At 42.1% G+C, this 60,948-nt stretch overlaps 3 protein-coding genes across 6 annotated transcripts; all 3 read right to left on the reverse strand.

Moving 5' to 3' along the window:
* Nucleotides 1-10,111: 10,111 nt before the first annotated feature.
* LOC143101842 (uncharacterized) lies at nt 10,112-14,566 on the reverse strand. 2 transcript variants are annotated; one of them, XM_076265092.1, is made up of 4 exons: nt 14,401-14,566; nt 11,156-11,509; nt 10,741-10,889; nt 10,112-10,654 (listed from the first exon to the last, which is right to left on the reverse strand). In XM_076265092.1, the coding sequence occupies exons 1-4, from the start codon at nt 14,465-14,467 to the stop codon at nt 10,568-10,570; spliced, it is 657 nt and encodes a 218-aa protein (XP_076121207.1). In that variant the 5' UTR covers nt 14,468-14,566; the 3' UTR covers nt 10,112-10,567. The 2 variants fall into 2 exon arrangements, with proteins under 2 accessions (XP_076121207.1, XP_076121208.1); XM_076265093.1 differs by lacking the exon at nt 14,401-14,566 and adding an exon at nt 12,814-14,140.
* A 1,065-nt stretch (nt 14,567-15,631) lies between these two features.
* Nucleotides 15,632-35,244, reverse strand: LOC143101843 (far upstream element-binding protein 2-like). 3 transcript variants are annotated; one of them, XM_076265095.1, is made up of 18 exons: nt 34,870-35,239; nt 33,397-33,508; nt 32,458-32,517; nt 31,901-31,937; nt 29,739-29,791; nt 29,417-29,488; nt 29,279-29,336; nt 28,879-29,050; nt 26,641-26,739; nt 26,167-26,307; nt 25,944-26,046; nt 25,721-25,842; nt 25,145-25,444; nt 24,365-24,471; nt 22,433-22,521; nt 21,808-22,026; nt 21,208-21,377; nt 15,632-15,806 (listed from the first exon to the last, which is right to left on the reverse strand). In XM_076265095.1, exons 1-18 carry the CDS (start codon nt 34,993-34,995, stop codon nt 15,798-15,800), a joined length of 2,049 nt encoding a protein of 682 aa, XP_076121210.1. In that variant the 5' UTR covers nt 34,996-35,239; the 3' UTR covers nt 15,632-15,797. The 3 variants fall into 3 exon arrangements, with proteins under 3 accessions (XP_076121210.1, XP_076121211.1, XP_076121212.1); XM_076265096.1 differs by having other exon boundaries at nt 33,308-33,508; nt 34,870-34,896; XM_076265097.1 differs by lacking the exons at nt 15,632-15,806; nt 21,208-21,377; nt 21,808-22,026 and adding an exon at nt 22,135-22,228 and having other exon boundaries at nt 34,870-35,244.
* A 231-nt stretch (nt 35,245-35,475) lies between these two features.
* slc25a23b (solute carrier family 25 member 23b) lies at nt 35,476-58,360 on the reverse strand. The gene is made up of 10 exons (XM_076266635.1): nt 58,163-58,360; nt 53,518-53,641; nt 53,089-53,176; nt 52,711-52,822; nt 52,420-52,578; nt 51,821-51,967; nt 51,392-51,505; nt 50,294-50,461; nt 43,010-43,160; nt 35,476-38,921 (listed from the first exon to the last, which is right to left on the reverse strand). The coding sequence occupies exons 1-10, from the start codon at nt 58,358-58,360 to the stop codon at nt 38,740-38,742; spliced, it is 1,443 nt and encodes a 480-aa protein (XP_076122750.1). The 3' UTR covers nt 35,476-38,739.
* Between the last annotated feature and the right edge of the window lie 2,588 nt (nt 58,361-60,948).

Genomic DNA, 60,948 nt, shown 5'->3' on the forward strand with positions numbered 1-60,948 from the left:
CACAGGCCTTCAGGACCCTGGGGCTTATGCCGTCTGGGCCTGCAGCTTTGCTCTGATACAGACTCTCCAGCCGCTTCTTTTGGGCCATGTCATATAAGGAACATGGTGCTGCCAAAAAACTTAAACATAGCCTATATTGCAGAGCCACTTCAACTTTATTATTCCATGGTGAATAAATGTTACACTACTGTGCACAGCCCCATGCTTCTCTGACGTGACGAAGCTAGCACGTTATTAGCAGCAGTTAGCTAACTATGCTAACGTTAGTTACTGTATACCAGTCTCCAAGTGACAATCATTTTATACACAATGCTGGCAATGCTGAAACAATTAACATTCTTACTTAGATTGAGTTGACTGTGTGGCTTAATCCACAGATGTGGTGGAGCACTGTTACGTTATGGTTTGCTAAGGAGTAACCCTTTGCTTAAAATAGTGGAGATCTGGGACGAGAGAATGTAATCTAATTTAACATAATTACAGAAAACAATCAAGATTGAAAGGCATTTTTCTGTGTATCGGTGTTGCGTTAATCCCACATATGTCATTTGACTGTCCTTTTCAACTCATATCACTATAAAATCCCATAAAACCAAAAATCATCAAGGCTCCCAGTACATTTCTATGGAGCCGTAAGGTGAAGTTGACGGGCCATGTCTGCCTGCACGGAGCTACTGGACTGTCATTGGCTCATCTGCGTTCGATGGGCGGGGTTTTGCAAACGGTCAATTGGTGCTAATAGTCTCACAATCAGTGAAAAAGAAATTGCCTGAGTGGAGTGAATGTGTATAGTATGGTAAAATAAAGACACCTGCGTCTGGAAGTCACTGGTCAATCATAGTATTCCTGGCTATAATTCCATCAAGACAAAAGAACACTCCAAACAAATCAAAGAAAATTTTATTGACAAGCATAAGTGAGGGGATGGATACAAAAACACCCCCTTGAGTTCAGTGAATTCCATCATTAAGGAATGTAAGGAATATGGCAAATGTGCAAATCTGCCTAGAGCAGGCCATCACCACAAACTGAGTGACCGTTCAAGAAAAATAATGGTGGGAGAGGCCACCAAGGCATCTATGACAACTCTGAAGAAGTTAAAAGCTTCAGCAGCTGAGATGGGAGAAACTATGCATACAGCAACTTTTGCCTGAGTTCTTCACCAGTCAAAGCTCTATGGGTGAGTGGAAAAGCTCTTAATAAATCTCGACTAAAGTTTGCATAAAGACATGTGGGAGACTGTAAGGTTCGTTGGTCTGATGAGACCAAAATTGAGGTTTTAGCCATCAGATTAGATGCTATTTTTGGCAGACACCAAACACTGCACATCACCAAAAATGCACCATCCTAAATTTGAAGCATGGTGGTGGTGGTTGTACCATGCTGTGGATGCTTCTCAACAGCAGGCCCTGGAAAGCTTGTAAAAGTAAAAGTAAAATTAATTCAGAAAAATATATGGAAATCCTTGAGGACAATCTGACTTGAAAACTACACCGAAATGGTTTAAAGACAACAAGGTGAATGTTCTGGAACTAAAAAAGGGCTGTTCGCACCTGATCCCCTTACAACCTGGCAGAGCTTGAGCAGTTTTGCAAAGTAAAAAATGCAGTATCCAGATGTGCAAGCCTAAATGAGACCTATCTGCGCAGACTCCATGCTTTAATTGCGGCTAAAGGTGCATCTACTCTGACTTAAAGGAACCATATGTAAGATTGTGGCCAAAACTGGTACTGCAATCACTTTTAAATTACTGTAGAGCGGTGTATCCCCTCCCCCTCCCCCTGACTCGAGGTTGCCAACCCGGATGCCGAAACACTACTGACTTTGTGATTAGTAGATAGGTGGAGGGTGGCGCATCAGGCCAAAACACAACATGACATGACAAAACACAACATCAACATCAGTTGAGGGCAGTGTTGCCACAGTTACCTTGAAAAAGTAATCTGATTACTGATTACTGATTACTCCTTTAAAAAGTAACTTAGTTACTTTACTGATTACTTGATTTTAAAAGTAACTAAGTTAGATTACAAGTTACTTTATTAGTTACTTTCAGCAGCTGCCGACAACACCCCCACTGCCTCAACATAAAAATGATAACCGGTTTTGCCAATACTCACTATACTGGAAGTGCATTTTAACAGTAATGTCAACAATGTATAGCAGACATCCCAATCTAACCTACTTAGATCCTGAAATTCAGATGTTTGTTTAATAATATCTAGTCAGTACACCAAATAAGGAAGGCCTACTGATAGAAATTGTGATAGTAAAATATGTAGATTTTGGTAGTTTGGCCTTTTCATGTAGCCTTGGCAACTAGCCATCTAGTATATGCCTGAGTAATATGCAAATGAAATTACACTTGTTAAACTCACCTCAACAAGTCTTTTGCAATCATTTAACCCACGGTGAGCAATGAAGTCACTGTAAACAGTGCAGTGTGCAAGACTATCATTATGTTTTACTCTTATGAGACAATTGGGTACACTTTTGTGTAGTCTGATGTGAAATGGGTCTTAAATGTTCCTTTTTGAGGGGCACTGACTCTGCCATGACGCTCCTGTTTCTAGATACACTGACTGAACTGATTAATTAAGTTCGGGAGAAAAGAGATATAAGCCCACCTGCACTGAAAACTGGAAGGTTGATTTAGCAAAATAGACCAGGATGCTCTCTGTCTTGGATGCGCTTCAGGCACACACGCACCACTCCTCTCTCTCCCCCTCTCCGTAATGTGTGCGCGTTAAACTCAGACGCACACGCAATTTGAAGTCCGGTCTGGCTTGTGTGCTCTTGTTCGCTCTAGGTTCTGGGAGATTTTATGTAATTTTCGGGCATCAGGAAGCCGCTATCAATAGCCTATGTGGGAGACTCCCAAAACTTCGGGAGACTTGGGATGTCTAGCTAGACAGCACTGTCGCCAGCACAGAATGTACAATGTACCTTAATGTTGCCATGTTTAGCTGACACAAACTCAAAATAATGACTGTATAGATAAAATGTGCATGTGTGTCGCTGCATGGTTTTACACGTGAGTTGTCCTCATGCTGAAAACTTGAGCATAGCCTACATGACGTTAATCTCCGAGACAAGAAGAAAGCAAAAAATATATCTTTTTACTAAGGAAAATGACAAAAATAGTAACGGACAGTGACTTGGATAAGTAACTTTAATCTGATTACTGGTTTGTAAATAGTAGCGCGTTAGATTACTCGTTCCCGAAAAAAGTGGTCAAAATAGACGCGTTACTGGCATCACTGGTTGAGGGCTGCAACTTCACTTTTGAAATGACAATATCCTGGCTGGACTACTGTTGTCAGTGATATAAGTATTTGAAATGAACATGATTTCTTAATGTCTAGTGACATTTCAGGGCCATTTTATGATTAATTGAAATACATTTCTTACATACGGTTCCTTTAAGGGGGTGAATAATTATGCAATCACTTATTCATTATATATTTTATTTTTAATTAATTAACATTACTTTGTAGAAATCTGCTTTCACTTTGACCTTAAAGAGGGGACTTTTGTAAATTATTGTAAAAAAAGACCAAATTATATTGATCAATATTCCATTTATAGAAGCAGTAAAAGTGGAAATATCCAAGGGGCAGTGTTGGGAAAGTTCACTTTCTACAAACTAGTTCAAAGTTCAGTTCACACATTTTAAAATGAACTAGTTCAGTTCATAGTTCATAATTCAAAATTTTGAACTAAGTTCACAGTTCCAAAAATGAACTAGTTTTTCCTATTGCTGCAGGTTTTGTGAAATAGGCCCTATCGCGTTCGCCCAAAGCGTTGCCCCACGTAAGTAACAGCCCATTTTATTAAACGGAAGTAGATTTTCTATAGATCTAACAGCTCAGACAACGTTATTGGAAGGTGCAGCAACTTCTGGTGAGATTACAACCAGAGTCAACGAGACGAGAGCAATGACAGGGAAATAGGGACACCAGTGCGCTACCACCACGCGCATCACGCACTGTGCGTAGGACATCAAGGGGCGTCGGGGACACCAACATTTAGCCAATAAATATAAGTACCGCAGCTTTACTTCAAGCTGATTTTCATTCTTCCGAACGTTTACAATGTCGAAATACAGCAACAGTGCAATGCAATGATGATATGGGTCCTCTCAATCTTCACTCTTCTCCTTCTCTTCTCTTCTCCAATCTTCATGCTACGTCTATTTAACCCGTTTAATCCCAACGGTCACTATTGTGACCGTACAAAAAAATCTTGCTCTTGTGCCTTTAAAACTGTTACTGGATGAATTATCAATACATTTCTCCCAAAAATAGAAACCTGAAAGGGTCTCAGTTAAATATGTGCAGTGCCAAATGTGTAGTGTAATTTGTCACATGGCCAGAGCTTCTTATGTTTTGGTTGCACCCTGACCAGAAAATATCCACCCAAAAGCTCCCAAACTAAAGCTTAGAAAAGTATGTTTATGTAAACATAGGACAAAGATTTTTGGTACACATCATCTTTACACACAACATAAGGTGTCTAGTATGGAGGGATGCAATTGAAATATATGAACTTTGTTCAGCGTTCTCATAGCATGAGTGAACATGATGAAGGTCACAATTGTGACCGTTGGGAAATAACATAGTCCGATTTTAGGGATTTTCACACATTTCATTGTACAATCATCTAATTTCCACTAAATGCCATTCAGAGATGATATGGGGACATTGTCCCAGGTCTGTTCTTTACTTTTAAATGTGTATCACATGGCATTTTTCAACATGGCCTCTGAAATTCTCTATTATATTCTAAGTGTGCCAATTTTTACCTAGAAAATCCATTATACCACACTATTATACATACATGTAGCTATTGTAATAGCTGATTTTCTATGCTGTTCTTTATTTTAATTTCACTTTCAGTCACTTCCTGCACATATCAGATCTAACTGACTGCTCAGATTTTACAATCACACCTCAAAAACAGTAAATAATTATACTTATTGACTATTATATTACATAATGTCACATATAAACAAGGTGGTGGGGGGTATAATCAACTTGCCAGTCAGCCTGGTGAAGGCATATTGGCTGAATTTATGCAGAGACTTGCAGTAGATATGAACAACCTTACCAGAAAATGTATTCCCCACCCCTTTTCCCAGCAATACCCCCTCCACTTATGTACAGTAAAGGGCCTCTGCCACAGGGACCAGTCAGACGAACCAGAAGCAAAGCTTCATTTGATCAAAAAATTGTGATCGAGTGTCTCAAGAATCTGCTCTCACACTATTGTATGTCCAAATTACAGAATGTTTCCTATTATGCATTTAGAACCTTACTTAATTCAGTGGTAAAATTAATCAAATTTAGCAATATAGTGGATATCACACCCCTCTGACACTAGATTAGGCCAATAACTGAGGTCAGAACAGGCTCTTATGCTCCTCAGGTTTATATGTGATGGGATCATGGGCAGGTGTCCTGTGTTCCCCAGGTCAAGCATTGTATGTTTCCAGGGTCCTCCAGCTTTATAAAGCACATAATAGGTACCCGAATGAGCATAGGTTCCAGGATACATAGGACACTGGGAACATAGGGCCTTATGAATATAAGGCCTTTGGAGCATAGGGACCAGGTAACATAGGTTCACTTCATTTAGTGACCTTAACAATACCACTGAGCAAAGGAGACCAATTGCTGGTCCAATGGAAAGGCAATTAATGGCATTGGAAGTATGGCAGTAAACTTGTAGGACAATCTGTTGTGTAATTAATTAATTAATTAATTAATTATAAAATAATAAATCATACAATAATAAACAAACAAACAAACAGACAAACAACATCACTTTTTGTAACATTTGTGGTTGCTGTTGTATTGTAGGGTGGTGTAGTCATAATAGTGTGATATAATGCCTTTTCTATGTAAAAATCGGCACACTTATAATATAATAGAGAATTGCAGAGGCAATGTTGAGTATTGTATTGTGATACAAAATTAAAAGTAAAGAACAGACCTGAGACAATGTCCCCTTATCACCTTTGACTGGAATTTATTGAAAATTAGATGATTGCACAATGAAATGTGTGAAAATCCCTAAAATCGGTGTATGTTGTTTCCCAACGGTCACAATTGTGACCAAGCATAAAACACTCCTTTTCACCCGCTTTTTCAGGAAAATTTGAAAAAATAGTAATTGATTACATCAAAGGGTTACTCAAAACATGATTTTGATCATGGGCGGACTGGCCATCTGCCAAACCGGGCATTTTTCCGGTGGGGGCCGACGCACCTTTTGGGCCGATAGAATAGGCTATATACAGTATAATTTAATCATTTTGGCCAAGGATCGGCCCAAAGGAAGGACAACCAGCGGCCCATTGGTTACATTTCCATATTGACACTCGACTAATCCTATAACAGCTCACGTCAGGCCCACCCCTCGCATTTTGGCTCAGAGCCAGGATTTTGTGAGCGCATCAAAAGTTAATTGAAGTTGCCTACACGAAATTGCGGCGGGTGCGTAGTGACAATAGTGCAAAAGTAACACCAATGTAGAAGCTTCAAAAATACAATATTGCAAGTAGGCTAGCATATGTCAGCAACATGTTGAAGTTCGTTGAGTTTGAACGAGGATGTAAGCAAGCATAGGCTACAGAGCAAGGGACAGTGAGCAGGTGGTGGAGCCTATTTGAGGCTACATAACTCAGTGGTGGAGCAGGTAGGCTGGTAGGCTATGTGTGACATGCCATGCTGACGATGATGATTATGATGACTTATTAATTGCGATAAGGTAGCCTAATGATAACGTAAGGCCGTGCTGTGATTATAATAACAAATAGCGCAACTTAAATGTTCTAAATGAATTATTTGCAAACCCGGACAGCAAAAGAGTGTCAAATCGATGTTAATTGTTGGTCAGATTGATCAGTTTCCGTCAGACGCCCAAAATTCAACATCGATGGCATGAGTGGTGGTTGGTCTCTCAAAGTAGAGCGTCGAAAGGGTTCTATCTTGGAAGGGTTATCATGGTAAAGATGGGCTAAAAGACTGTAGACTGACGGAAATGTAGGCTACAAAACATAAAGTCATATTCATGCACAAGCCAACTAATATACAGTAACCTATACGACAGGCTACTGGAAGACATTAAAGATAATTAGTTAATGTAGCTATAATGTTCCAAAATGTACCAGCAATGTAGTATAGCCTACAGGTAAAATATTTCCAGCAACAGCCCTGTTTATTTCGTGTTGTTTCAGTTGTCCTACAGTGATAACTGGTATAAATTACATTAATGTCTAAGACAATCTAGGTAATTTAACTCTTTACACATAGGCTTCAGTAATGTTTGGTGCTGCTGTCAATTGTAGCCTATTGAATAATTTGAAATGATACTTTGTATTCAAGCAGAAACTCTTCTTTGATAATTGCTTGTTAGCCTACTTGAATATGGAGATCATGTGCTCCATGGCTACCTCTGATCAGTCAGAGTGATAGCCAATGAGGCCTACATCACTTTCAGTGCTCCATGACAGTTGAACATATGCATAGTTAAGGAGGGTAATGCAAATATTTTGTATTTAATTAGGTGTGCCCGACCGATTTGAAGGTCGCTTGGGCCAAATATGCCCGGGCCGATTTTTGGTCCCAGTCCGCCCCTGATTTTGATATATTCAAGTCTGGGAAAGATTTGGGATTAAACGGGTTAATTGGGAACGCATCTTGAGCGGGCACGAGAGAAGAGAGAGGGGGAGAGAGAGAAAGTGGCAGGTTCCAGCTACCTTTACATTGTTAATAATTGATATCTCATTTTTGATATAGGAACCTTTTTTAAAGGAAATCATGAAGGCAACAAAGATAAGGCTAAAGGAGATTTCGGAGTTATCCGGTTCCCACTACTGACCATTTATAAACTGCGAGCATGGCCGTACCATATCTCCGTAAGGACACAGATAATGTCCTCGGTATTTCTTTCTTCAAGTTCCGTTTAATTTGTCACGTAGCCTAGTTGCAGTCACATGGCCGTAATTACCATAGAGGACACTGGTATTTCTTTCATTAAGTTTCGTTTCATTTATTAAGTAAAAATTGGGAAGCCAAAGACGCACCGTCAGGTGTCACGTGCAGTCACATGGCTGCATCAAGTTTTGTTTCATTTATCAATTCAAAATTTCTCCATTTCCAAAACAATGAAGGCTGTTTATACCAACTTAATATTATGCATAATTGTTGCATATCATTGTCAATATAGTGCTATAAATGTAGCACAAACAATGCTAGAGTTTGTTTATCAGCCATAGTCTATATTTGAATGGACCTGGCAAAAAAGTAGGGGGGGGTGGGGGTGTACCACAAATGCAGTTCTGCTTAGGGCACCCAAATGGCCAGCAGCGGCACTGAGGGACACGCTTGCCAGCATCATTCAACAGCCACATTGAACAAAAGAAAGTAGGCTACAGCTTTATTTACAAGCAAAGCAGATAGTTAAAAATCGAGCATACAAGTTGGAAAAACCCAATGAACCCAATGAAAATGTGTGAACACATTTGCAAGAGATGACTTCTGCTGTGCAAAGAAGGTGTTCATGAAGACCAAGTGGACCGCAGTTTCTCTAAACTGGTCAAAGCAAAGCAATCGAAAAAGGTAAAGGGCCATCATCGTTTTTTTTTTTTTTTTGGGGGGGGGGGGGGGGACACGACGTACTGACGTAATTTATATGCAAATTAGTGTGTGATGTCATCTAACGACATTTAGCGACTTTTGAAGCTGGCTACTTTCCTTTTAAAATAGTTGGCAACACTGGCATGGAGACATGGAGGTGACAGCATGTAAGCGACAAAGCAGCAAGGAGGCATCGTATGATCATTTAAACAAGTTTTATGACCAGATGCGTGGCGGCTGCGTGCCTTTTTTCTATATCTTTGCTTACCAGAAGCATGTCTGATATGCCGCTGCGGCAGCCTCTCTGCCAATTAAATGTCTCTTTTTCTCACATAATTTTTTTTCTTCAATGTTTTGAATGTAAAAGCTTCCAACAAGCTTGCGTGTGGTGTGAAAAATAGGCGTGAGTCCTATTCCTAGCATGCACGCATTTTCGCCGGGGCTCGAGCCGCGCCTGAGACGTGCGTGTCACGCAGGCAGTGCGGTCTAACGGCTCCCACACACAGCTGCGTTCCGTCAACGCATTCCAGTGGGTGTTCCCGACGGAAGCTATGCAAATGACTTGAAGTAAAACCGTAATGTGATTAGTTGGTGCCGTCCGTAGATTGGCTTGATTGGCCGGTGCCGTCTGTCGGTGCAGCAACAGCTGAACTCCTCAACGCGAGCGGCGGGAGAAACGCGACGCAACGGACCCACAATTCAGTTCGGCAACGGATCACGTGAGTCCATGTAAAGTGAATGGGATGCGTTTCCAGCAACGCGATGCACGCAGCTGTGTGTGGAAGCCGTTACCTGTTAACATGGGAGCCGAAATAAAAACGGACACGCCACACAGCTGACACGCTCACGCCATGCACCCGGTGTGAAACTGGCCTAAGCAAAGACATAGAAAACGCCACGCAGCCGCCACACAACTGACACGCCACGTTCACGCCACGTTCCCGGTGTGAAAAAGTAGGCCTACGTTCTGTTCACTTTCTCCCAAAATATGAACGAGTTCATGAACTATCGTTCAATGAACGCGTTCAGGCACAACACTGCTAAGGGGGGTTACTACTTTTTATAGGCACTGTATCTGTCTATACTGTTCACACTACACATACACTTATTTTTACTACTCTTATAATGTTACTGTCATATCTGTAATGTACATATCTGTCTATATTGTTCATACTGTCCATATATCCTATACTATCCATTTATTCTATTCTTATAATGTTACTGTTATACTGCACATATCCTTACTGTAAACCATGCCACTTGCTTAACTATACTACCTACACTGCACTATACTATGTCATAGACTGCTTACTGCACTACCTGTATACAGTTCACATTGCACTTTTCTGCTTTTTTTTTTGCACTTTGGTTAGACGCTAACTGCATGTTGTTGTCACATACAGACAGACACACACACACACATAGCATTAGTTGCAAGAGTAGGGGATGGAGTAGGAGATGGAGACAAATTGACCAGTATGATTTATTTTTGAGGAGACAATGTACAGGACTGAGTAGCAGTCATATTTTGTATTGCTATGTAGTACATCTGGTTTATTTACAGATTTTTGCATCTTCAGGGATGCTGACATCACACCATGGTTAATGATTGAGAAACATTTCTCTCTTCACAATACTCTCATTGCAGCTTTTTGCATTACAAAAAATATACATACCAAAATGCATCTTCAGATATTTACAGCAAATTAAAAAAACAGCACATACTGTACATATTCAAGAATGAAAAGTTAACATTAGAAATCAACTGAAACAGAAGGAAGTGGTGCAAATGCATGGCACGATTGCACATCCCCAGCTTCCATGGCAGCTCTCTGGGCCTGCCAGCTGGGCCAGTTCAGGTTGGGGCCTTAAAAGCAGACACGACTGTTGTGTGGCCTGTCCCTGGGGTAGCACGGCCCACTCCATCACGTTCTCTTCAGCGTGGCGCTCATGACCTCGTACACGTCATTCCCTCTGTTCTGTGCCGCTTGTGGAGCCCGCAACGTCTTGATCTGAAAGGCAGGAGAAGGAATATCTTATAAGTACTTTACTGGTGAAACATTTATTGTCATCATCATTATTAATATTCCAATGTTACCTTAGGTATAACATAAAACACTAGCATCATTAAAAACATCAGGAGGACCCCCACAGCAGTGATGGTGGAGAACAAAATCAGAATGAAGTTGGTGTTGGGGGTGGGGCCAGTGTTTGCGTTGAATGAGAATGGCTCTTGACACACAGGCCCTGGGAAGACAGAGAGAAAGAGAAAGAAAGAGAGAAAAAAGACAGACAGAAATTGTGAAATTCTTCTAAAGGAGAGACTTGTTTGATCATATTCAATGATGTTGAGTGACTGTCTCCATCTAAATGTTCCACTGGTGGTGACAAACAAAAGAGTCAGAAGTGGTGGGAACTCTAGTTTGAAAAGTGACACACTTCTTATTTTAGTCAGTTAAGTGTTTATATAATCTAGGACAGGGACCCAGATAGGTACATGAAAACACACTCACCATTCACGAAAAGTACAAAAACTTCATTGGCCATGATTTCGATGGGATCCCCTTTTACCAATGTAGTATATTTACAGTAGTAAACTCCAGAGTCCTCCTCTGTCAGATTTGTGATGATTATGGACAGATCCTTCAAGGGTCCTGTGAAGTTCACTCTGTTCACGTATCGTTGGTGATAGGTTGGCGTTCCTTCTTTGTCACTTTCCCCCCTGAAAACATGCATGATGTTGATGTTGTTCGCCTTGCTGAGTTTGTACAATGTGAGTTTGCTCTGTTGCTCTTGGGTAGAGCAGTGAAGGCTGAAGGGCTCCCCAGGGACCTTTTCCTCCAAATACCATTTGTCCATATGAAATCCTGTTAAAGCAACACCATGTGAGAATTGGTATTTGCCCCTTTTCACTGTACTTGGTACAACATACAGGGTTCCATGAAAGTCTATTGGACTGCCCTTCAGGAAGGACTCTAAAGGGGTGCCCTATTGAGTCAAACAATGACCAGGGCACTAAGTGCCAGCGCACCAAGATTACATAGAGTAAGTAATAGATTGTATTTATAAAGCAATTTAAACACAGATTTCACTGACCAAAGTGCTGTAGCCTACAAACTAAAACTATGGTGGGCGCTTTGACACAACTGGCTACAGCGCCCATATCATATCCGGGTCCGCATGCCCACCGGACCTGGGTTCCAGTACGGCCCGGGTCATTTCCCAATCCCACTCCATCTCTCTCTACAACTTGCTTCCCGTCACTCTCCGCTGTCCTGTCAAATTAAATACTGTGTATTCCAACAGTGGCAATGACAGACATGCTATTCTCCCTATTATAAATCCCATCAAAATTAGTCTAAGGGTGTTATTTTAATGTAAAAAAAAACTATGTAGTGTTTCTTTAAATCCTGTAACTGAATAGTGTAATTGTAAGCTGCATAAAAACCAATACCAACAATGATTAATATCAATTGACAAATAGGCCTAAATTATCAAAGGCAAGACACCCGTGTCTAGGTGGTGTGTCGGCTCACCACTGCACTCAAACACAGATCTCAAATACACTATGTTAGGCTACTACATTTAGCCTCACATTAAATACTTTTTCACCTAGAAATCCATTTCAGTTTTTTTTTTTGTAAAGGGGTGCTTGAGGGTCCTTTTTTGTGAAAAGTCAAATACATTTTGGGCTCTATCTTGACGATCAGAAACGCATGGTCAGTGGCGAAAAGCTTAAATACATGTATTCACATTTTTGTTATCAAATGTCAGGCGCATTGTTCAAAAAGGTGGGTCTTCTGTTTCTTAATCAGTCATGGGTGTGTTTTTGGGCGTAACATCCTTTCAATCAATGAGAGTGACATCGGTCATTCCCTTTAACAACTTCAAACAGCGCATCGGTATTTTGCCAGTCAGCGGTGCATTTGGAGGAATCTTCTTGCATGCCAGACCGTGTAGCCTATATAGAACACATGGATTCCACTAAACTTTGCTTTACTGACACCTGTTTGTGACTACATGCATTCTGCACTCGCCTATTATTTGAACTCAAAGGCAAAGTGAAACTATCATCACAGTGGTCTCATAGGTAAAATAGTTATTTACTTTCACGATTGATTGACAAGGGGTTACCATCGAAAATGTAGCCTGAAAAAAAATCAACCCTTACCCCAATAATGTTTGAATGACTGAATGAAAATCCTAAGGCTATTTATCTTGCAGAGAAGTTGTGACTGCTTGATAAGGGCTGCTTACATCTCGTGACAGTGCTTCTTCAGCTGTGTTTTACATGCGCCTTTCGCTATAGACCAGGTTTTTCTTGGTCAGTGGCGTAATAATTTTTAGAAGATACCTATTTTTGGATCATGCTCCAGACCACACCTTCTGCCACACCCCTGGGCACAAGGCGTAATAAAACTTAAGTGCATGGCGCAAAATTCGAGTGTAATAAGAATAAGCCCCATATCAGTAAAGTTACCCGGACAGCTTATGTCCACCTGAGAAATATTACCAAAGTGCAGCCTGTTTTAACTCAACAAGACGCAGAGAAACTAAGCTTTTATCACTGGTTAGACTGCAATGCACTTTTTACTGGTCTCCCAAAAAAGCATAAAGAAATTGGAACTCCTACAGAACTGCTACACTTTTAACTAAGACCAAGAAGAGAGAGCATTACCCCTGTGTTAGCTGAACTGCACTGGCTCCCTGTTTTCTATAGAATTGATTTTAAGGTTCTGATAATTACTTAGGCCTACAAAGTTCTAAATGGCATAGCACCTTCATATCTCATAGCTTTTAATATCTTATCAACCACAAAGGAACCTTAGATCTTTCAATGCTAATCTTTTAATTGTGCCAAAAGTGCTACAAGCAAAGTGGAGAAGCTGCTTTTATCCATTATGCATTGAAGCATGGAACACTGCATCTGATGTGCTTCATATTTAGGTCTATACGACTTCCAGTGAATACAAACATGATTCAAACACTGTTCAAGTGAATTAAATGTGTAATCGGTCGCGTATGTAACTCTTCTCGACATATACTTTGTTATGTAACATTTCCACCATTTAAATAAGAAAGCCATTTTAACAAATCACTTACAGTGGACCTTACACCTAGGGAGAGGGAGGTGTAAAACTTAAGTCATAACTTAGTGTTATGTTGAAACTATTTTGCGTGGTGCAACCCGTTACATTTTAGTAGCTCAATTTACGTTAGAACTAAGCTAAGATTGAACTTAGGTTCAACTGGTGCAACCGGCTGCATCAAACAGGCGAATTCATTTAAAAAATCTTTTAGAAAGACCTGAAAACATATCTATATATGAGAGCTTTTAATTAACTCATTTTTTATCTTGTAGCCTATTTTTAAACATTATTTTACATTCTACTGCTGCTATTTACAGGGTGTTCCTATTTCACTGCACTAGTTTTACTATATGTTTTGTTGTATCTATCTCCTTTGGCTACCATCCTGTGAATTCTTATCTTTACTTAATTCTTAAGTATTTTAATTATGTTTAATTAATTCTTATGTTGAATTAAACATAATTAAAATATAATTATTATGTTTTAATTCTGTTTGCATGTATTTTTTCTTTACTTTATTGTGTTAAGTGCTCCAAATGTAAAGCACTCTGAGCTGTATTCTGTGTATGAAAGGTGCTATACAAATAAAGCTTATTATTACCACTCTCTTTGTGTTTAACCTCTTAACAGAATCCAGTGTGTACTAGCTACATGTTATCGACACTTACCTTGTGAGGGTGAGATGCAGGCAGAGAAAACAATGGCTGAGGCCAAGACCACTAAGGCTGAGGCCATCTTACTAACATCTCAGAGGCTTCAACTGTGAGAGTCAGACAGCAGACACACACAGACTGGTGGAGGCACCACATCACTTTCACTTTGACTTAGATTAGAGACGGCAGATCCAAGGCGTGCACGAGTGACAAATGTTTTTGTGTGAGGGAAGAGGGGGTGGAGGAAATGCGAGAAATGAATCTAAAAAGAAAAAAACCCCACAGCATAGCTTACAGAATGGTAGTTACTTTTACCAAATTATGTTTGGTATCCACAATCATATGTAAGTTAGATTTGACACAAGTTTTGATGCATAGTGATGTGTATATTATTTAAAGGAGTGAAACAGTGGCTATTTTATTTAAAAACCCATTTGTAGTCCTACACTTAAGTCCCAATTAAGTCATAGTTATAATACATGACATTTGGCTGACTCTTTTTAACCAAAGCAACTCCAAACAAGTGAAACATCAAGGTAGTTACAGATCTCTTGGTGAGAAATGAGATCAATGATCCAATAAGTCAATATCAGTGAACTTGTATGAAATCTGCACAATTGATATCCGGGATAAAGGTGCACTTGTAGTAATGAGACTTGTCGTAGGGGTTTGTAGCACCACATGGCTGATACGGAATAGAATAGTAATTTTTCTGGCCCTAGGGGGTGGCTCCCCTTCACTCTCCTCATAATGACTCTTCTTAATTAAATATTCATTTCTATTCATATAACCAATAGTTCAAATCAAAGACAAAGGTGACAACTTAAAAGCCATATACATTGATATTTTCATTTGACAACTCTTGTGCTATGAGGATTTCAGTGTGACACTTGCAATGCACACAAATAGACTTTTTATCTTTGTGTAAATCAGGTGTGAAAAAAGGTAAAAAAATAAAAACAGTTTCCTTGGGGTATTTCCAGTAAGTATGCCATCAAAAAGCATCTCTGAACTGTGTCAAAAGAAGAGCAACACCTGCAGGTTTGCAATTTGCCAAGAAACAGACTTGCACAAATGAGTGTGAGATGCAAGAAACTTTAGTGGACCAATTTCCTCCTGGTGACAATGACTAGGAGAGATGGCTCAGCTCAACTGTGTGACAGTCTGGCTCTCTTCACTCCCTTTAGCCATCCACTCCACACAGCATTCTCTCCCTCTCGCTCACACACACAAAACAATGACTCAGTCCTTTCAGACATTTTTATTAAAAAACAACAACTTCCCCCTAAGAACACCAAAGCAAACAGAACACAACAGGAAACATCAGAGACAGCCTTCAGACGTCCATGCAAGGTGCAGGACTCAATCTCACTCTCTCTCTCTCGCCCCCTCAGTTCAAACGGCTGGCTACCTCACTGGCTCTGTGAATCACACAGAGTACAGAACTTCAGATAAAACAATCTTCACATGGCTACAGTTATATAGAAACACTGAATCTACAAATGCTCTTGATAACACGTAAAGGAAGTCAAAAATGAGACTGGAGTTGAAACTGGGTGTGAAAGTGTGTTTTGGGAGGGCATGTGTCTCTTTGCACCTGTGCGTGTGTGTGTGTGTGCGCGTGCGTGCTTGTGTGCGTGCGTTTGTGTGTTTGCATGAGCATATATGCGGGTATGGGTGTGGGTATGGGTATGTGTATGAATGTTGTGTAAGTGAATGAATGTGTGTATATATATTAGGGCTGTAACGATACACCAACCTCACGATTCGGTTTGTATCACGATTTTTGACCCACGGTTCGATACAAACCTCAATTTTTTTATAGGGGTAGTTGGGGAGGGCGCTAGACATTTTATTAAATAACATTTCAATAGCCTACCTTGGAACACCAGAGGATTAGAATATTATATATAATATAATATATCTGTACTATGTTATATCCTGATACTCTACCTCTTTGATTCAGTTGTCTGGTTGAAGCCTGGACATATTGCAAACAAAGTAGCATAGTTGGCTAGCTTATCATAGTCTATTGGTTGGGCTGTTCAGTTTCCCCATGTGTGTTTAAGTTTCAAGGTAATACTGTTCTCCTTGGGACAGGCCCTTTTGGGAAACATTGGTATTGAGAGTATAAGTATAAGTATACGTAAACACACTCTTTTGATCCCGTGAGGGACATTTGGTCTCTGCATTTAGCCCAATCCATGAATTAGTGAAACACACTCAGCACACAGTGAACACACAGTGAGGTGAAGCACACACTAATCCTGGCGCAGTGAGCTGCCTGCAACAACAGCGGCGCTCGGGGAGCAGTGAGGGGTTAGGTGCCTTGCTCAAGGGCACTTCAGCCGCGCCTACTGGTCAGGGTTCGAACCGGCAACTCTAATGCAAGAGTTTTAAACAAATACGTGCTGCATGCTAATGATGCTAACCGGATTTTATAGTAATTTAGCTAGTCATTTTCTATGCGTCCTTGCTTTCACGATTGTGAATGTTTTTTGGATTGTCCAGGCCGAGTTGTGCGTGTCCATTGAGTGAGAGAGGGAGAGCGAGAGAGCGGGGCAAGGAGAGGGGGTTTACTTCTATACTATAAAGTTGCACGAATAGTCTACAATGAAAGCAACGAGAAGTACGAAATTATAATGTATTTATTTATTTTTGGACAACGTAGACTACCGGCTAAGTCTCTAAGGCTACGTTTATACGGTGACGATGAAAAGAGAAGATGCAGAAGTGGCGTCTCGTCTTAATTTTTTTATTCGCGTTTAGACGAGCATTCTCAGGGGGAAATCTTTGTTTATATGAAGACCAGTGTTGGGAACGTTACTTTAAAAAAGTAATTAGTTATAGTTACTCACTACTTGTTCCAAAAAGTAACTAAGTTAGTAACTGAATTACTCTATGATAACAGTAACTCGTTACCAGGGAAAGTAACTATTTGCGTTACTGTTAAAAAAAAAGTTGCTATATGTCAAAGAATTTGGATTTTTTGTTGAAATTAGTAGAACAGACAGGTGTTTGTAGGCTACATAACTTTCGATATTTATTAGATAGATAGATACTTTATTGATCCCCAAGGGGAAATTCAAGATATTGCACATCGACAGACCTACGGTTGACTTCAGCCTGTGTCATAGGCAGTGATGGGCAGTAACGCGTTAGAAGTAACGCGTTACTGTAATCCAATTACTTTTTTCAAGTAACGAGTAAAGTAAGGGATTACAATTGCAAAAACAGTAATTAGATTACTTTAGTTTCCTGCAAGCAGCCTGCGTTACTGCGTTACTAAACCGTGATTTTGCCATAGACAGTAAAAGAATTTGGGATTTTGCCATATGGATTTTGTGAGACTAACTCGTGACAATGATGTAGGCTATAGCTGCGTGATATAGATGTAAACAACAGACACACGTGTGCAAGACATGGAGTGCGGGAGAGAGCGCGAACATGGAGCATTTAATCATTGCAGTTCAGACATTACGAAAAAAACATTAACGCTGTACACTCTTCATGGGAAGAAACATGTTGTCTACAGCGAAAAATTCCACCTCAAATCTGAGCAAGCACCTAGCAAGCCGGCACAGAAATGTGAAACTCATTGAGACACCCCCAGATCCCGACATGAAGGCTGCAGCAACAGGTGAAAATAGAGGACGTCGCGGGTTCCCTGTAGCCTACTGGCCCGTTATAACAGGAGCCAGGGCATTATAATATTCTGGCTGCATTCACTGTGATTTGGAAAATGGGCAAAAATATAATGTGGTCTTTGCCTTTTTGTAATGGGGCTGGTGAGTGTTGAAGTCTTCAATAATTCGTTTCCCTTAAACCAGCGTTTCTCTACTGGTTCGCGGAGACATGCCAGGTGGGGCGCGAAAAACAGGAGTTTTTTTTTATTTATTTTTTTATCTGTAGCCTAGGCCCAGGTAGCACCCGGTGCGCAATGGACGCATGTGTTATTCATAGGGAAGCGCTCGTGTCAAGGCAGCGTGAGCGCATGTTTGAATCTGCAAGCACGTTCACTAATGAACATTTCTTGAAGCTGGCCTATCTTTGCGATATATTTGGAAAGCTCAATGAGTTAAATATCCAGTTACAAGGCAAAGACAAGCACCTACCTCACCTAGCAGATAAAATTACTGCATTCACGAAAAAACTTGAGGTATGGGACAGGCGCCTCGATCGCAACAGTATGCCTTTGAGAATGAGTGAAATCGCTGAAACGTCTGCTTCAGGAGCCACTCTTGTGATCCCATGTATTAAACAGTAGGCCTACATCACATCCCTGCAAAGTTTGTTTCAAAAATATTTCCCAACCAGCAGTGCTCAGTATGACTGGATTATGGATCCATTTAATGCAGCATGTTGGTATTTCATTGAATATATTGTACAATGCTGTAAAATATTGGCTTATGCTTCCTAATATGTTGCTGGAAAACAGAAATATGTGTGTTTAATTTACAATGGCACATTATGTATTTATTTATCATTATATCTGCAGCACCAGCTGATTTTAACTCTGCTGAAGAGGATATATTTAGAACTTGTCATTATTTCAATACATTTGACAATTTTAAGCTTGACCTACCACTTTCTTAGAGCAATGAGGGACAGGTGGGGCTCGAAAAGGCCCCCTTGATCAAAGTGGGGAATGAAAGAAAAAGTTTGAGAACCACTGCCTTAAACTAAGCATTTACATGAAGCACAGTAGCCTATGCCGATTGAAACACATTCCACTCAGATAGGTGCTACCAGGCTCATATAGGCTATCACTTTTAATTGCAAACAGAAAATGTCTAGCTAGCTGTTTATACCAACTTAATATCATGACTATTGCTAATATAGTGCCAAATGTGGAGTTTGTGGACTAGCCATAGGCTTATATTTGAATGGAGCTGATCATTATGAGAGTTGTATAGATGCTCTTAAAGTGACAGTGCACCATTTATAAATGAGTTAAACTGCATCAAATTAGTAGTATTTCTTAAGAAATATTTTAAACTAACAGTTCTGCTTTGGGCACCAAAATAGCCAGCACTGCACACACACAGTTCAAACACATACTCTTCTTGACATTAGAACAGCCTAAATGTGGCATGCAACATCATTTTCTGTTTTGGTAAATGCATTACTCCTCCCTGCACTGCAACTGTTAAAAGATGTAAATGTTAATAGAGACTTTGGTTTTAATATTTTTTTTGCTGTATTTTATTTACATCTATTCGAATGAAGGAGTATACACACCAAAAAGTTAAGATTGAAACTAATAAAACCAAGTTTTAAAAAAGCGTATTCAGGTTGTGTATAGCTAGTGTGTTTTTGTAAAGTAACTAAGTAAAGTAAATAGTAAAGTAACTAGATTACTTTCTTGGATAAGTAATCAGTAATCAGTAACTAATTACTTTTTCCAAGTAACTTGACCAACACTGGTCATAGGTTTTTGTTGTGAGGCAGAAAGATCTAGCTTTTGCTGCTTGGAGGACTTTGCTCCGAGTCCTTCTTTGCTAGTGGATGGCGAGCTATCATCTGTGGTGGAGGTAGGCTATCGGTGTTTTTGGCCACTAGCTTGGATGCGTGTGTGAGCTGCCTCATTAAATAAGAGTTGCTCACAACGGATGTCGACAAAATCTTCGCTCCTGGACATAATGTAGCCTACACATTACATGAACGTTCTTGCCTTTGACCACAATGAATTTGAAGTAGTGCTTATATCTCCACCTTGAAAATGCCAACTTTTCATCGGATTGCTCCTGACCTCTGCTGTTTCATCGAATCTCTACTTTAGCTGTTGCGTGTGTGTGTGGCGCGTGTGCTGGCAAGTGTGTAAAAACACTGGCTCTGATTGGCTATCATGAAACATGACTCTGCCTTAGCCAATCATAATCGCTTATGTCGTTATTAACCCACCTCCTCACTAGCTGTGAGCCAGGGGTGCGTTCGGATTACACAGTTTATTTAATCAATGCAAAGTAAGTAACGCACCGCATTTAACGTCCAGTAACGTTAACGGCGTTGTGATGTTGTAAAAAGTAATTAATTAGATTACTCCGTTATTGACAAATTAACGCCGTTAGTAACGCTGTTATACTTAAACGCCGTTACTCCCAACACTGATGAAGACGCAAGAGGATATTCGATTGGATATGCATTCCAGACCGCTGGGTGGTGGTGTGATAGAACCCCGGTACGTCACGCGCAGACATTCTAATTTGACAGTTTAGCCAGAGAGGTAATCAAGGATCTTTGGTTTAGCCGTTTAGACGGAGACGCAACCCGGGTCGTCTTCAAAACTCTACACTCTGGAAGGAGTCTTCAGATTTTTGCGTCTTCAAGCCCCGATGGCGGGGTCGCCGTGTAAACGAAAGGCACTTATGATAAAATATTTTGTCGTCTTCCTTCGCAATCGTCCTCGTATAAACGGCCCCTTAGTAGGCTAAATTGGGAGATGTGCGTTGCTTAAGTGGTCATGTAAGCTGCAAAGCGTTGCGTGAAACACTAAAAAGGGTATATATATATATATATATATATATATATATATATATGTGTGTGTGTTCAGGGGGATGCAGTTAGGGGGGCTGCAAAAAAAGGAGGCAAAAAGACTTGCAAAATTCTGCTCTGTTTCAGCCATTATAGGGAGCATGCAAATATGGAGACGGAGATGTTTTGTTTATCCTTAATGTGCTGAGTATTATACAGTAAATGAAAGGACCTGTAAAAGTATGGGAGCCATGTAGACCTTGTTAATGACTCTTCCCAGAGTATTTGGATCTTGTTTTCCGTGCTTGCCTTTCAGATCCAAATAAAAGCATTCAAATGTGTGCATACCTGCTGGCCTTGCTGTGGCCCTGCTGGCTGGCTGGGCGTCTGTCCTGCAGGTTGGCTGCTGTAGGCAGCCTGCTGCCTGTAGTACTCTGCCCAGGCCGCACTGTAGTCCGTCTGAGCTCCTCCACCAGCGCCTGGGGCCGACGTCTGCTGAGCCGAACCCCCAGCTTGTGCTGACACAGAGAGAGAGAGAGAGAGAGAGAGAGAGAGAGAGAGAGAGAGAGAGAGAGAGGGGGGGGTTATTCAATAACAATAGTGTGTTTGTGTGTGTGTGTGTCAAAATAAAAGGAGTAAAAGATACATAGACTCAGAAAAAATAAATTTGTCACATTAATACTCCCATTGTGCTTCAGGTTAAAAGAAAATGGGATTTTCATGCAGATAACGTTACAATTTCACATAATGACGAGTAACGAGAGTAACGGGTGTTGTCTATTTGTTTATCATACTAGCTCCTCACAGGGGGACGGATAAATGTTTAAATTGTTTAAACTATTCAAGGCGCATTCAGACAGGACAACTGAACTCTGAATAAAAAGACAATAAATGGTTTTCAACATCGGTCAACATCAATGAGAGATTGAGAGCATCAACAACTCTCACCCATTTTCTTGTAGTACTCCTCCCAGGCTTTCGTGTAGTCGGGCTGGCCTGCGGAGGGCTGGCCGGCCTGCAGCTGGGACTGCTCTGATGGGGCAGGGGCCGGGGCAGCCGAGGGGTTGGCGCCGGGAGCGTGGGCAGGCCCTCCCCCTGGTGGCTGCTGGTAGTATTGCGAGTAGTAAGCCGCCCAGGCTGCATTCGGATCGCCTGCTGGACCTTTATCTGGGCCCGAGATAGAAAACAAGGAGATGGGGAGACGCAGAGCAGGGAGAAAGGGTGAAAAGAGGAACGGTGGTTGAGAAATTACACAAACAGAGAAGGGGCGAGACATGAATGGTGCGAAGTGGAAAGACCAGTGGGTGGATGAAATGGCTGAAAACACCGGTATGAATGAAAAGCGTGCAGAAAGGCCATCATGGAAAACCTGTGATGTGAATGCAGAGACCAGAGTAAACAAAGTCAGGGGCAGGATGAGTGTGAACGAAATCAGCACAAAAAAACAGAAAGCATGAAGTGAGTGTATACAAAAAAAAAAAAAAAAAAAAAAGACATGAATGAGGTTGGGTAGAAGACCCGTGTAGATGAGGCTGATGGAAAGACCGGTGTGACTGACATGAGATCAACTCACTGGGATCATGGGGTGAGGGGACTTGCCACTGCTGGTAGCCACTGTTCCAGCCTTGAGATGGGTACTGGTACGGAGCTGATGGACCACCGCTGCAAAGGAACCACATTCTGATGTACAAGCCCATTTTGAAAGCCATGCCAATTAGTCACTATTTATTATATCTAGTTATGTATAACACCCCCCCCCACCCCAATTTAGAAACACCCTGATCCCTGATTTTCCTCAGCTGCCATATGTCAGAGCCGTATATAGCGAGTTTGGTCAACTACTAGGGAATCAAATGGTCTGAGCTATCCCATTATGCGATTGGTTCCGAGGCGGTCACGTGGTTCGTGGACCGTGTATGGCTGCAGTGCAAAAACGGGAAGCTGAAAATGATTGCACAATTCACCCATGACCCAAAAAATTATGGGAACAGAAGAAAAAACTGGAAGGCAAATAGTTACTTTCTATTGTGTGAGTTAAATGTCAATGTCTCTCATCAACTTATGTTAAGAATTTACATAGAAATAATATAGTAATACCATCTTTAAATTAACATTAGCTATTTCTCTATCATTCCATGCAAATCTTAGAAACTACACTGTGATCTTGTCATAGTCATGACTTATTTCAATTGTCTAATTTCAATTGCCATCTGTAACTCAGATGAAATATACTGTGAAAACGTTGCCTCAGTTACTACTACGTTATTATTGACTCGAGAGACTGAAGAGGAAAAAAGGTAAACACTGCTCCGAGACTGATTAGGCGACATGGTCAGTTACTACAATGGGCATTTTACAGGCCCATTTAAGATATGGAATGTAAATTTACACTGGAATATTTCTGTAAGGGCCTTTTACATATTGACAAATGTTGATAATAACCTTTATAGGCCTGTTAATGGTGAAAATAAGCAATTTATTTCAACATACCATATTCGCCCCATAGGGTTACTCTGTAGAATCATCTGACCTTGGTCTTAAACATGGCGCCAATGATCTGAGTTGTCTAAACCATAGAGATTAGAAAGCTGGATACCGCATTGTCCGTCGAGTTCTATTAGGTACCATCGTAAACGCGGCCGCCATATTGCTGGGGGCAACACCTTTACTGTCTATGGGCAACACCTGCCGGCAATCAGAGACATCTGTCTGATTTCCAGTCAGAGTCACATGTTACTACATTGGCCTCCAGTGATTGTTGCCCCCACCAAGATGGCGTCGCTATTTACGTACGTTCTGGATCCCAATGCAGTATCTAGCTTTTTAATATCTATGGTTCAAACTATCTCTCTGCCATCTGTGCTCTAACAGTGCCCTCTTGTGGCAACATTTGAAATAACAAAGATGTGCAGTCACACCAAGATAATTACAGTAAGACCACAGGAATCTTTATTTTGCTTATAGAACATACTGTATAGAGATTGATCTAGAACCTTCCTGTATTTGGCTTCATTCTGATGGTGTGTGCAATATGGGAGGGTGTTTGTATGCATGTGGATTTACGGAACAATGGGCTATATGGGCAGAAGGAGAAATTGTATGGTCATTTTGAAAGGCATTTATTTGTCTGCACAAAGTCCTACCCTTTCATTTCGGCTGCCAGTGTATGGTACTGTTTCAAAACAATGCTGTACAAGCCCTGTAATCTATCAAGTATCCTTTTAATTCAGGATATGTCCCTATTGCTGACCAGATCTGGTACACAGATATAGTAACTGTGGACACTACCGCACAGCCCAGACATACTGTACACTGGCCTGCCCACAGTAGTGGCACTGCAGTATCGTCACAGATCAAAGATATAATGGACTCAAACGCTGAATCATTTCACATTAAATCTATTCTTAAACTCTGTTAGGACAGCAACTTTGTCAATTACAAGTGTAGAGTGATACCATAATAACCCCACAGCCAGGCACAACTCTGGGCCAGCAACAGTACTCACGGTGGGCCAGGGGCCCCCGGGGGCCCGGGGTTGTAGGGGTTGGGGTTGTAGGGGCCCATCGGACCAGAGGGCCCCGGTCCTGGTGGACCAACAGGGCACAGAGGACCCTGAGAGAGAGAGAGTTGGAGGGGGGGGGGGGGGGTGTAAAACAGGAATGAATGAATAGTCCTACGTAGATCCTATTTGTACTTCACTAGTGCCCTTACTGTTGTGCGGACCAGCTACTTGTCTCGTCCGACACATTTAATTGTAATGTTGACTGTGTTAATACTGTGTTGTACTGACCAACTAATGTTTTTTTTGTATCATTATATGTTATGTGAATGTTGCGAGCAAAGATTAACCGGAGTCAAATTCCTTGTTTGTGTATGCAAACCTGGCCAATAAAGCTGATTCTAAACATAAATTAGTACATAAACTAAACTGAAACTTTAACTTGAATGAGGTTATTACAGGTGCATGATGGGCTTTAACATGACAGCTTCTAGACTTACAAACACTGAGTAATACCTGTGAGGCAAGCTGGAATACCACACCTCCCAATACTCTTTCTCAGTTTCCTTAGGAACTATGAAGAGCATCATGGTAGGCTGAGTAGTGAGAAACTACTGTGTTTTTTTTGTCAAGAGCTATGCGCTAGTGCAGCCCCATTACCCAAACGCAAGATTAAAATACTACACATAACAATATTCTCTCCCATCACGTTTCTTACTAGCATGAGCATTCATTTGTCGTTAAGCGCTATAAATGCCTAGCCCCATATTTTTCTCTCCCTGTTACCTCGATCTTGTCCTCGATGAGCTGCTTGGCGTGGTCGATCTGCTGGGGCTGGCCGCGGATGATGAACAGTTTGAAGTTGGGGTCTCCGTTGGGCGGCGGCTGGTTGGAGATCTCCACAAAGGCGCCCGTCTGCTGGTTGATGGCCTTGACATTCTCGCCACCACGCCCGATCACCAGGCCGCACTTATGGGCGGGCACGGAGAAAGCCATCTCGCCGCCCGGCGGCCCGCCCCAGCCGCCCGGACCGCGGTCCCTGCCCCCACCCCCACCGGGAGGCATGCCTGGGGGCCCGGGGGGACCCTGTGGGTTGGAAGTCATGTGATCAAGTTCACGTTCAAGGTAAACTCTATAAAGCATCTTGAGATGTATTCTTATGTTAGGACACGATAGAAATAAACACTTTAAATATTATTTATAATTAACATGAATTAATATCACAAAATACATATAATAAAATTCAATTATAAGGGAGATACACACGCATTCACTGTATTTTCACTCTTTTCTTCAATGAAAATATATATTTCATAAGACAGGAAGACCCAAACATTTGTGATAAGCGTGTATGACTCGTACCCCGTGACCCTCGTCTCGCACGCGAACACTCTGCACTAGGTCATTGATGATGCGTGCAGCGTGGTCGCAGCATTCCGGTGACCCCATGATATGCGCAACCTTGTCTGGAGTCGTGCCATCATCTAGGTGGAACCATAGAGAGAGAGAGATGACACCGTTTCACCTTCAAGGACCACTCCAGGCATTGGTTAGCAAAGTCGTGGTTAAAGAGCATGACCTCTACCTGGCTTGAACTGTATTCGGACGCCGGCGTCGTTCTGGATCTTCTTGATCATCTCGCCGTTGCGGCCGATCACCACGCCGACGGAGTGGCGAGGGACTGGAATCTGGAATCCAAACAGAGACGTGTGCAACTCACCGAAACGAGACCATCACCACACACTTCAATCTTCTCTCATTTCATTACACATAGACACACACATGCATATAGAATCTGAGAAACTCACATCTATGCCACCTCCTCCTCCTCCTCCTCCTCCCCCTCCTCCTCCTCCCCCTCCTCCCATGCGGGAGCCGTAGTCGTTGCGGTCTCCGTAGCTGGGCTGGTCCCTCTCCCTAAGGATTTCCAGGACCAGCTCCTTGGCTTGCTGTAGGGAGGAGAGACCACAGGCATGAAATGGAGAGAGCAATGGAACGAGAGCACACCAAATCTCTACCAGCCGACCGACACACCTTTACCCTCAGTATCACGTAATGGCAAATTCCTGAGCTAACATAGCTTTTCCAGAATCATTTCAGTTCACTATGGGAGCATGGTGGGAGCAGAGACCAATATTAATGTGACTCCCCACCTGTGGATTATAAATTATTCAGTGTTACTATGCCCCACGCCTAGCACTTAACTTGGCCTATGTGTGAGTAAGTGCTTTGACATTTTCACCTTCGTGAGCCAGATAAAGTGCTGGAAGTCAGATCCACACCTGGACTTTGTATGGCTCCCCAATAATGCGCAGGGGCTTGTCAACGTTGGGTCCCTGAGAGCTGTCCTGAATGAGGATCATTTTCACTCCTGCTCGCTCCTATAGGACAGAGAGATAAACACACACACACACACACACACACAGAAAGATATACAAGTACACACACATGCACACACATTCAAACACACACAGATACAAAGACAAAGCACATGACACATGGCATGTTATATTAACTGGCAGACATTTCATTGATTAGTCAACAAGGTACACGACATTCAAAAACACCCACTCACTCACTTTATTTCTTTTTTATTCTCTCTGCTTCTACCTGTAACTGTTTAATGGTCTCTTCTCTCTTGTACCTGAAACTGTTTAATGGTCTCTTCTCTCTTGTACCTGTAACTGTTTAATGGTCTCTTCTCTCTTGTACCTGTAACTGTTTAATGGTCTCTTCTCTCTTGTACCTGTAACTGTTTAATGGTCTCTTCTCTCTTGTACCTGAAACTGTTTAATGGTCTCTTCTCTCTTGTACCTGTAACTGTTTAATGGTCTCTTCTCTCTTGTACCTGAAACTGTTTAATGGTCTCTTCTCTCTTGTACCTGTAACTGTTTAATGGTCTCTTCTCTCTTGTACCTGAAACTGTTTAATGGTCTCTTCTCTCTTGTACCTGTAACTGTTTAATGGTCTCTTCTCTCTTGTACCTGAAACTGTTTAATGGTCTCTTCTCTCTTGTACCTGTAACTGTTTAATGGTCTCTTCTCTCTTGTACCTGAAACTGTTTAATGGTCTCTTCTCTCTTGTACCTGTAACTGTTTAATGGTCTCTTCTCTCTTGTACCTGTAACTGTTTAATGGTCTCTTCTCTCTTGTACCTAGGGCTGGGATAAACGATTATTTTTTAAACGATTAATCTAGCGATTATTTTTTTGATGCTTCGATTAATCTAACGATTAATTTTTTCAGTCCGATTCGATTTCGATTCGATTATTGATTATCTCCCCATTAATTCACTAATAGCAACTTATACATGTTTATTTAGGCCTACATATCTGAATGAAAAAACATGAATTCTTTAACATTGCAATATATGTTTATTGCTCTTAAGATTCCAAAATAAAAGACTGAAGTGCAAGTACAAGTGCAAAGTAATGCATTCTTAGTCAGAGGTAGCATTCAATAAAGTTCAGTAGGCTAGTGTATGTCTAATTGAGTGCCTGTCATTTTAAGACGTTCGTGTGGGAATCCTTGCAATTAACATTAACACAGTTAAAAGGCTGCTGATGTGTGGATGCAATTCATGACGTAGTTTGTTCAAATAACAGTTCGTACTTCTCCTTTGGACAAGCACTTTTGAGTCTTGGAAAACACTTCTCCATTTGCATCGGGATTTTGCAAACTGAGTCAATAAAATTAGCCCTGCATGAGTAATACAAGCAGCTGCAAGTAAGCATGCTAAACTTGACATCCAAACAGTATTCTAATGTTAGCTTTGAGATAGGGCAACTGCTTGATTGCACACTGTAGCTTAACCTCGTTTAGTCTCCTCAATTTAGGCTACTATGTTGTGATAAGACCTAGCAGAGTTTACTTTAACTTTAATGCAGTGGTTTTGAACAAATTTGTGCAGCATGGTCTCGATGCTAAGCGGATTTAATAGCAATTTAGCCCACTGTGTTCTATGCAGTGCTTCTATGTGGCAACAACAATCCTGAATATTTTGTTAAATGCACATGCAGAGGAGGAGCAGCGGGCTCGTTACGAGAGAGAGCGGGCGGGGCGAGGAAAGGCTGTGTGAGTAAAAAGTGCAGCTCAATTAAATTATTTTATCTTATCTTTAATTTAAATAGCAGGCCTACAACATAGAACATCAATGTGTGGTGGCCGGTTTTGATTTCGTGGTGCCCAGCCACAGATTAGTCAACGTTTGGAAAACACTGAAGATGTAAAATTAAAAATATTTTGCAGCACACGTTATGCTTGACGAATCGACGCTCATATTTTGCGTCGACGTATTTTTTGCGTCGACGTCATCGATTACGTCGACGCGTTGTCCCAGCCCTACTTGTACCTGTAACTGTTTAATGGTCTCTCCTCACTTGTACCTGTAGCTGTTAAATGGTCTCTCCTCACTTGTACCTGTAACTGTTAAATGGTCTCTCCTCACTTGTACCTGTAACTGTTAAATGGTCTCTCCTCACTTGTACCTGTAACTGTTAAATGGTCTCTCCTCTCTTGTACCTGTAACTGTTTAATCGTCTCTCCTCTCTTGCCGATGATGAGTCCAGCTTTGCCAGCAGGGATCATCATCTCCTGCACTGAGCCGTTCTGGCCGTTGGTGGAGTCTTGAAGGGAGGACGGTGGAGTGCCCCTCCCCCGCGACACGATCTCATCTAGAAGCATCTTGGCTTTCCTGGGAGATAAGTGCATAGCATCAGCAGATGTGCCGATCCCAGCACACAAGTGGCTACAGCACCCTGGCTACATTTCACAGTAGTGGCCCATACAAACGCACATACACAGATGCAAAAACGTCAAAAAGGACTTGTCAGTATACAAACATCCATCGCATAATACTGTAAATATACGAGAGAAAAACACAAACGGTTCAACACCCCTCTCCAGCCACACATACACTTACTGTATGGAGTCAGGGGAGCCTGTGAGAGAGACGCTCCGCTCTGGCAGGCCTCCACTGTCTGAAAGCACAAACACAGCACATCCATGGCGGCCTGCTCAGCACATCTGCCTCGATGCACCTCAAGCATGCCATTCTTACCTGCGGCAATCTGGACCTTGCAGCCCGAGTCCTGCTGGATCTTATTGATCTGCTCCCCGCCGCGTCCAATGACTGGGGCCAACCACGAAAACAAGACGAAGAGAAGAGAAGAGAACAGAAGAGAAGAGAAAGGGAAAAAGAGAGTGAGTAGAGGGAGAAGGGCAAGGACTGAGACTCTGCTGTGCATCAGCTTCAGCAAACAGGCAAATCTCCATAATAGAAAAATAATAATTATAACTGATGGAAGTATGAATAATAAGTGTGCCATGGCCAAATGCTGGTGTATTAAGCATAGCAATAAGCAATAGTCTAAATCACTCACTGAGTCCCACCATGCTGTCAGGTACACTGTACTCTTCTGTGGTAGTAGCCGGCCTGAGATGGAACAACAGAAAAAGGTGAGAACATTTAGCCTGAGGAACATACGGTTAATATTTTCTGCAGGCGTTCTAACAAAACACATTTACATAAAATCCACCATATTAGGTTTCCATAAAAGATTACTATTGACAAAGGTGCCGTGTGTAATTCTAATCTAATACAATTTTCAAATTAAGCAAATTCAGCTAATTGCTCCCCACAGTCCTCTAGCTGTTCATTCAGCTCTCAAAAAGCATCCAGTGTTTGTACACAGTCCTGTCTAAGATAAACAGTTTCACCCATAGCCATATAAAGGTAAATAAAATAAATTTTTATATGGCTCTGGTTTCACCCAATTGACTTTTAAGAGGAAGACAGATCACAGCGGTGTAATCTCATTGGCTGTTGAACTCAAATATCAACAACCTTTTGCCAGACTCACAGAAGACTACATCTTTAACTTTAACCATCCAAGTTACAAAGAATCATCATTATGAATCACTTCATGTCAGATTACCACACAATACAATGGAACACATAACTACATCAGACTACAATCTACTAGAAAATCCATAGTTACGCAGAACCCAGAGAGGAGTAAAACCCAGAGAGGAGTAAAAAAAAAAAAAAAAAAAAAACATGCCTGACTTTACTAGTCACATATGATTACACATTAATGGGTCATTCTGATTTGAGTCAAATCAGACAAAGTCCAGGAAAATGGTTGCTCCACTGTCTCAGGTTTTTCTCAAAGTTTGTCTACATAATGCAGACATGCCAACCCGGAATGGATATTTTAAGTACACCTTTTTTAGATCATCTTGGTCTAGATGTGTTGCACTGTGCAGCCAAATATCTGTGCAACATATAAACATATTTTGGATAGTTGACTCATTTATTAATTTAAGAAATCTAAATTTGAGCTGAGTGTGTAACTAAAAATAAGAACTATTACAGAGGCACATTATAATGTATGTAGATCTTTTACAAAAATACCAAAAAGGAACTACAAAAGCTCCTAAGAAAGGAGCTGAAGCAGGTCGAGGACGGTAGAACTAGACTGGACAAGCTATGATTTGGGAAAAGCCCGTAAAAGTCCTGGCAGGAAGCGATTACATCAAAGTTTTTTGGTATATCCAGTTTTTAATTTGTTTCCAGAGTTTTTACAACTTAGTGTAAACTAATAATTGTTGCAAATTGGTACTACGAACAAAATATTCCTGGATCTACATCCTTATGCATGCTTCCTGCCAGGACTTTTACGGGCTTTCCCAAATCACGGAAGTAACGTCGACGCAGCGGTAGATAGTAGCAGAGAGTAGAATCCATCAGGCAAGTGTTATTTAAATAAACTCCTGGTGTACTTACAAACTTTTCAATGCCTCGTTTTATGAGTAAAGAACATAGTTGTACTACTGTAGAAGTTTCGTACCATTCAGGGCATTATTAGTGGGGTAATTTACGAGATACTCTATAGGTTCCATAAGCGCCTGCAGAAAGTCATTCGTTTCTGACAGCACTACTCGACCAGGGTTCGACCAAGGGAAAACAGGTTCTGGGAGGGTGTTTGGCTGGGGTCATGGGGCAAAGGACCCTAGGGTAATATTACTCCGAACCATCGCTTTAAGTTCCAATGTTTTCATACATGTTTTTTCACCCTTAATTTTTTTAAATAATTTTTACTCTCAGAAATGCCTTATCACATTTAGGCATTCATATCTTAAAAAGCATTATTTCTAGCCTGCCCAAACTGGATAGGATGGAAGACAAAAATGTTCAGTGTGAGTGGACCATTAAAAGTTTATACTGCATGCCCATTCGTTTTATATAAGGCCCTACATTTGGAACAAAGTGTATATTCCAAATGGCATTAATCATTGTTTTGTTTGCAATACAATACTTTTAAGGGCTGAAAATAATATGAAGACATTGGATTTGAACAGAAATATTTCACAGGCCTTGGTTTTAGGACCCATTCTCGATACAGACAAGGTCTGAACAAGGTCTGAGATGGTGCAGCAGCAACATTATCTGATTTGACACGGAATGACCTAAATAGTCTAAAATATTGGAATGGCTGACAGTGTCACTTCAGAGAAATAATCTGAACACCAGAATAATTACCTTTGCTGGGAAAGAGCTGCCAATTGAGCTCCAATGGCTGTGGGGGATACAAAGAGAGAGATCAGACCAGGAACGGCTGGCAGTGGACCACAGCAGCAATAGCTGAGGAGCAAAATAAAAAGAAGAGACAGGAGCAAGGGGCAGAACTGGAACACAATACCTGCTCCAATAAAGATTTATGTCCCTGGTAAAATGTAAGGTGTATTGGATACACAACTTAGGGCGTACTCACACTGGGTACGGTTCACTTGTACCGTGCCGGAGTACGGTTCTCTCCCGTTCTTCATCACTCACAGTGCATACTATCAAACTGTACTAAGGTGCGGTTGAGCTGCTGTGCTCTAGAGTCTTTGCATAGGCGCGATCATGAGCCCAATCGTACCGTGCACCGTCCACCTCCTCAAGCGGACCTGGGCACGGTAAGGACCGATCACACTGGTCAAACGACTTTGGGGATCAAGCGTACTCGGGTACGGTACGGAAGGCGTAGTGGGAGTACTCCCTAAATGTGATTACACTAAATGTCGATATATGACATATAACAAGGAGACATTTACCCAGAGCTGTTGCTGGATCTCGGTCACTCTGAGGAGCCATTTTCTTGCTCTCTGGTTGGTCTGTGGCACAGTCAATCCAAGAGCATTGCCGTTTTAATTTGATTTGAACTTGAGTCAAAAGTCAAAAACATTCCTCTGTTCAAACAGTGAATCTCACCAAACAATAAGCTTAACAACATCTACAAAAGGGATATTGTCTATACATTCAACTCTATACATTAATTTCAAAAGGGGGAACAATCTGCACAAGTCATTATAATACTATGTCCTGCAAAGCATACACACCTGCAAAGCATACATTTACAGCATATTTAAAAAAGAGTGCACTCAGATTACTAGACACCAGACCAGTTAATAAATGTTGGGTTACTATTTGTGAAGATTACATTTTTACATTCTTACACATAGAAGAAAGGGACCAATTGCCTCGTGGGCTTCTGCATGCCTATACTCAATGTTTGTTGTCAGATCCTTTGTCAAGAAAGATATCAGAAAACTTAAATTGGGCCTACATACTGCCTTTTACCTGCAACCCTAAGCACTTCATAGGCACTTCATATAAATGACTATAAAAGGAATGAACCCAGGTGTTTTGAAACAAAGACACTCCATTTGTCCTGTGTCCACTGCAACCTTCGTGGGTGGAGCAAAATGTGTTCCTGTGAGACAGGGATTTCATTGCACCTGCCACAAACGTCAATGAAGATGAGCACATTTGAAAACACCAGAAAGGAGAAATTAGCAAAGATCAACGCAATTAAAGCAACTAACCTTAAAGATAATAATTACCAATTTACAAACAACCAACTCTTCAGTTCATACAGTGAATCCCAATAAACTGGTACCATACCTACACTGGTAGGCCCAAATAACTAACTCCACCGCCAGGTTTTTTTTGCGGTGGGTGTCTAGAGGGGTACGCTGAGGAGGGTCTGTTACCGGCATCCTCCAGCTGTCGCTTCTGAGCCACTGGAAAAGGGAAGCCTGCGTCTCCTGAAGTGGGGCTGATCATAGGTGGCCCTCCTGCATCGCCCCCAATCTTTGCAGCTATCTGTCAGGACATGAAAACAGGGGATGATGTCACTTCAGAGAAGGATATGTCGGTGAGGGGAGTGTTATGTGCACATTCTGGTTACCACATTCATCGGTGTCAACACTTCCATTGCTCCAACATGCTACTGGTGAGGCTAAAGACCAGAGTAGGTAGAACTTAACTTCCTGCTATTTATAGTCCATCTCAAACTGTTGTCACAACAAGTCAACACCATTAACATATAGGTTACATCTATTCGAGGAGTCTATAAAATTACAAACGTACTTTTTTTGTCAACACTATTTTAGACCATACGTTCAGTACTATGATGCACTAAGAGTATCACAGTTGATCGTGTTCCAGTCAAATATGTCTAGTGTATGATTTAGTGGGACATGATCTGAAAAAATGACTATACCGGTAAACAGATTTGACCATTTGGAGAAACGAAGCAGCTTAGAAGCTATAACGTTATTATGTGATTGTGAATATATTTTAATCGTCCTAACATTTTTCCAAGATGAGCTTCATGTCATGACAGGCGCTCTTTGAAAACAACGCTCCAATGCCGCGGATGAGATGAGACGTCATGAAAACAGCGCAAAGTTACTGTTTACGGTTTGTCAGACCTCATGTCCAGAGAATGTCTACTAGTGCCCTTGTTATGGGGATCAACCCAATTTGTTCATTTGCCGGCGACATTAAGGTAATATTTACAAAGCGAACTTCTCTCTTGTGTAACATCGGCCGAATGGAGGACCTTGAGTGAACTATAGAGATAGAAATTATCGTTTAGCTAATTATCTAGTTTAGCTGTAGAGAGAAATGTTAGCCACTAGCTCCTCAAAATTCGACGTAACCATTATTAAGACGGCAGAGCAAGCAGCTGACGTTCCCTGTGTGCACGAATTTTGGTGACTGTGGCTAACATTAGCTTGCTAGTTCTTGTCAAGCGCGCACACACGCACAACTTAACGGACTAGCTACACAAACAAATAAATATGAACGCCAACAGCAAAAGGCAAGATCATGCTGTGTGACAATTTAGAACCTACTATATAAAATCCTCATTTAAGTAACGTTAATTAAAATCGCTGAACATCTACCATGAACGTTAGGCTGTGCCTTTTGAGATTCGTCGATATGCCTGCCAGCTAAGAATAACATCGGTGAAACCTCAAAAAAAAACTTGCAGTCACGATAGCTAGCTAATTCGCAAAAGGCCGACGTACGGTACAAACTATAAACACACCTTTTTTATTGGATATGGTTGGCACTTTGTTAAAACAAGCAAACAGTCATGCTGTTGAACCTGTCCTACACGGTCTCTGTCGACGGCTGCTGCACCATGCATTTCACCAAACACACCCCCCTCTCACCTGCCGGGCCCGCTGCACTGCATCTGCAAAGGCATCTTTCTTGATTCCTCCACCGTTTCCAATCGAGGCCTGTCCGCCAAGAGTGGCACCAATTCCCGGTGGCGGGGCAGCACCGTACTCCGACATGACGTTTCGACTGAAAGTATCGCCGTAGCCCAAGTTACTCCGGTAAAACACGCAGAACGTTGCGATGACTTGCGCAGAAGCGGGAGCCCAAACTCTCAAGGATCGGGGAGGGGCGAGTAGTGCGACTGGACCCTATGGGCTGCTGGACACTGGTCAGGTAGCCCAGCGTAGGCCCATGAAGAAACGGACTAATGGCAGAAATTTGATCAAGTCAGGCGTTTACCGTCGGATTAAAAATATTGCAGAGTAACCATATTGTATGCCATATCCCATAATATAAATGCCTATTTATTTGTTAAGTTTACTTTAGTGCCTATTAAAGGCAAACTAGATTACAGTGTCGCTAAACGTTTCTTCTAAGCTACACCTGACAATGTGTCTGACTGAGTGTGTGCTTTACAAAGTAAAAGGATACTTAAAATGAGGCAAACCAATCTTTAATTTTATTGATTGCAGCACAGGGAGGAGTTTATACACATATTTTGTCTTATTCAAAATATTCACTGTTAGGATCCATAAAGTAGCCTTTAATTTCAAAGTAGGCCTATAAATGCCACCTGTGAAATACTACTTGGAAAATACTCATTATGCATCATAGAAATCTTTGTAATTTCCGCAGTGCATTTTGACATGGTATTTAGGATACTGTCCTGACACAAAATCTATTTCGGTGATGAAATCAAGCCCAAACATGGAGATGCACATATAGTTTTGTATGCGACACACCACCTACGTTTACTGACATCATAATCCCAGCAATATCTGCATTTACCAACTAATGATGTATTGATTGATATTTAAATACTCTCTCAGTAGGTATCAACTTATTACCAGTAGGCTATGGAAAGTTATCCTGTGCAATAAGGCAAGCCACTTGTAGTAGGCATAAGTCAAGCATACAGTCAAATACAGAATGTCTGTCTGAAATTACAATATAACACAACTACCAAGTAACAAATTAATTGGTTAGGGAAGGTTCTGTTATCAGAAGCCGTAGTCTTTTAAAACAGTACTTAGCATTTATGTTGTCAGTGCAAGAACTAGAGCAGATAAAGCCCTTTAAGCGTCATCCACAGTCAAAAACTTCAGTGTCATATATGGACCTTTATAATATATAATATTTGAGTGAATGTTGCACACACTTGCCAATTCCTCTCAAAATGCACACTTGCACTGGATATTGGAGCACAGTATGGCCTAACCAAAGATATTGGACATTTTCTCACAGTGCAACTTCATATGACAAAAAAAAGTACAGGAAAAGTAACATCTCAGTTAAACATAAATATGTGTGTCCAGATGTGATAGTATACCCTGCAGGGCAGAAATCCTGTAGGACCTGCTGTTCACAGCAGTTCACATATGGCTCTTTCAATAGGCGTCAGCATAGCATCAGCAGTCTGTTTCCTAGAGTCAAGGCACCCTAACCAGAACTGAACCAAACCATCGAGCAGAAACCGAATGGCCACTGATGTATCATAGATGTATAATGTTAAAGGGCTTCATATGTGCATGCATGTCAAAATGCAGGTATTTATCTTATGCTCTACTTGGATATGATATAGTGTCTACCACATCAACTATACATTCAGTAAGTATTTGAAATACCATATGATTAAAAATGTGTACAGTACTCTAGGAGCATTAGGCTATGTTTCCTTCCGATGCAGTTAGGTTACTTCTAGGTAGCACACAAAATAATAAGGATAAAAGCAGTAAAGTAAAGCAGTAAAGCACTTCTCATTATGGGTAGTTGTTCTACTTACACCACTCATGGAAGCTTAGCATAAGTTAAAAAAGTAAATAGCATTTTATGAAGACATGGTCTTGGCAATGAGAGCCTTTTGTGACTAATAGCCATGGATGTACAGGCCTAATAAAATATACAATAACCTGGACCCATAAAATATCGCTCAGCAGTTGTAACACCTTCACTAGATCAGATTTTGTGTCCTTCCCTGACCTTGCCCGTACTATGTCAAACAAGAATCGTGCTGCTATTTTTGTTGAAGCCTAAGTCCGTTTCCAGAACTCCATGGGGTGACTGTTAGTGTTCAGCTATAGCTAGTGCAAGTTACAGTGGCTTTAGTGTTTCTAGTGTAAACACTTTCAACATCAACCAAACAAAGCTTTCACATTTCTGTGCAACTGGAACTTGAGCACACATACACCGTGGCATGGAACAACATCAAAGTTACATTCCTTGTTCATGCTTTGTATGCTCTAAACAAGCTGCCTTCCTGGATTCAATAGTATATCAGTACAAAATGCAATTAATGCAATCAGTCATCAAGCAAATACATATGGGCATCATATGTGTTTTAAAGGGACGGAAACCACGACACCATGATGGAAAATCTTGCCGATCTTTGGAGGAAATTACAAATGTAAGACCTGCTTCTTAAATTCCATACAGACAAACCAGTCACACTAACTGGCACAGCATGCATCACCAACATGGGATGGTTAAACTCCTCAGAGGCAGAATAAACTACTAGTTTAAACACCAATCATACATGCTCCAAAATGCTCATACACCATCGCAACACACATGTAAACTCAGTTTCTCTGTCAAGTGCAATGTTGTACTATCCCCTATTTCCCAATTAGTGCTGACGTCGTCCTACTTACTAGCTGCTAAAGGCCAGGACAGTGCTCTTTTAAAGCTCACAATGCTTCAACAGTGTCTACAGAAGTATGAACCTTACAGCAAAAGCAGGGAAGAACGGTTTACGAATCAGCTAAACATACTGGACTTGTTGTTGCCACTGCTCATATTTAGGAGGGTAAACTGTGCGTATGTAAAGTTAAGCATGGGCGGATTATGAACTTTCGGGCCCCTGGGCCCAGATGTATTAAGGGCCCCCCACTAATTGTCGTATATGTGGGAGGGGGGGGATTGGGGGTCCTCCCCCAGAAAATTTTTAATTTGTTTGATGTGATTTCCTGTATTCTGGTGCATTTTGGGGATGGCCGATACTAAATTCAATCAGATTCATAGCCTACATCCTGATTTGTTGATATTGAGGCAATGATTCCATGCAAAGGCTTGGGCTTCAGGGCCCCCTGACCACTTGGGCCCCTGGGCCTGGGCCCGGTAGGCCCGTGCAGTAATCCATCCCTGCAGTTAAGTACCACTTTGGGAGAACACATTCACTTCTTAGGAAATGAGTGCACATCCACCCATGTCCTTGTTCAGTGAAGAAAGCCTTGATAATATCTCTGTAAAACCTACCTTTTGCCATTACAAAAATAGGTTTTGAAATATGGAGTGGAATGGAGAAAATACATCTGCATTAAAATACATCTGCATTAAAATTCTTGTAAAAATACATCACTCAACACTCCTCCATCTCGGCTCCATAGCATTTCTTGATCATTTTCTAACTATGCTATGATTATATGTAGCATGCAATAAATGTACAGGATACTCCTCCTTCTCCAGATGCTTTTCATGAAATTTCTCAGATATTGCTTCTGGTCCAGCTAACAATGATGGTTGAGGCTAATGAAGATTACATGGTCTATGAGGGACACTTTTGTACACTAGGAGAGAGGTTTTTTTGGACCATTCACTGCAGAATCCTTCCGCTGGAGTTGCCATCCTCTGTTTTTGTTTCTCTTTATTATCTGAATGTATTCTCTTGTATTCTTCAACTCTTGGTCCATTTTCCACCTCACAGAATCTTCCCTTTGCCATCTTTCTCTCTTCCCCCATCACTCTCTCTCTTTCCCTTCTTGTTCTTACGACCCGACCCCGAGGACTTTCTTCATGTGCTCGTACACCACATAGGAGATGCTGACGGCAGGGATGACCTTGAGGAAGTTGGGGGCGATGCCGCGGTAGAGGCCCGGGACCCCCTCGTGGGACACGATGTGCTTGAACTGGCCCACCATTGACAGCTGCGGCCCACCCCCTGTGGAGGCTAGAGGGATAGAGGAGAGGGGGAAGAAGACAGCACAGCAGAGAAACATGTATTAAAACGCCAACATTGCGGTACCTTTATAGACCCTTTCGAGAGAGTTCCATTATCAGCATCATAGTTGGCCCCACAAGGCTTCCGTTTTAACATTCCATATGTTATCTTAATGCAGAGGAAGTAGATTGGGAACCAAATAGAACGTTCAAGCATTGTTTTTGTTTTTATTGTTGAAAGGGTCTATATGCGTCATGCACGTCATCTCCTTCATGTGCTTATGTAACTGTTTCCAGTCGACGACAACAAAGAGACACAGCTGACCGCTCTTAGAGATACCCTACTGCTATCAGTGCAATGGTGTTGTGCCTGGCAGTCTGGAGTAATTGGCAAACATTTTTTCAATAGTAACTCAGCTTTGCTTTGCAATTAGGCTTATTCGATCTACGTAATAATCAGGTAATAACGTTCGCAGCGGCCATTTTGTTGATATAGAAAATGCATAGGTGGGTCTATTTAATGCAGCTGTCAATTGACAAGCGCGACAGCACCGGTATGATCGCTGTAGGCTATTTATTTATTTGTACAAAATTTAACGTGATGGTAGGCCTATGTTGTGCAATAGGCCTAGGCTACAGTGCAGGCCGTTATAACAACAGCAATACAGGCCGTTCTAACAGCAAATAGCCCTAGATTCACCCACTGTCAGAAACATAGCCTACCTGTCAACTTTTTTCCAGGTGTCTTCCTGTTTTAATATTTTCCCGTAAAATATCCCATATTTTATTACTTTCATAACATTAGCCCCATCGGACTTGGCCGTCTCTTTACTGTTGTCCTGTACCCCCTGCCCTTGCAGCGAAAATATGTTTTTAAAGCATCGTTTTGCTTGAGAGTGATCCGAACAGTGTGGGAGAGAGCACGATTTGATGACAATCTCATTAGACCTAGCTTAGCTTCACACCTCGTTTAATTAGTGCAGCAGTTTTGTAGTCCTACGACTTCTTGCTCTCAGCAGAGGGATAGCAACAGAAAGACGAATGTTGAAATTCCCCTGTATTTTGGGTGAGTAACCCGGAAAATCTCCCTTATTTTCGTTGCTCAATGTTGACATGGTCAGAAAACGAGAAGAGAATGAGACTGAGAAGTAGTCAGCGCAGGAGAGACTTGTGGCTACATATGATAAATAGCCTAGGCTAAACTTACAGCCAACTCCTCACATCGCCATTATTATATTTGTATTATTAATACTATATTATATTGTCCTCTGTGGGCTTAAGTTAAATACGTTTTAGACAGCGCAGACAGCTGCCCCTATGCAATGCGGAGACATCAGCAGTAGCCTGATGTAGTCGCCTACCATAGATTACCTTTGGACATAATTGCATTTGCATAGCATTGCTAGGTAGGCAATGTTAGCCAACGTTTACAGTAGCCTAAAGGCTAATATATTTATTCATGATGCGCCCTTTTCAGCTTGTCTTAGTGGCACGGCAAGTGGCAAATAGTAGGAACAAACTCAGCGGAGAAAGATATCAGTAGATACTTCTGATTTGTATAGTGTTTTGTTCACTTGGATTTTGGAAATGTTACAGAGAATATGTTAGCCCTTTCTGCCAGACATGTAGTTGCATCATAGATCCTCCTGTAGAAGTTATCAGACAAAAACGATCACTGGCTAACCCACTTTAAACTACTTTAGCAAAGTCCTTGGCTGCAGGTTGTGAGCAACAGGCAAACGCAAGATACAATTGCAGTCCAATGAGATGCAACTTTATTCTCTGCGATCATGGCAATGTTAGACGATGTCGTTGGTGGAACAAATATAAGTTCGCCGACCTTGACTCAGGCGACTTGAACGCTTGTCCCCTTCAGCTGCGACGTGTGCCGATGTATGAACAAGACAGTTAGGCTAAAAATAAATATCGGGGTAATTTACAGTTGACAATAATGACGGATCTTTACTTAATGCTATTAGATATGGGTCCATACGTTTATTTACTTATATTGACGAGATGAAGCCGTTAGGCTACTGTGCTCTGCTCAGCTCAAATCTACGCGCTACAGGCGATTGTCACATAGAATATAGCCTATAGAACTGGAATGTCATATCAACAATATGGCCGCGGCGGTGTTTGCGAATAAGCCCTATAGTAACTTCACCTTGTGTTGCATAAATAAAATGATTATTTAGTTGCACAGCACATGTCTATGTGTTTGTGTTGTCTGTATGCTGCTGAGACCTTGAATTTCCCCTGGGGATCAATAAAGTATCTATCTATCTATCTATCTATCTATCTATCTATCTATCTATGTCTAACCTGCCTGTCTTATCCTCATTTTATGCCTTTCATCAGGTCTCCCTGTTTCACTTCTTTTCTCACTCGCTCTCTTTCACTCTCGCTTTCTCTCTCTCTCTCTCTCTCTCACACACACATTCACATTCACATTATAATGTAGGTGCACTATACAAGCCAGCCAGTGCTCCTCCACAAACGCGTAATGCACTAGAGGGCACCAGTCTGCCTCTGATCCTTGGGAGAGGGGTTAAAAACCCAGAGTGAGTGCAGGAGAAAGGTTGGTTGTAGAGGTCTGCGCGGGACTGATTTTTCAGTCCCGCGCCCGCCCGCTCCCGCAATATTCTGTCCCGCTCCCGCATTAATGTATCATTTTTAGTCCCGCTCCCGCCAGCATCTGTAACATGATGTCCCGCTCCCGCCCGCTAAAGCCCGCATGCAGGAGGGATAGCCTATTCAGTTTTTCTTTCTGTCACGAAAGGAGCACACACACCTGAGAAAGACTCCAGATGTCAGTTTCTTGGTTCTGAATGTAGGCTAACAACTGAAGTAGGCCTAGTCTGGTGCCCTCATCCTCTGTCATGCTTTCGATTTCGAGTTTTGACAATGAGTAGCAGGAACAAATTGAACCCAGCAGGGGGCAGCCGTGGCCTACTGGTTAGCACTTCGGACCTGTAACTGGAGGGTTGCCGGTTCGAACCCCGACCAGTAGGCACGGCTGAAGTGCCCTTGAGCAAGGCACCTAACCCCTCACTGCTCCCCGAGCGCCGCTGTTGATGCAGGCAGCTCACTGCGCCGGGAATAGTGTGTGCTTCACCTCACTGTGTGTACACTGTGTGCTGTGTGTGTTTCACTAATCCACGGATTGGGATAAATGCAGAGACCAAATTTCCCTCACGGGATCAAAAGAGTATATATACTTATACTTATACCCACGTAAACGACAATATAGGCTATAGGCCTGCTATCCGTCAGTTATGCTTAAACCCCGTTTTTTAATGCTGCCTAACAGAACATCCAGCTGAACTATAGTTATGAACACTACTTTAATCATTTCCATATTTAATTTTACGCACATATTTAATTTGCGGGAGTGCAGTGAATCATCGGTTTGTCCCGCACCCGCGAACGCACCTCTCTCATCCCGCCCGCTCCCGCAAAGAGCTTTCAAAACTTGTCCCGCACCGCACTCTTTTGCGTCGGGACCCGCGGGTCTACCGCGGGAGTGCAGACCTCTAGTTGGTTGTGGCAGCCAGAATATCTTGGATAGATCTTTTTACACCCCCATCGTTTGAGACTGGACAGTGTGCTGTGCTTTCCCTTGTAAATTTCACATCATTTCATATTTTGGATTTCGCCCCTAATTTAATTTCAGAATTTCCTCCATTTGAACTTGTGCTCACCGACCAGCAGGGTCTCTGCTTGGTCTGGCTGAGGAGATAAGGTGACCCAGTATCCCCTGAGTCACATTCGCAAATCAGCTCCTATGCATAACACTCTCCAACATCCTTCACACGTGCAAGGTTGGGGACTCCTGTTAGGCTGCCTTAAACCTCATCATTTGAACCCCCCCCAGACCCCAGCTGCCTTTGGTCAAGCCCCTGGCATCCCCACCAGAGTTTTTTTTTTTTTTGTAACTGTGGTGGTGTGGAGCTGTATGTGTAACTGTTGTTTTTTAATTGCCTATGTATGAGCTGTGTACTGTATGTGTGATGCAGTGATCGTGAAGCCCAAGACAAATTTCCCCTTGGGGACAATAAAGTATACTTTACTTACTTACTTTACACCAACCCGACTCACCTTGGGCCTGCATCCTCGTGCGGATCAGAGCCAGTGGGTAGCTGGCGAGCTGGCCGCAGGTGCTGGACACTGTGCCACATCCCAGCAGCACCAGAATCCCTGGGTCAGCCGAGCCTTTGCAGTACCGCTGCAGCCAGGCATTCTTTAGAGTCTGAGAGAGGGATCGAGAAAAAGAAGGTGGAGCATGAGATTTTAATAAAACTAGATGTACCGCATAGCGGTACAAAATATGACCGCCGCTCCGTCCTGTACATCCATTCCGCGAAAATAAATCATATTAATGAATTTGTCTCCATCTTCTACTCCATCCCCCACTCTTGAAACTTTTGTGTATGCTTGTTTGGAATGTGTGTGTGCGGGCCGCACACAAAGTCGCCTATTGGCGCTGCAAAGGTGAATAGATTTGTAGCACTTGCCAAAAAATGTGTAGCATTGTTATAAAACTTTTAAAATCTCTAAACAATCACAAGTAGGGCAGTTCATCACAGTCCATCCATTGCAACTGGACTGATGAAAGGTACACCTGTAGGCTACATTGTATTTGGGAAAAGCAGAAGGTAGCAGCATAATGTATTTATTTATTTATTTATTTATTATTAAACAAAACAATCCCTGTCAGTTCCATGCAGTTTTCAACAGCTATCAAGAAGAGAGGTCATGTCATGGATTTTTGTGAATGTTTCTTCTTCTAAATATATGCATAAGTTTAGTCATCTAGTTCATATGATATTCAGCTTTATTGTCAATGCACAAATTAAATACCAGTAGTCTAAAACAAAATGTAGTTTTACCCAGTGGTGCAAATAACTGATATGTCCAAAAGGGCCTTCATGAAATGCGTTGCTAGACTGTTCATACACATTTTAACGGGCCAAGTTGAAGAACTACCGTCCGTTATTGTTCGTAGGCTGTTCATAGGCTGATTCATGTTCCCTTGCATTTTGCAACTATGAGGTCCATGGTTAGTCTGGCTTTCGCCAGACCAAGCTCAATCTTTTAAGAAATCGAAAAAGAAATCCGGCAGATCAGGCTGAGTTCACCGAGCCTATAGTCCATGGTAGGCACCCGATAGAAATATTGTTTAATTTTGCGATTGAGATATCCACGTACTGGCGCCCCCCCCCCCCCTGCGACGTGTTCGCCCCGGTTTCAGAGCTATTCTAAATGCAAAAATGCACAGAGGAGTTATGACAAAACCGTGACTGTTAACAAACTATATAAGGTAGGCCCTATGCTAGGCCTATTACACAACATAAATGGTCACTAGGCTATGCTGGCCACCCAAATAAAATCTCCTTTGGGAACCAATGGCTTACAGTATCAAGCGGACTTAAGCTGCCACCTCTTGGCAAAAAGTTAATCGTTTTGCATATCAGTAGTAATACATTTCACGCAGCTGTGTTAATCACGGAAAGCGCGAATGAAGTGGACACTTCTAAATAGAACCCAACCCACTGTACAGTAGCTCAAGGTCTGTGGCTAAAGCAGCCATAATGAAAGCGTTATCATTGTTTGGATACTTTACACACACATGTTTTTTTAATCGCATAGACTACAACTACCAAGCTGAAATCAAAGCACATCGACTCCCCTCTCACACCCTTAACGCGCACTAAGAACAAACAAAAAGCATCCCAGTCTCACGGTAGCCATAGGCAAAACTGTATCGGACCGTAACGTTGGTACTAAATCATCCATCGCAAAGAATGATTTTTGTAGCACGTGCAACAAATATGTGTAGGTACAGCCCTGCCCTGGATACAGCTCTCAAGGTGCGCTCTAAAACATTTGGTTTAAATTGAGATGTAGATATGTAGATCATCACGGGTGCGTTAATACATCTACATTGCGGCGAGTTGACACAAATTATTCACTTTGACAAAATTATGTAGTTTCAGTCCTAGTTACTTTACTTTGGGCCATGCTCTTCCTTACTTGAATCACCTTTGAAAATAGAGGATTGAAGTAGCCTATATGGGTGTTTGGGAATGAACGTTGACTCAGATGCGTATTGATAGTGCTGCTTGGTATAACCGCATACCGGTAGTTTTCTACAAATGCAATCAAATTGGCCTCCATCACTTAACCCATGCTAACGGTAACTGTAGGCTACCTAGGTCCTATTGATAAGATTAACGTACCTGCAGTAAAAACCAAGCATGTTCGATAAACATTCTCAGATTTATTTCGGCTTCAAGAAGAAATGGAAGCTAAGCGTTAGTTCTGTCAGGAAGACTTAATTGGTCACTCATCATTCATTACTTCCGTCCAATCACCTGTCTGCATCAGTCTTTATAATGACATGACTATGCTTTGCACCTGCCTGTTGCTTTCAGGTGCTGATTTTCGATGTTCCGTATCCATGCGTGGGTAGCTAGTAATTCACTTCGCCAAAACTTTAACTTGTGATGCAGTCTCAGATCTTACCTTACGTTCGCTTTCAACTGTTTTGGATGCATCACCAAAGTCTCGGGGTTCCATTAATGTAGGAGGATATATCTCTCGTAAACGTCGGAGAGTAGGTAGGCCAAATTGTTGCCACTTGTTCGGGTTGTCCGCTTGGTCTTATCAACGGAAAGAAATAAGTTCCACGGCTTTTGAAGGTTACTCTTTTTACCCTAGTCTCGTTAAGATCCTAGTTGCTTAATGATGTTACGTTCGTCGCTAACAATGCAATTGGTCGCTAAACCTTCTGACGGAAAACGTCAGACTTATTAGGCTACGCTGTCACCATAAACACACGGAACCCTCTTAAACCTCAGTTATTCCAGTTACTGTAGGCCTATCGACACTCGCGATGGTTTCCCTGCTATAATACAGCTTTGCTAGGTCCACATCCTAGGCAAATTGGCTCGCTGGTTAGGCTACTGTTGCGTATGGAAGGCCAACAGGGACAAAAGTGGCTACTTTCCTTGTCTGCAGTGCACTGATCTGTTTATGAATGCAGTTCAGGAGACTGGATGTTAGTTTGCAGAGATTTATAGTAGGCCTGTTGGTATTGTCTGCAGGGCTATAATATCGTTATTAACCCATAATATTTCCGATGCACCTGAAGGCCATGATTAATCCATTTTCATTCTCATGTCTGGCTGATTATCGTGTCATTGTCTGTTACTGTCATGGTTAAATGTGTCTACATAATATGTAGGCCCATACATTGTTGATTTAACTAATGGCAATGTAAATGTTTCGTGGCTGTTTATTTGCCCGTGTGCTAGGTCCTTTTAAAATTCTCTATGTATGCTATTCTGTATGTCTCCTCTCTAACCACTCCATTCCTCCTTGCAGGTCTTCAGGCTGTAGGGACTAGTAGCCTACTAGAGCTTTCCACAAACTCTTTCTCTGCTGAAAGAGCAACACCTCTAGCAAGCACAAGTCTTCAGGCCAATACTGCACCCAGTTATTCACCTTTTTTCAAGCACAATACACTGTGCTTGTCGTCATTCGTAATCCCCCATTAAGTCGTGGCAGCCGCAAGCACAGGGATGACATTACTTCCCAGTTCTTCATTAGGCCTACATTAACATCTTAATCTTTTAATTTCAGAAGTAGCTCCTCTTTGTTTAATTTAAATGCCTCACTCTCTAAGTTAAGGGCATGCATCTGTCTGCAGTAGAGTACTAGTCCCCTAACTCACTGTAACTATCTACTTCACGCATGGATGTGTGGCTGGTTCTCGTAGGCTATAGCCAAAACATTCATTGAGGGACAATGCTTTGGTTCCTATTTAATCTTACTTCATCCAGGTCACGTGGTGCCAACTTAGATAAGGAGGTAAGTAAGCTATATCTAACCCTGTACTCTTCATGTCTTTATCCCACCACAGTAGGAGCAGCAGCATGGGGAACTCGCATCGTTAAATCTTTAGATCTCGCAATTCACTTTTGAATATCCCTGGATCTCAATCACGTTTCTCAATCGTCATATGATCAAATCAATTGATTATCAATTCTCAATCATCAATTATTTGGCTACATCACCAATTCACTCTAACTATCTACTTCTTTACAGGGACTGTGGTGCTGCTTCAAATATACTAAACGTCCATTTACTCTTTGCTTAGGAGCAGTGCATTGTTTCACATTTCATCTTATTTCACTCAGTCAGCATGATGAGGATTACTCTTCTATCTCTTGTCTTGTTTATTTAAGTTATATGCTTAATCATCCTCAGCGACCATCCATAAGTGCCAGTGTACTCCAGCTATGTATCTGTTGATTGTATTTTGTCTTGTTTCAAGTTATGTTGTGCCCTTAGGTCTGCTGCTGGTTAGTTAGCCCTGGTTCTGAGCTCTTCAAGCATTCTTTCAGCAGCTCTGTGTTTAATGGGTTCAATCAGGTGCTTTGCTTCAATGATGGTCCTTCTGCATATGGGATTCACGGGAGGTCTTCCCTTATTTACATTCACAAGGTACTGGTCTCATTTAATAACCTGATGTTACTAATGCACTTCTACCTGCTGGTTGTCTATGCCTAGGCCTAAAGAATGGTTCACAATTCATTTAACTGCCATGGCTGGGAGATGTGGCCTCTTCAATAGGCCTTTACTGGTTGTTCGTTTAGTATTGGTACTGCCTCAACAGCAGCTGCACTAGGATTACCCGCTTCCTCAATCAAGTCGCTCGGGAGATGGTCCTCTACTGCTTACGAATTTTATATATAAGACCTCAGGATCAAGTGATTCTGGTCGCTCCAGTAGCGCTGTCAAGAATCTAAGGTAAGCTTCCTTGCAAAGGTCTGGTGGTGGTTCAAAGGCTCAGCTAAAGCCTTATCTCGATTGTCCCAAGCCATTCTGATTTCAGTCACTTCGCACCGCCGGCACTTAGGCACAGAGTTAAGTAGCATATTCACACATAATAGCCACATAAGCACCGCCGCCCCTGGTCAGCTTCTGCAAGCTCAAACCATGGCACGTTTAGTCACAACATTTCATGCCTATCCATGTCACTTCTTAGTAAGCACAACACTTCTCAATCGACATTGACATATAGGCTCATCATTGACGACTCGGCAGTCGTCTCGAATCGCATCGTTCGCATCGTTCGTCAAATCAGCACAAATCCACGGGTATTTGCACCACATTCTTGCATCGCAAGCTCCGAGCTTATGCAAGCTCCTGCACTTCGAATCAACCTCTGCATTACCAATGCTGGTTATGCTCATCTTTACACTCGAGAGAGCACTCATCTCCATGAGCTGTTCTTATTCCTCGAGCCCTATTCTAAAGAACTTCATGTTTTCTTGTCTTGTTTAGCTAATGTTACCTATGCTGCTCATCTTATTTTGGGTGGTTTTCCAAGAGCAAGGTGCAAAAGCATGGCCTCCCTCATTTCACCTTGCCCTTGGGTCTGCTTTAGCTTCATTCTGTTGCAGGATGCGGCCTGCTCACAGAAACAGTCATCACCTTTTAATAGGGGTCGTCCTTAAATCAGATTTATTCTGTCTTGTAATCATGTACTATCTCTTGCAAATGTCTGGTGGTGGTTATTATCTAAATTTAATCTTACATTCATCTTTTCTTCGCTTCGTTTGTTCCAGGGCTTTGGCTTGGTGGCATTTGTGCAGCTGACTCCTTGTGCACTGGGTCTGGGTGCTTGTGGGTTGTCTCATTAGTACCGCTGCTCGAATAAGGCCAACTCGGGCCACAATGCATCGAATCATGCATCATGAGCTTCTGCAACTGCAGGCTCTATTTCTTCTGCTCTAACCCTGAGCATTTGCAATGGCAAGCTCTATTTCTGCTTCACTGCCCCGAGCATCTGCAACCTCTGTCCGGCTGCACTGACCCCAAGAATCTGCAACTGCAAGCTGAATCCTGCAGCACTGTACCTGAGCATCTGCAACTGCAGGCTCTATTCCCCTGCTCTGACCCTGAGCATCTGCAACTGCAGGCTCTATTCCCCTGCTCTAACCCTGAGCATCTGCAACTGCAAGCTCATTGCCCTGCATGTCATTTGGGGGGGCAATTGTGGCCTACTGGTTAGGGCTTAGGGCTTGCAACCTGAGGGTTGCCGTTTTGATCCCCGACCAGTAGGAGCGGCTGAAATGCCCTTGAGCAAGGCACCTGACCCCTCAATGTTCCCTGAGCGCCGCTGTAGCAAAGCAGTTCACCGCTTTGGCTTAGTGTGTGTGTGTGTGTCACCTCACTGTGTGTTCACTGTGTGCTCTGTGGTCACTAATTCACGGATGGGATAAATGCAGAGACCAAATTCCTTGTACACATATGCAAGTATCCTATACCGAGAAACCTGATTAGCATTTAAATTTTCATGTTGGTTAACGACATCTGCAAGCTTGACTCCCTTCTATAGCACCAAATCAATTTTAAATTTTGAGTTACAGGTGGCTGAATTATTATCAAATCATAAGTTATCTTATTAATAGTATATTTATTCAGGTCATCGGATACTCTTTATTGCTTTCTCTTATTCATCTCCTGGGTTACAACATGCACTGTTTAATATTGTTATGCTCTATTTCAGAGAGGATGACCATCTAAACATTTCTGGTGGGTATCTTTATTTCTTATTCTTTGGGGGTAGGCTCCGCCACCTGCCGAAAACCAAAAAAAACCAAAGAATATTTGGTTTTCCTTTAATCCTACTGAATTTGTAATTATGTATCGGCCGTTCTAATTGCCGATACCGATAGTATGTGCGTGTGTGCGCGTGTGTATATGTGTGCACCACTATCTACAGGCCAATGAGTGTACAGTCACTAAATGTACACAACTTTAATTTTTTTAGACCCCCCCCATGGATGAAATTCTACGAAACTTGGCATACCCCCAGAGAATGCCAGGTTAATCATACACATAAAAGTTTGTGCAGTTCTGAACATCTTAACTGAAGAGAGGGGCGATTAAAGCAGAATGATATTGCATTTTCATTTTTTACCCGGGGGGTGCAAATCACAAATGAGTGATTATTGGCTAGGTTGATGTGGGCCCTTGAGGCCAACATACCATAAAAATGTCTTCATCCTCTGTGCCACGGTTCAGGTAGAAAAAAACTTTGACAATCATTATATGACCGCTTCGCTAGCGGCGGTCATAATAAAAAGACCATTCTGGACTTAGTTGTTGACTGATTGGCCAGAAAGGCTATTTGGCTATATGAGCAAACCTGACCGGGGCAGAAAGGGAAAGAACACAGCATGAGGCTAAATCACAAACTCTCCCTGGGGTCACTGGTAACTAATATGTTACACTCATTTCCCAGAAACTGTCTAAGTCTGGCAAAGGCAACTGGAGTAGACTCAAAGTCACAGACACACAGACACAAACCTCATAGACAGCCAGATCGATGCCAGCGTATGGAATGATGCCGAGAGTGTTGGGCATGTAGCCCCGGTAGAAGGCCCGCACTCCCTCCTTCTGAAGGATCTGCTTGGCACAGTCCACCATGCCTGCGTACTGGCCCGTTTTCCTCAGAGTCAGCCGAGTCTTCAGCACCTGCCACCAGGAAACAGTTTAAGTGAGGGGAGACTTAAGGGATTAGAGATTGAATTTAGGAGATGGGAAGAAACTAGTTATTGAGACGAGAGGACAAAGTGGTGGTGGTAGTATGAGCATGTGCTTGTGTGTGTGAGCGTGTGCTGGTGTGTGTGAGCGTGTGCTTGTGTGTGTGAGGGGAAACTGTTTGATCCCCCCCACCCCACACACACACACACACAGCTTCAGTCATGCTCGTCCGTCTCATTAAGTAAATGCCAGCAGTGAGAGCCGACTGCTGCTACACATTTGAATGCGGCTTAAATTTCAGAGCAGAGCTATGAGCGAGCAGGGGGACTCAGCAGTGAGCAACAAGCTATTCACGTGCTTTAACAGCCGTCATTACCAGTAATGGGCCTCTCGCACGTCCTTGTTGGGGTCAACAGTAAGCCCACACCCTCTTTCTAAGTTTCCGCCATCGGCTCTAGGTCACCACTTTGTTTTGCCACTGTTGACTACCTCATTTACTATGGTCAGTATGATGTGGGGGATCTGACAAAGTACACACAGGAAGGATGTCTTTGTTTTTGACCCTGCCTTTAAACTCAGCAAAGGATTGCTATGTGCTAACTGTCAAAAAAAACACCATCAGTTCATAATTACAGTAGACACAGTGTTTCTCATGGTCGATGATCTTGTTTTGTAAAGGCCTGACATAGCTACTTTGTTTTGTGGCAGCACAAGGGCTTGTCATAATTGATTTTATGAATACATACTACATGATCTGCATTGTCTTAGTGTCATTCAGTTTCAGTTTCGCTACAAAAACATAGTAAACAATGGTAGGGATAGTATCTAAAATCTCTCACTGTTACTCTCATTCTCTAGGGCCTCCTGCTTTCCCTTGTAAATGCATCCCATGGATGGTGATGGATGTGTAATCTGATGTACCTCCATAGGGTAGATGATAGTCTGGGCAGTCGCCCCTGCCAGAGAACCTGCTAAGAACCTCTCCTGCACCCTCAGCGTGCCTCCCTCCCTACAGCCTCTGAGCACCCATTTAATCTGCAGGCACAGAGGAAGCCAGAGACAGGATGCAGATGTAAGAACAGAAGGGTAAGGGCTATAAGAAGGTGCATTCTATTCTCAAAGCCTAGGATTCACATTTACAATGCATGAATTCCTGAAGCATATGATTCATTTTGGTGTACCCATTAAAATATAATATCAACATTTCACATGAAACAATATCATTATATCAAAACATCACATGAAACATCAAGGCAGAGAACCTCAGCTATGGAGAGCCATCGAGATACAGGACTCCCAGCAGTGGAAGTGAGATTGGTAGTATAATAGACTGACTCAGACAGCCCTAACCTGTTCATAGGCCATAAACTTGATAGCTGATTCTGGGGCTATTTTGAGCACGTTAATACCATTCCCCCTCCATAGGGACCTGATACCCCCCTCCTGGACCATGCCACGCAGGCCTATCCACAGGCTCACTCCACTAGAGCCATGTACCTGCAGACAAATAACAACTCTGTATCAGTATCATATAGTACAGGTACCATCAGTTCATCATTATCACATACAGACCACAATAGTATTATCATATACAGACAACAATATTTTTACCCTCAACCCAAGTTGGGGGCAGAGGTCCATTCACATAACTTAAAAAGTACTGATCCAATTTACTTCAAATTTTCATACTAGTTGGAGGGTCACGATATCTCAGTCCTGTATCAGAATCCAAATGCAGGATTTTCTTTGCACTTTCTTCACTGACGAAGGTAGGAGAGAGGGTAGGAGTGAGAATAGGATAGGAGTGAGGGTCTGCAGTCGCCTGACTGCTGCTGTATCATCATATACAGACAATAACATTACATCATCAAACAACCTATACTGCACATGTGCCACCAGCATAGCTGACTCCAAAACGGTACAAGAGATGTAACGCAGTGCTGCCTGACCTGCAGGAACACCTTGAGGCGGTCCAGTGGGGCTGTGCCGGTTCGTGAGACGGCTCCTGCCATGGCCCCCGCCATGAGCTGCCTCCACACCAACCCCGACCTCCGCTCCCGCTCCGAGAACTCGTCAGGGACCGTCAGGTGCTCACCGATGTCAAGCATCTATGAGAGAACCACACAGAGCATTACACCAGTTAACATGGATGGATTGTCTTTCCACAAAGCATAAACATCTGCACTATTTGTGACTGAAGAAAAATGTGGCCACAGATGATGCCCTCCTCTCTCACTGACCATAGCATGCTTCCAATGATGAGCGATTTCCTCCAGGTTGTGAAGGGGGTTGAACAGGAAGTGATCTCGCCACTCTTTCCAGTCAATTGTCATGGTGCCATCCTTGTCCATGCTGGCATGTGAGCAAAGAGGCCTCTGTTATATGTTATGACTAAACAGCAACATCTCCATCTACCTCATCACCATGCGCTGACTATTGTAAAATGGAAGAATTAGCCTATGTGAAGGTAATAGTAGAATAGTTAATATATTCTTATATTTTGAAACAAAAATGTATCTCTGTGCTGCATATTTTTCTTTGATGCAGGGCAGGGATTTTCTATGTCTCTCAGCCATATGTTTATGACTGTTATAAAAAAGCACTCATTGTCTTTATACCTCTGGAGGATTCGGGAGGCCTGCTCCACGGATACATCCACTCCCAAGTTGCGAAGGGACAGCTGGATTTCCCCCACATCTATGTGACCTGGAAAAGAAACACCATCACCTCTCAACATTTTATACTTTCTCGTATGATACTCCCTGTGATTAGTCAGTGTGACCCAGCTGTTTGGCTATGTCAATGGGCAACAACTGAACTGGTTAATTTGACAATATAGGCTTATTTTCTGACCAAATACATGCAGTTATAATGTTTCTTTCAATTTACACAGTGAATGCACCATCTCATGCATATTAATCTTCCCCTGTATGCAAAGGGTATATCACCAACGTATACAGTATATAAATATATATCCATGCATGGGCATGCGGTATGTGCATTGTGCGTGAGGAGCGTGCAGTGGGGCGTGACATGTGCATGCAGACCATCGTTGTTGCGGTCCAGGTTGCGGAACATGAGCCGGAGCTCTTTCTCATGCTCGAGAAGGTACTGGGTGAACTCCTCAAAGTCCAACTGGCCATCGTGATTAGTGTCGCTGACGCGCACAATCTAGGGTGGGGAGGGGGGTGGGGAGTGGTCAAAGGAGATGATAAGGAAAGGAAGAGGGGGTGGGGTCAAAGGTGAAGGTTCATGAGGAGAAGACACAACATGATGAGGGACACATTATAACATCACTCACAAAACCTGTGCAGTATAATGACAAATGCAAATATTTTGTGCTTTAGTTTTATTGCTGTTAAGTGTTGGTGTTTCCATTGTTTCATAAGATTTCCTGGCAATGTTTTGTAATGGAGAAATATTCATGCTACTCCCTCTACAATAGTCAGAAAATGGGGGACAGCACATGGAAGAAAAACAAAGAAAATCCTGCAGGCACACAAGGAGAGAGCGGCCTGTTCTGGACCCTGTACTTTCTGAAATCTGCCACCCCATGTGCTTAGTGACCGGCAGCCCAATCTGAGGTCGACCTGCAGAGTGTGTGTGAGTGTGAGTGTGTGAAGCGCTAATCTCACAGGCTTCAGCTCAGCACATGACTCAAACAAACCCAACACTCAGTAGAAAAATAGGGGAGAGTCTTTGCAGAAAGTCAACAAACCTTTCTCCTGCTCTGCACAAGGCTTGCTAGTCTCCTGATACGGTAATGCTATGCAAGACACCCTACCCAGATAGACAGTTCTGTTTTCTGATCACACAGGAGGATGGCTTTCTTCATCCCAAGCGACCATAACACTGGTACAACTTTAAAATAAAATCTACATTGCAATTAACCTTCCAATGTACAAAGGATGTTAAACTGGTCCACTAATTTCCCTGGCCCAGTCTGTGATATAAATAAGCAACCTTTCTATTTCGGCAAGCTGTATCGCCTCTGGGTGTCTGACAACTCACAGAGGACATGTTGAGGCCTACACGACATCACTGTGTCCTTACAAACGGATCAACACTCTCATACTTCAACGTATGCATCAAGTTGCTCATCATAATCTGCACTACAATGTGCCATCTATCATATCGTGCTGTTTGTTGGGATTCATAAAACATTGGCAGCCGACTAGAATCTCTAGAGTCTTGGGAAATTCTAAATTGTAGAACTACTTGACAATTCATGTAGGCCTACTATTTAGGTAACAGGAAATGTAATAAGCAAACACACAGCCGACTGAATATCTGCGATTAGGGCTGTTATATCAATGACATCAAGGGTCAACTTACTTCCTGGAAACATTGCTTAAGTGTGCTTTACCTAGGATGAACAATACCATACAGTTACTCATAAACTCCAACTTAAGGAGGAAATAATTACCAGGAGTGAATTTGATAGTGAAGTTACTTGGCTAAGATGTTCTGACGATAAAGTCTACTAGAACCTCACTCTCTCTGTCTCTCTCCCTCTCCCTTTCTGTCTCTCTTTTAGACTTGACAATGTTACAATAGATCTAATTGACAACAATGACAACATCCTAGATAGTGATGGGGACGAGACCGCCTATGCCGAGTCCGAGACAAGACCGAGTCTTTGAAGGGTCGAGACCGAGTCCGTTGGTTTTCAAATACAGTCGAGTCCGAGTCAAGACCGAGTCTTTGAGGAAGCAAGTCCGAGTCGAGACCGAGTCCTTTAGGAGTCGAGACCGAGTCGAGACCAAGACCATAAAAACATGTCAGTTTTCATATTCATGATCTAATATCACCCCAATTAATAATCAACAGTTAGGCCCAGGCTTGGAATTTCACCATTTTAGGGGCAAGGCCACTTGGCCTTCAGTTGGGCATATTTGGTGGGGGGCACAAAGGCCACATGTCAGGGCACCAAGGCCAAATTTAACTATACAGTAGTAGGCTATAAAAATAATCAAAGTTGTCTTTAGCCTATTCACAGCAGTAGACCTGCATCACTGTATGAAACATTACAAAAACATGAAACATGACATATTAAATAGAACTGTAAATAATGTAATCATCTAATATTTAGATGTCTAGGCTATATTTAATATTTATATTTATTTTATATTTGGCCTGTTATGGAATCATGTATTGAGCAATTTAAGCACAGCTCAGCTTTAAGAAACTCAGATAGCCTAGATGCATGCTTAGCATTTTTTGATCATTAAGACTCCTTTCACAAACTCTTACTCTATATCCTCTGATTTTAATATTTACCTATATCTAGGCAATATTTGTAACATTTATTTTGTATTTGGCCTGTTATGAAATCATGAAGAACGATTTAAACAGATTTTGAAACCTAAAGACCAAAGTTGGAGACATGAATGTAGACCTTGGTGCAGATTACATTTTTAAATTAACCGGAATACGCTGGAACGGCTTACTGTACAGGGGACTGCTTTATTTCTGGTAAGGTCTTCTGTTTATTCTGATATATGGTTTGTCGTGTTGAACTAAGGGTTCGTGAAGTATTCCACCGAGATGAATGGGTAGGGGAGATGGGTATAGCACCTTATGTAGACGTTATGATTAAATGTAATTATATTATTTACTTTTCTCGCGAACCGTTCACCACAGCAATTAGCGGCTAACATCGTTTAAAAGCTGAGAAAAAGCTCTTTCATGTGATGTGATACATGTGTCTGTGTGATGAGTAGGCTTAACGATTGCGAGTATTTCAACTGAGAAGAATGGGTGAGTTTGGACGCACTTTCTGTCTTGCCATGCTGCTGTCATTTTCTCCACTGTGTAAGACTGAATTAGTTTGCGCTGTGATGCTAAGATTATTTTGACAGGCTATAGGCTAAATAAAAATCGCTATTAAACGGACGCAAAGCAGAATATTGAAAGAAGGGGGCACCAAGGCCAACGCAAGGGGCAAAGACGTGGCCGCCGTGAAATTTCATTTTCAGTTTTTTTTATATATGAACATAAAAAAATGCGCTGGTCTCGAGGACTCGGTCTGAAATTACGAGTCCTTCTCTTCCCACTGTGAAAGCAGAAATCGGTCTCGAGACCGGACTCGAGTACTAGGCTACATCACTGATCCTAGAGGTAGGCTATGTCTGTGATCTGGTCTGGCTGATCTGAGATCTCAGTGAGTCCTGAGTCTGTGTCAACATTGCTTATAATAAATAACAAAATTGCATTTCACCCCTACATAAGTATCTATGAAAAGCCAAACATCAAATCCGCTAACCTCTGTGGTTCTACCTTTTCTCCCATGGGTATAGTGCATGACCCTAGGGATGTAAGGATTACCGGTATAATGGTAAACCGCAATAAAAATGTTGACATTTACCGTTTTCATTCCAAATATCATAATTATCACGGTTGATTACCACGGTGTGGAAACCGTGTGTTTAATCCTTCCCAGCTTCATCCGAGCCTGCTTTTGACATACAGTAGGCCTAGTACAATGAAACAAAACTGGTCCTACTGATTCTGATGTCTTTGATGGATTTAACTGATATTCGGATTAGGCTACACCTGCTTTTAAAAGGTGGAACATTTTCACCGCAAAACATACACTGCATCATGTAGCCACAACGTTTGTTTCGGCAGTCAGGATGTAGGCCTATGAATGTGAATGAAAATATGTCCTTCTCCAGTAGCAATAGGCCACCTTAAAATGCACCAGAATAAAGGGATCACATCTACTCAGTAACAACTATGAGCACCCCCAGGTGAAATGAGTTCCAGCGTCCCGGTTAACTTTTGGGTTTTGCCCATACTTTTGTAACTATTTCAGCTTGTGTAGGCCTATCAGGGCTTTCTGAACATATTGAACACTTTTAAAAATACCGCGATAAAACCGAAAACCGATGATTTTGGTCACTATTAAAATGTCATAACATTACAGCCCTACACTGACATCCATCCTTTTTGTGAAATCATGAGGGAATGTCACCTAGATTTGTGCAATCCATGCCAATTTTCCAATACATTAAACAGGTTAAGAAAACGTTTCCTAACTAACTTTAGAGCCATAGGCTACAATATTGAGTGCTGCGTGGTTTCAGAGGATAGCCTGTGTAATGTAAGGTGCATACCGGACTTGACTATTGCAGTCAACCTAGAATGAGATTAAGGATATCGTCTGCGTTACCTCTACAGGATGGCAGGTCTCACATAGCGCGCTACAGGACATTAAAAATTAAGTTCAGGCCAAGCGTCCCTTGAACTGTGGCTATTTTACAAAAGCGATGGACAATTCTGTTTCTAACTCCTGGCCGAGATCACACCTCTAACTTCACTCAATTCGTGCGCTATTTTCGGCGCGCGCGACAGTAGGCTATTGCTTTGCCCTAGGTGTTGACATCATAATTTAAAATAGACTAGCCTACAGAAATTGAGACCTGCACAAATGTACACAAATAAATAAGCACAGAAAATAGATTAAGTTGTATTGATCATGTCAGTCTTTTATAAGCCTATACGGAAGATAGCGAGCAGATTCGGGTTCAGGGGAGTTCAACGGAGGCCACTTAGCCCGTAGCCTATAAGAGTTCAGAGTCCATGACATTTTAAAACATCATGTGCATATGGCAAGAATCACCAACAAATTCAAACACAAAGTAGGCTATATCCGGCTAAATAGAACCTAACTATCAAGGTGTTCCTTACCTCCTCCACGTCACCACGAACACCCCAAGCAGCTAGTCCAGTGCGCAGTTCATTCAGGTCTATCCGGCCGTCTTTATTTAGGTCCAATTGGTCAAATAATTCGGCCCATCGTTTCTCTCTCTCTGGATCAGTAACACTGTTGTCTTGACAGCGAGCCCGAGTCCAATCAAACCAGAACCGAACCCTCGGTTCGCCCATGTGAATTGTGTGTTTCCAAAATCCTCACTGCTTGTACTGGTTTAGATGCTATGACGGGGAATCTTATACACCGTCAGACGAAGTGCACGCTGAGGAATTTGCATCACGCCCACACAAGATTGAGAATATAAAGTCCGTTTGCTAAACGATCCCTATCGATGCCTGACCATTACGAGCCTTAAAACAGTTAAAATTGAATGAAAATGCACAGAAAGAGCCCAACTTACATGTCACACTGCCCTACCTCCACATCTGATACTAGAACAGGGTTTAATCCTGTCAGCATTAGGCTCCTGAAAATCTCTGTACCGGTGTAAATGAGCTCCCCTGTCTGTAATATTAATCCCCGTATCGGTTACATTGCCAGTAACCTTGGTGATGCCTAAATCCTTCAATTAATTCCCGTGAATAACCATTATCGTCACAGGCACGTTTGCAATGAGTTAGTCTAGTTAAATTGCACATCACAACCAATGAAAGCCTCTACCGTTTACCGCATTGTCGCGCGGCAGCTGTGGCCGTGCGCACGTAGCCTACTAGGGGATGTTCACCGGCCATTTTTTGCAGTTATACTTGGAACTCATCAGGATTTAACTGACCCTCTACGCTTTTCGGAGACAACGAGTTTGAGTCTACGATTAACCTGCGTCCTCGTCCCCTATTCAGTAGCCTACCGAGCTCGAATTTTCGCTGGACAGCCGAAATCCGAACGGCTGGTAGGCACTATAGGCAACCTCTCACAAGTAGATGTTAGATGCTCACGTTTTTCTTCTCACGCGTTAAGATGAAGCCCGCTGCTTTAATGCACCAAAACAGCCCGTAATGTTTTTGACGTTATGAAGATGCCCTATTTTTCCACAAAGCGCAGTGGATAGCTAGGCTTCATTAAGCGCTAGTGTGACAGCTGATTTTGACAGCTGTAGCGCATCGTTCGGTTGAATCAAATTGTAAAATGTAACACTGACTTTTTATAACCATTAACACACTTGGGTTAAGCTCTACTATAGCTTACTTTATACCATCTGGCCTTGTGATTTGTCTCCTAATCTGAATTGTTATGATGCCTACATTCACATTGACTCCACAGTCAGACCCATAGATATTAGTAGAGACCATGGAGAGGATTTATGACGTGGTATCTCATGATGATGCGCAAATGAATGGAAACTACTCAGTAAGCATTTTGCAAGACAGAGCCCTGTCTGGAGATTAGGCTACATACAGCCATTCATGTCTAAGCATGGACAGCTGTTTGCTTGTTGGCTGCTTCGTTAGGAGTGCACAGCATTTGGGCATTTAAACAGGCATGTCTTACTGCAGGTAAAACTCCCAGATGTTGGTAAATTCCTATGTGTTGCACTTAAATGCCAGTGCTGGCTGCAGCAGGTCTAGTGACTAAGTACCAACATGTATTATAAATGTATCTAGACCTTTTTTTCTGAAGTTGGTTGCACTATATATTGTAAATGAAGCAACCCCTTCAAATCTTTATATTATACATATATGGAATTCCATAATCCAATTCATATAGTAAGACTTCATGGCCCCCCATTTGCATTGAGATGAATGGAATCATGTCAAGTTCATTACAATCAGTGGCTATAAATACTAGCCCAACAGGAATGACAGAAAGTCAATGGCTCTGATGGCAGCCCTGTATGAAGCCAGTTCTCTCAGTGTCACAAAAACTCACTCTGCATTTCAAACATGGAAGCCTTGCCACAAGATCTTTGGCTGGAGTACGGAAAGGAGCCATTCAATGGGCCAGTCCCATAGTGAAACATCACAGGACGGCACTGAGGCTTGCAACGATTGATACAGTATGTATCAGGATAGACTGAACTCAGCAGGCAGCCAAAGCATGTGGAGTGGCGTCTCATTTATATACACAAGCTCAGGCCATTTATTAGTTGTTGTGGAATTCTAGTGTCTAATCCTTAGGTGTTTACAGTGATTTTGTCAGAACGATTGAGTTTTCATATATACAAACATGGGGCATTCTTGTGTTAGAAAGATTTCAAAATATTTTGACTAGAACAAAGCTGAGGTAATTATCTAAAACGACAAACAATATTATGTGTTATGGACAATATTATGTGTTGTGGACAATTTTTGTACCATTCCTCTCTCTCCTCTTTTCATTTTCTGATGATCAACATTCTATTAAATTTTCACGTATACTTTGTTGTCTAAGAGGGGACTGTTACTACTGAACTGTCATGGTAACACAATATCACATTCAATCGCTCTTGAACTTGGGGGAGCACTCCAGTTCATTTTTATGCCAAATAGAAAAAAACATTCAGTGAAAGATATCCCATAGTGCTCTAGTGCAGGCAGCCATGGCAAACTGGCAGACACACCTGTGCTTTTCAATTCAGTATAGTCTCCTTTAATGTGTTCCACCACCATCTGGACGTAGAAAAACAAACACTCTTTCAGAGTACCAGACATTTCTGTCCAAGAAGAAGAACATTGGGATTACTTAGTAGAAACACATAAACCAAGGCAAAGCTCTTTTGAATTCTGATTTTTAAAGGCTACTAATCTGCATTGAAAGGATACTAAGCAGAACTGAATAACTGAAT

The sequence above is a fragment of the Alosa pseudoharengus genome, unplaced genomic scaffold (assembly GCF_046254945.1).
Source record: "Alosa pseudoharengus isolate Yale_2024_CS ecotype anadromous, Long Island Sound unplaced genomic scaffold, YU_APseudo_1.1 YU_APseudo_1.1_scf_4, whole genome shotgun sequence".
NCBI lineage: Eukaryota > Metazoa > Chordata > Actinopteri > Clupeiformes > Clupeidae > Alosa > Alosa pseudoharengus.

Excerpts from the sequence above, each read along its gene's own strand:
- LOC143101842 (XM_076265092.1), bottom strand. The coding sequence starts at position 14,467 with ATGGCCTCAGCCTTAGTGGTCTTGGCCTCAGCCATTGTTTTCTCTGCC. Across the intron at positions 11,510-14,400 it reads CTGCATCTCACCCTCACAAG|GATTTCATATGGACAAATGG; the intron begins GTAAGTGTCGAT and ends TTGCTTTAACAG. Across the intron at positions 10,890-11,155 it reads TTTTGTACTTTTCGTGAATG|GGCCTGTGTGTCAAGAGCCA; the intron begins GTGAGTGTGTTT and ends CTGTCTTCCCAG.
- LOC143101843 (XM_076265095.1), bottom strand. The coding sequence starts at position 34,995 with ATGTCGGAGTACGGTGCTGCCCCGCCACCGGGAATTGGTGCCACTCTT. Across the intron at positions 29,792-31,900 it reads GCAGCTCTTTCCCAGCAAAG|GCCGGCTACTACCACAGAAG; the intron begins GTAATTATTCTG and ends GTTCCATCTCAG. Across the intron at positions 25,843-25,943 it reads CCGAATACAGTTCAAGCCAG|ATGATGGCACGACTCCAGAC; the intron begins GTAGAGGTCATG and ends GGTTCCACCTAG.
- slc25a23b (XM_076266635.1), bottom strand. The coding sequence starts at position 58,360 with ATGGGCGAACCGAGGGTTCGGTTCTGGTTTGATTGGACTCGGGCTCGC. Across the intron at positions 52,579-52,710 it reads ATCATTGGAAGCATGCTATG|ATGCTTGACATCGGTGAGCA; the intron begins GTCAGTGAGAGA and ends GTTCTCTCATAG. Across the intron at positions 50,462-51,391 it reads CTATCATCTACCCTATGGAG|GTGCTGAAGACTCGGCTGAC; the intron begins GTACATCAGATT and ends TCCTGGTGGCAG.